General features: G+C 36.6%; 1 protein-coding gene across 14 annotated transcripts, besides 3 other annotated features; it reads left to right on the top strand.

Moving 5' to 3' along the window:
• Positions 21,177-21,725: an enhancer, noted in NCBI's record as "NANOG-H3K4me1 hESC enhancer chr4:74486177-74486725 (GRCh37/hg19 assembly coordinates)". NCBI's record gives its function as "activates a minimal SCP1, AML or CMV promoter by ChIP-STARR-seq in naive H9 embryonic stem cells {active_cell/tissue: H9 hESC(naive)}" and the evidence as "EXISTENCE:reporter gene assay evidence [ECO:0000049][PMID:30033119]".
• Positions 21,554-70,635, top strand: RASSF6 (Ras association domain family member 6). 14 transcript variants are annotated; one of them, XM_047449709.1, is made up of 12 exons: positions 21,554-21,746; positions 28,942-29,055; positions 30,356-30,454; positions 43,467-43,545; positions 48,592-48,734; positions 54,251-54,345; positions 56,821-57,005; positions 59,895-59,996; positions 60,317-60,368; positions 65,454-65,572; positions 65,678-65,775; positions 65,875-70,635. In XM_047449709.1, exons 3-12 carry the CDS (start codon positions 30,390-30,392, stop codon positions 65,948-65,950), a joined length of 1,014 nt encoding a protein of 337 aa, XP_047305665.1. In that variant the 5' UTR covers positions 21,554-21,746; positions 28,942-29,055; positions 30,356-30,389; the 3' UTR covers positions 65,951-70,635.
• Positions 21,726-22,275: an enhancer, noted in NCBI's record as "NANOG-H3K4me1 hESC enhancer chr4:74485627-74486176 (GRCh37/hg19 assembly coordinates)". NCBI's record gives its function as "activates a minimal SCP1, AML or CMV promoter by ChIP-STARR-seq in naive H9 embryonic stem cells {active_cell/tissue: H9 hESC(naive)}" and the evidence as "EXISTENCE:reporter gene assay evidence [ECO:0000049][PMID:30033119]".
• Positions 35,504-35,553: an enhancer, noted in NCBI's record as "active region_21613". NCBI's record gives its function as "activates an Ori minimal core promoter by ATAC-STARR-seq in GM12878 lymphoblastoid cells {active_cell/tissue: GM12878}" and the evidence as "EXISTENCE:reporter gene assay evidence [ECO:0000049][PMID:35858748]".
• Positions 70,636-72,089: the final 1,454 nt, after the last annotated feature.

Below are 72,089 nucleotides of genomic sequence, written 5' to 3'. Positions count from 1 at the left end.
GGCCAAGTGGGTTTTTTCCAGAGATACAATGATAGTTTAACATACACAAATCAATCGAAATGATACATCATGTCAACAGAATGAAAGACAAATACTATATGACCATTTCAAATGATACTGGGAAAGCATTTGATAAAATTCAACATCCCTCGTGATAAAACCCTCAAAAAACTGAACATAGAAGGAACATATCTCAATTCAATAAAAGCCATATTAAAGACTCACAGCTAGCATCATACTAAATGGGGAAAAGCTGAAAGCCTTTTATCTGAGAACTGGAACATAACAAGGATGCCCGCTTTTACCACTGTTATTCGACATAGTACTGCAAGTCCCAGATGGAGTATCAGTGATGAGAAAGAAATGAAGAGCGTCCAAATTAGAAAGAAAGAAGTCAAATTATCCCTTTTTTAGATGTTATAATCTTATATTTGAAGAAAACTAAAGACTCAACCAAAAATGATTAGAACTAAAAAACAAATTCATTAAAGTTCCAGGATACAATATTAACATACAAAAATTAGTAGCATTTCTATATGCTTACAGCACAATCAAAAAAAAAGCTACAAAGTAATCCAATTTATAATAGCTACAAATAAAATAAAGTACCTAGGAATTAACCAAATAAGTGAAAGTTATTTACAATGAAACTATAAAACATTGTTGCAAAAGATTGAAATGACACAAAAAATAGAAAGTGTTCCATGTTCACGGATTAGAAGAATCAATATTGTTAAAATGTTCATGCTACCCAAAGCAGTCTACAGATTCAATACAATCACTTTCAAAATACCAACAACATTCTTTACAGAAATAGAAAATACAGCTCTAGGACTTATATGGAAGAATCACATTATCTGACTGTAAATTATACTACAGTGGTGTAGTAACCAAAATCGAATGGTACTGGCATAAAAACAGACAAATAGACCATAGAATAAAGAATCCCAAAATAAACTCAGACATCTACAGTGAACTCCTTTTTGATAAGGGTTCCAAGAACATACATTGGGGAAAGAACAGTCTCTTCATTAAATGGTGCTGGGAAAATTGGATACCTATATGCAGAAGAAAGAAACTACACTCCTATCTCTTACCATATACACAAATCAAATCAAAATACAGATGTAAACTAAGACCTCAAACTATTAAACTACTTAAGAAAACATTGGAGAAACTCTTCAGGACATGGGTTTGGGCAAAGATTTCTTGAGTAATACCCTACAAGCATGGACAACCAAAGCAAATATGAACAAATGGAATAACATCTAGTTAAAATGCTTCTGCACAGAAAAAAGCAAATCAACAAAGTGAAGAGAATGCACAGAATGGGAGAAAATATTTGTGAACTACCCATCTGACAAGCGATTAGTAACCAGGATATATATGGAGCTCAAACAACTCCCTAGGAAAAAAGTCAGATAATCTGTTTTAAAAATGGGAAAAAGATGTGAATAGATATTTGTCAAAAGAAGACATACAAATGTCAAACAAGCTTAAGAAAATGTGCTCAACATCGTTGATCATCATATAAATGCAAATCAAAACCACAACGAGATATCATCTAACCTCAGTTAAAATGATTTTTATCCAAAGGATAGGCAATAACAAATGCTGGCAAGGATGTGAAGAAAAGGAACTCCTCTTGGTGGGAACGTAAATTAGTACAAACACAATGGAGAACACTGTTGGTGGGAATGTAAATTAGTACAGCCACTATGAAGAAAAGTTTGCAGATTCCTCAAAAAACTAAAACTAGCACTACCCTATGACCCAGCAATCCCACAGCTAGGTATATAACCAAAAGGAAGAAAATCAGTGTTAGTGTTATCTGCATGCCCATGTTTATTGCAGCACTATCCACAATAGCCAAGATTTGAATGCAACCTAAGTGTCCATCAACAGATGCATGGATAAGGGAAATGTGGTACATATACACAATGGAATACTATTCAGCCATAAAAAAGAATGAGATCCTGTCATCCTGTCATTGCAATAATATGGATGGAACTGGAGGTCATTATGTTATTTAAAATAAGTCAGACAGGGAAAGTCAAACTTCACGTGTTCTCACTTATTTGTGAAAACTAAAAATTAAAACAATTGAACTCATGGAGATGGAGTAGAAGAAGGGATATCAGAGAATAGGAAGGGTAGTCAGTGGGGTTGGTGGGAACAGAGTGATGGTTAGTGGGTACAAAATAAGTCAGAGGGAATGAATAAGACCCGATGTTTGCTAGCACAACAGGGTGACTATAGTCAAAAGTTATTTTAAAATAACTAAGAGAGTATAATTGTATTTTTTTAACATAGAGGATAAATGCTTGAGGGAATGGATACCCCATTTGCCCGATGTGATTACTGTGTATTGCATGCCTGTATCAAAATATCTCATGTAACCCCAAAATATACACACCCTACTATGTACTCACAAAAAATTAAAAATTATATATATGTTCATATATGACACATATATCAGCTAAATTTTTAAGTAAAAAATGGCAAGCTAATCCTAAAATTTATATGGAAATTCAAAGAACCTAGAAGAGCAAAACAACTTTGCAAAATAATAATAATATTAGATAATTAATACAACCTGACTGCAAGGTATATTATAAAGGAAGCGTAATCAATGTTATGTGGTATTGAGATAATGTTAGGCAAATGTATCCATGAAACAGGATAATTTTCTGGAAAAGATCTACATACAAATGAACAGATTATTTTCTACAAAAGTAGCAAAATTCAGTTGAGAAAGTGTGGTATAGTAAATTTTATTCACACAATCTAAATTAAGCCTCCATAAAGTTTATTTAAACAGAAGAAATAGGTCATAGTGCCCCCAAAATTTGGGAACTACTCAAGATTCCTGGGATTGTTGGACCAACATGAAATAAAAGCAGAAAAAGCACAGAACATTAGATGCCAAAAGCAAAGGTAAACTGTGAAAATTAGAGGGGAAAACTACATAGCCTAAATAAGAGTGGCTCAGATAGAGTAGTATTTATTTCACTGTGTGTTTTCATAATATACATGCAGACACTGCCCATAAGGTATATAATTACATCACTCAAGTGCTTACCTTACTTCTGTCAGTATACCATGATCTGCTTGACATCACAAGAATTTAGCCCAGGAAGGATCCCTTATTGCAAACAGGATATGCTCCAGGAGCTGTTTGTTGTGGCTGTAATCAACATAAACTCAACTGTCTCCTATTTTCTGAAACTATGCAAGCACCTATGACCCACTTGTAACTAGAGTTATTAAGGATGGGACAGAAAGCAGTTGTGAATCCATCTAAAAACTACAATCAATGGTTTATAACATTTTTAAAACTATTTTTGAATTTCAATAGCTTTGGGGGTACAAGTGGTTTTTGATTACATGGATGAATCGTACAGTGGTGAAGTATAAGATTTTAGTGCACCTGTAACCCAAGTAGTATTCAGTTTACCCAATATGTAGTATTTTATCCTCAGCCCCCATCTCATCCCCTCCTTCTAAATCTCCAAAGCCCATTATACCACTCTGCATGCCTTCGTGTACCCGTAGCTTAGCTCTCACTTATAAGTGAGAATATATGGTATTTGGTTTTCCATTCCTGATTTAGTTCACTTAGAATAATGGCCTCTAGCTCCTCCAAGCTACTGCAAAATATATTTTTTTATTCTTTTTTATGGCTGACTAGTATTGCATGGTGTGTATATACCATTTTATTTATCCACTCATTGGGCAACGAGCACTTAGGTTGGTTCCATGTCTTTGCAATTGTGAATTGTGCTGCAAGAAACATACACAAGAAAATGTCTTTTTGATGTAATGACTTCTTTTCCTTTGGGTAAATACTAGCAGTATCTGGTATATCTACCATTTGCTGAATCAAATGGTATATATACTTTTAGTTCTTTAAGAAACCTCTATAGTGATTTCTATAGAGGTTATTCTAATTTACATTCCCAATAGCAGTGTGTAAGTGTCCCCTTTTCACCAAATCGATATCGATACCAATATCTATTGTTTTTTGACTGTTTAATAATGGCCATTCTTGTAGAAGTAAGATAATATCTCACTGTGGTTTTAATTTACATATCTCTGATGATTAGTGATGTTGAGCATTTTTTTCATATGTTTGTTGGCCTTTTGTATATCTTCTTTCATGAAATATCTATTCATGTCATTTGTCCCTTTTTTAATTGAATTTTTTCTTGCTGATTTGTTTGAGTTCCTTGTACATTCTGGATATTAGTCATTTGTTCAATGGTAGTTTGCAAATATTTTCTCCTATTCTGTGGGTTGTCTGTTTATTCTGATGAATATTTCTTTTGCCTAATGGAAGTTTTTTTAGCCTAATTAGGTCCCATTTATTTATTTTTGTTTTTGTTGCATTTGCTTTTGGGGTCTTAGTCATAACTTATTTTTCTAGGCCAATGTCCAGGAGAGATTTTCCTTGGTTATCTTCTAGAATTCTTATGGTTTCAGGTCTTAGATTTAAGTTGATTTTTGTATAAAGTGAGATATAAGGGCCCAGATCATTCTTCTACATGTGGTTATCCAGTTTTCCCTGCACCATTTATTAAATAAGGTGTCCTTTCCAGAATTATGTTTTTGTATGCTTTGTTGAAGATCAGTTGCTTAGAAGTATTTGACTTTATTTCTGGGTTTTCTGTTCTGTTCCATTAGTCTGTGTGTCCACATTTATACCAATACCATGCTGTATTGGTAATTATAGCCTTGTAGTATAAATTGAAGGCAGGTAATATGATGCCTCCAGATTATTTCATTTTGCTTAGGAGTGCTCTGGCTATTCAGGCTCTTTCTTGGTTCCATATAAATTTTAGGATTGTTTTTTCCACCTCTGTAAAAAAAAAAATGTGTCGGTATCTTGATAGGAATTCCATTGCATCTGTAGATTGCTTTGGGCAGTATGGCCATTTTTATGATATTGACTCCTCCAATCCACAACGTGGGATGTTTTTTCATTTATTTGTGTCATTTGTGATTTCTTTCTGCAATGTTTTGTGGTTCCCCTTTTAAAGATCTTTCACCTCCTTGGTTAAGTATATTCCAAGAATTATTTTTTGGCGGCTATTGTAAAATGAATTGAGTTCTTGATTTTATTATCAGCTTGGTCATTGTTGGTATATAGCAATGCTACTAATTTTTGTACATTGATTTTGTAACCTAAGACTTTACTGAATTTATTCATCAAATCTAGGGGTCGTTTGGAAGAATCTTTAGGGTTTTCTGGGGGTCTATGATTATATCATCAATGAACAGTCATAGTTTGACTTCCTCTTTTCCAATTTGAATTCCTTCCTTCCTTCCTCTCTTTCTTTCCTTTCCTTTCCCTTCCCTTCCTTTCCTTTCCTTTCCTTTCCTTTCCTTTCCTTTCCTTTCCTTTCCTTTCCTTTCCTTCCCTTCCCTTCCCTTCTGTTCCCTTCCTTCCCTTTTCTTTCTTTTCTTTCTTCCTTCCTTCCTTTCTTTCTTTCTTTCTTTCTTTCTTTCTTTCTTTCTTTCTTTCCCTCTTTCTTTCTTTCTTTCTTTCTTTCTCTCTCTCTCTCTCTCTCTCTCTCTCTCTCTTTCTTTCTTTCTTTCTTTCTTTCTTTCTTTCTTTCTTTCTTTCTTTCTTTCTTTCTTTCTTTCTTTCTTTCTCTTGCCTAACTCTTCTGGCTAGGACTTCTAGTACTATTCTAAATAGAAATAGAGAAAGTGGACATCTTTGTCTTATTCCTGTTCTATGGGAAAATGCTTTCAACTTTTTTCCCATTCAGTATAATGTTGGCTGTGGGCTTGTCAAATATGGCTGTTATTATTTTGAGGTATGTCCCTTCTATGCTTCTTGAGGGTTTATGTCATAAAGAGGCACTGTATTTTATCAAATGTTTTTTCTGCATCTGTTGAGATGATTATATGGTTTTGTTTTAAATTCTGTTTAGGGGATGCATCACATTTATTGACTTGTGTATGTTAAACCACCCCTGCATCTCTGGGATAAAACCCACTTGATCATTTTGTATTATCTTTTTTATATATTGTTGGATTCAGTTAGTATTTTGTTGAGGATTTCTGCATCTATGTTCATCAGGGATATTTGTCTGTGGTTTTCATTTCTTGTAATGTCCTTTCCTGGTTTTGGTATCAGGGTGATACTGGCTTCTAGAACTATTTGAGAGAATTTCCTCCTTCTCTATCTTTTAGAATAATTTCAGTATGATTGGTACCAACCCTTCTTTGAATGTCTGGTAGAATTCAGCTATGAATTAACCTGGCCTTGGGCTTTTTTTATTGTTGGCAAGCTTTAAATTACTGATTCAATCTCACTGCTTGTTACCGGTACATTCAGGGTTTCTATTTTTTCCTGATTTAATTTAAGAAGGTTGTATGATTCCAGGAATTTGTCCATTTCCTTTAGATTTTCTAATTTGTGTGCCTAGAGGTGTTCATAGCACTCTCAAATGATCTTTTGTATTTCTGTATTGGCATTTGTAATGTCTCCATTTTTATTTCTAATTGAGCTTCTTTGAATCTTCTCTCTCTTTTTCTTGGTTATTCTGGCTAACGATCTATCAATTTTATTTACTATTACAAATAATCAGTTTTTTATTTCGTTGAACTTTTGTATTTTTTCTTTCAATTTTATTTAGTTCTCCTCTGATCTTCATTATTTCTTTTCTTCTGCTAGCTTTAGGTTTGGTTTATTCCTGTTTCTCTAGATTCTAGGTTGTCAATTTGTGCTCTTTCAGACTTTTTAATGTAGGTGCGTAGCACTATAAACTTTACCATTAACATTCCATTTGCTGTATCCCAGAAGTTTTTATAACTTGTGTTATTTATTTCAAAGAATTTTTAAATTTCTATCTTGATTTTATTGTTAACCCAAAAATTCAGGAGCAGATTATTTAATTTCCATCTATTTGTATAGTTTTAGGAGTTCCTTTTGTAGTGGATTTCTAGTTTTATTCCACTGTGGTCTGAGAAGACACTTGATGATTTCAATTTATTTTAATTTATTGAGATTTGTTTTGTGGCCTATCATATGTTCTATCTTGGAGAATATTCCATGTGCTGATGAGAAGAATGTATATTCTGCAGTTCTTGGGTAGAATGTTCTGTAAATATCTGTTAGGTCCATTTGTTCTAGAATTTAGTTTTTAAGTTCATTGTTTCTTTGTTAACTTTCTGTCTTGATGATTAGTCTTGTGTTGTCAGCGGAGTGTTGAAGTCGTCCACTATTATTGAGTTGCTGTCTACCTCATTTCTTAGGTCTAGTAGTAATTGTTTTATGAATCTGGTAGCTCTAGTGTTAGGTTCATACACATTTAGGATTGTAATATGTTCTTGTTGGAGTGATCCTTTTATCATTATATAATGATCTTTTTTGTCTTTTTTACCATTGTTTCTTTAAAGTCTATTTTACCTGATACAAGAATAGCTTCTACTCACTTTTGGTTTCCATTTGTGTGGAATATCTTTTTTTACCCATTTATCTTGAGTTTTTATGAATCCTTATGTGTTAAGTGAGTGTCTTGAAGACAGTAGATATTTGGTTTGTGATTCTTTAAGTTCATTCTGCCAATCTGTATCTTTTAAATAACATTTAGGCCAGGCCATTTACATTCAACATTAATATAGAGATGTGAGGTACCGTTCCAGTCATGATATTAATTGTTACCTAGACTCTTTGTTTTCTTCATTGTGTTATTTGTTTTATAGGCCATGTAAGTTTCATGCTTTCAAGAGGTTCTATTCGGGTGCATATTGACTTTTTATTTCAAGATTTAGAACTCCTTTTAGCCTTTCTTGTAGGGTTGATCTGGTGGTGACAAATTTCCTCAGCATTTGTTTGTCTGAAAATGACTTTATTTCTCTTTCAGTTATGCTACTTAGTTTTTTTTAATACAAAATTCTTGGCTGACAGTTTTTCTGTTTAAAGAGGCTAAAGATAGGACCACAATCCCTTCTGTCTTCTAAGGTTTCTGCTGAGAAGTCTGCTGTTAGTCTGATAGGTTTTCCTTTATGGGCTACCTCATGTCTTTGTCTCACTGCTCTTAGAATTCTTTCTTTCACTTTAGATAGCCTGATGACTACATGCCATGGTGATTTTTTCTTTTTTTTTTTTTCCAATGAATCTCCAAGGAGTTCTTTATGCTTCTTGTATTTGGACATCTAAATCTCTAACAAGGCCAAGAAAGGTTTTCTTAATTATTCCCTCAAATAAGTTTTCCAAGCTTTTTGCTGTCTCTTCTCCTTCAGGAACACCAATTATTCTTAGGTTTGGCCATTTTACATAATCCCATATTTCTTGAAGATTTTGTTCATTTCTATTTATTCTCTTTTCTTTATTTTTGTCTGATTGGATTAATTAGAAAGCCTTGTCTTCAAGCTCTGGAATTCTTTTCTCTACTTGATCTAGTCTATTGTTAAAATTTTCCACTGCATTTTGTAATTTCCTAAATGTGTCTTTATTTCCAGAAGTTCTGATTGGTTTTTCTTTACAATATTAAACTCTAGAGAATTTTTCATTCATATCCTCAATTTTTTAAAATTTCTTTATGTTGGTTTTCACCTTTCTCTGGTGTCTCTGATAGCTTAATAATCAACTTTTGAATTCATTATCTGGTATTTCAAAGATTTTGTCTTTGTTCCGATCCATTGCTGGAGAGCTAGTATGATCTTTTGGGAGTGTTATAGAATCCTGTTTTGTCATATTACCAGATTTATTTTCCTGATTCCTTCTCATTTAGGTAGACTATTTATTCTGATTATTCTTAAATTTATTTTTTATTGACTGTGTTTTTGTTCCATTTATTTTACCCTTAAGGATGTAACTTTAATGTTTATACTTTATTGTGGCCTGAGTTCTTGGTGCTTTCAGGGATGAAGAGTCTGTATGGGTTCTTTGATTATAGAAAGTCTTGGATGATGACTTTCTCAGATGCCGGTTGTAGTAGCAATGTGCACAGTGCAAGAGCAAGTTCACTTTCTCCTATGGAGTTGGAATGGCAGAGATCTTTTCCCCAATATTTTATATACTGGATTGAAGAGTTTAGGCTTCAGGCCAGTAGGGGAGGTGTCCCTGTGTAGAAACTAGTTTTGGCTATGCAGGTGGGTAGATGCAATGCCCAATGTTGGGCAGAGGTCTCAGCCTTGACAGAGGTGTCTGGGGGAGCTCTCAGTGAAATGCACTGAGATCTTACCAAGGGGAATTGTGGCAGCCACCTCAGCTCTCCTGCCAGTCCAGCAGGAAAGCTATTCTCCTCCTAGACATGCTCCTTACCCATGGTTCTGGCTATTCAGATCAGAATACCTATTTCATTTGCAGAAACACTGAGGTTCCAAGCAAAGAGAAATTGCAACTCTACCCCTCATGCAAGCCTAAACCCAAAAGGTACTCCTTCTGTAGCAGGGGATGCAGTCACCCTGAAGTGTTCCAAAAAGGCTACCTGTAGGTGTAACCATGCTGAGCTCCCAAGGGCAAAGCCTCGGCTGTGTCTACAGTGGTGTACAATGAGAGAAAAAAAAGTTTCCTTCTCCAAGATCCTTCAGAAGCACCAGGGCTGCCTGACTTTTGGGGTAGAACTGCAGACTTTCCCCACTGAGCCCAGCACTGTACCTGTTCCTCTGCTGAAAGCAATTTCCCATCCACAGAAAGTTCTGGGACTCAAAAAGCCTGTTATCTGGATTCTTTTGTCCCATGCATGGGGCAGTCCCTTGACATGGTGCATTCCCCCTTCCCGTAGGAGTAGGAGTCCCTGAGAGCCAGACTACTGTGAATGCTGCTGCTCCTCTGGATGTAGCCATCTAGTGGGAATGCTACACTCCAGGCTGGAGCTGCCAAATGTCTGCAAGGGATCTTGTGATGTGACCTGTCTTCTAGTCTCCCAACAACAGGTACCAGTGCCAGCTCTGATGAGGGTGGCAGGGGAGTGATGTACATTCTGTGAGATTCCTTGGTCATAAATAGCCTTACTGAGTTGACTTTCTGAAATGTGAGTTGTAGTGGTAATAAAGTGGTCCCATAGACAGACTCAGGACCTCTTGGTTAGTCAGGTTGCTGCAGACAATGGTGATAGCTGAGGTCACACACATGTTTTCTCTTTACTGGGCACAGTGTTAGTCTACCTGGAGATGCTGTAATGGACTGTGTCAGTTGGCCTCTAGCCAGGAGGTGGCACTTGCTAAAGAACACCAGCTGCAGTTGTAGCGGTAGGATTTGTTCTTGCCTTGTTACCCAGGGAGGTACTCTGCTTTCTCAGGTGATAGGTGAGGCCATGGAGCACCCAAAATTTTCTGTCCTTTGTGTTAAACTACCAGGGTGGATGGAGGGGTAAAGCCAGACTGGGGCTGGGTCAGGCAGGTCTATGCACTGGCTCTGTGTGTGCAAGGAAAGCAGTGGCACCTGTGGGGGTTGGAATGTAGTGCTCTGGCCACTGGGGTAATGTTCCAGAGGGGAGTGTGCAACTGCTTCTGCTGCACAGAAGAGTTTGCACAGGGAGTGGGGAGTAGCAGAGGGTAGTAAGCCCCACCGAACTCCTAAGATTTTGGCAAGGGAGGTCCCACACCCTGAGTGTTCCACTGGCAACAGCTAACTAGGTTCCAGGCAGTCTGCACTCAGAACTCAAATCTGCCCCAGGCCATAAGCCTTCCTGGGGAGACAGCAACCATGGCTTCAGGTCATGTCTGCAAAGCTGGGGTGCCCAGCTCCCGTGCTCATGGCTGCAGCACGCTTCCCACTTGCCACCCGGTTCTGACCAAGGGAGTTTATTACCACTTGAGAATATGTCATGAATTTCAGTTGAGAGTTTCTCTTAACCTGTAACCACTGCCTGATATAGCTTGCAGACTTTTGTGAGGTCCCCTTTGAGGCAGAATCAGAAATAGCTTCCCTCTGTCCATACTGGAGACTGAGAATGCACACAAAGCTCTTCCTGTGCTGCTCCTACTTTTATATTCCCCACTGCTCCCTAAATCAGTTCCAGTGCTGGGTAGTGTTAAGGCCTTCCTCTGCAGCCTAGATTTCAAGGTTCCCAGGAGGAGTGTATATCCTGGACACAGTTTATCTCCCTCTCACACTATAGGGACTTTTTTTTTCTACCTACTTCATGGTGTAGGCTACAGCCTGCCACTTATTTCAAAGTGTCTTTTGGTTTCTTTCAGTTTTCCTGTTAAGTTTCTGTGTTGCTTCTTAGAAAAAAGTTACAGTGTGAATCTCTGTATGCTATTCTGTCTTTCCAAATGGGAAAGACATGCTAACACTGCCTTCAATGTACCATCTTGGAAGTCCTTATAACATTCTAAGTGTGTCAATATGCATGAGCACTTCTAAATTAAAAACTAAAAAAAAAAATTTAAAAATCCATACCCACACACATACCTTCAAGTATAACTACTGAGCCAAGTGTGTACTATAAGCAACAGGATGATTAGATAAATGATTTCCTAGTGAAATACTAATTTCATGTATTTTACCTCAGATTTCAGACCATATAAGACCAACAAAATACTCCAATTTTTTCTTTGTAAATATTGTCACTATAACAATACATTCCTAAGGAATTTTCAGTCTACAATGACATTTAGTATCATTCAACTGCTGATATTCAGATAAAAGTACATTGACCTACATTTCTTACAAGCTGTTGGCACTTGGAGTTAAGTGTTTTATATAATATATTATTGTTTATTTTATTTCCCCAAAAGTTTGTGTTATCTTGTATGATATTAAAAAGTGTTGTCTGTGTGTCTGTGTGTGTGTGTGTGTGTTTAAAATGAAGGAATAGAGAAACAGAATACAAATCAAAACCGGCTAGAGCAAGATGGCCAAGCAGAGACCTCTTGCACTCATTTATCCCACAAAGACAGCAAAAACAACAAATAAGCAACTATATTTTGATGAAAATAACTAAAGGAGACCACTTGAATACATCAAAGGAGCAGCAGAAATTTTGTAGAGCCTAGAAACCCAGGATGGCCACATAGAAAAGAGAAAGAAACACATAACCTCTGCCACCCCACTCCCCAGTCAGCTGCAAATAACGAGGTACTTCCTCCTGCAGAGAAAAGGTAAACTAAAGGAACTTAGCAGACCCCATCGCTACCTTGGGCACCTATAATCCCTCAGCACTGGGGACTCCTGCAGTGTCTCAGGAGCTGAGCCCAGATGAGGGAGCTGCCTGGAGTCCACACAGATGCACTGCCCCTCGAGAAGTTGCCAACACTGTGTCCCACTCCCCGTGGTCTGTGTGGCTACTGTGCTATGCCCTTATTGAACTAGAACTACTGCTGGAGTATTCCTGCTTCAGGGGTGAATATCCATCCCTGAGGCTTTGTCACTGCTATATCACCCCCACCTGGTGGCCCGCCATTCCTGAAACAAGCTGCTTCTACACCTTATCCTGTGGGGGCAAGTTGCTGTGCCCTACCCCTCTTAGTTGCTGCTGCACTCTCCCCTCAGGCAGAAATTAAACAACATGCTCTGGAACAATCAATGAGTTAAAGAAGAATTTTTTTAAAAAAGAAAAATATCTTGAAACCAACAATAGAAATACAACATAACAAAACCTACGAGATGCAGCAAATTAAGTTATAAGAGGAAAGTTGATAGCAATAAATACCCACATTAAAGAAGAAAGATCCCAAATAAATTTCCTAACTTTATCCTCAAGGAACAAGCAAACAAGAGACAAACTTAACTGAAAGTTAGTAAAAGACAAAAAATAAGGTAAGAGCAGATATATATATCAAATAAACCATCTGATCTTCAACAAACCTGACAGAAAGAAGCAATGGGGAGACAATAGATGTTGGCAAGGCTGTGGAGAAATAGGAATGCTTTTACTCTGCTGGTGGGAATGTAAATTAGTTCAACCTTTGTGGAAGACAGTGTGGCAATTCCTTAAGGATCTAGAACCAGAAATACCATTTGACCCAGCAGTCCCATTACTGAGTATATACCCAAAGGACTATAAATCATTCTACTATAAAGACACATGCACACGTATGTTTATTGCAGCACTATTTAAAACAGCAAAGAAATGAAACCAGCCCAAATGCCCATCAATGATAGACTGGGTAAAGAAACTGTGGCACATATACACCATGGAATACTATGCAGCCATAAAAAAGGAAAGAGAGATCATGTCTTTACAGGGACATAGATGAAGCTGGAAGCCATCATCCTCAGCAAACTAACACAGGAACAGAAAACCAAATACCACATGTTCTCACTCATAAGTGGGAGTTGAACATGGAGAACACTTGGAGACAGAGAGGGGAACATCACACACCAGGGCCTGTTTCAGGGTGGGGGATGAGGGGAGGGAACTTAGAGGACAGGTCAATAGGTACAGCAAACCACCATGACACACGTATACCCATGTAACAAACCTGCATGTTCTGCACATGTATCCCATTTTTTTTGTAGAAGAAATAACAAAAAGAAGAAGAAAAACCATAGGAAAAAGCAAAAAAACAAAATTGGTTCTTTGAAAAAGTTAACAAAACTGACAAACCTCTAGCTAGATTGAAAGAAAAAGAGAGAGAGAGAGAAGACTCAAATAGGTAAAATCATAAATGCAAGTGGAGGCATTATTAAATATGCCTCAGAAATAAAAAGAATCATAAGTGACTATTATGAGCAATTATATGGCAACAAATTGGATTACCTAGAGGAAATAAATGAATTCCCAGACAAATATAGCCTACCAAGATTGAATGAGGAAAAAATAGAAGGCTTGGACAGACCAAGAACAAATAGATTGAAGAAGAAATTAAAAACTTTCCAACAAAGAAAAGCCTGGGGCCAGATGGCTTCACGGATCAATTCTACCAAAAATTTAAAGAATTATTAGTGATACTTCTTAAACTCTTCCAAAAAATAAAGGTAGAGGGGATACTTCCAAACACACATTTTAAAAGGCCAGCATCATTATGATACCTAAGCCAGATAAAAACACCATAAGAAACAAAACATATAAGCCAGTATCTCTGATGAACATTGATACAAAAATCCTTAATAAAATATTAGCAAATCAAATTTAACAACACATCAAAAAGATTATACATCATGATCAAGTGGGATTGATTCCTGGCATGAAGGTTGGTTTAACATAAACAAATTAATCACAGTGATAGGTCACATTAACGGACTGAAAGATTGAAACCACAATATCATGGCAAGTGATGCAGGAAAAGCATTTGACAAAGCTATGCATCATTTCTTGATTAAAAAAACTCTTAATGGTTTAGATAGGGAAGGAAAATTTCTCAACATAATAAATGTCATTAACATCATAATTAATGAGAAACAACTGAAAGTTTTCCACTATGATCTAGTACAAGATAGCGATGTCCACTCTCACAACTTCTATTCCTAAGTGTAGAAAACTGCAAAGAGTCCCCAAAAATCTAATAAATGAATAAATGAATAAATGAATTCAGTAAAGTTGCAAGTTACAAAATCAACATAAAAAAATCAAATAGCATTTCTACAAATAAATAATGACCTAGCTGAAAAAGAAATTTTTAAAAATACTGTAAGCAATAGCATCAAAAAAAATACATAGGAATAAATTTAACCAAGGAAGTGAAAGATTTGTACACTAAAAACCATAAAATATTGATGAAAGAAATTGAAAAACACACAAATAAATGGAAGGATATGTCATGTTCATGGATGAAAAGAATTAGCATTATTAAAATGTCTGTACTACCCAATGCAATATACAGATTTAACGCATTCCCTATCAAAATTCCAACGGCCTTCTTCATAGAAAAAATAAAATTCTAAAATTTGTATAGAACCTCAAAGAATCCTGAATAGCCAAATCAATACTGAGACAAAAAAAAATTGGAAGCTAGATATTTCCTGATTTAAATTTATATTACAGAGTTATAATATTCAAAACAGTGTGGTACTAGCATGGAAACAGAAACACATAGATCAGCATATGGAACCCAGAAATAAATCCAAACATATGAAGTCAGCTAATTTTTGATAAGGGCACCAAGAGAACACAATGGGGAAAGAATAGTCTCTTCAATTAATGGCGCTGGGAAAACTGGGTTTCCACACACACACACACACAAAATGAAATTGGACCCTTATCTTACACCATACACAAAAATCAACTCAAAATGGATAAAACACCTAAATGTAAGACCTGAAACCATAACACTTTTAGAAGAAAACAGGGGGAAATCTCCTTGTCATTGGCCTTGGCAATGAGTTTTTGTGCGTCACACCAAAATCCCGGGCTACAAAAGCAAAAATAAATAAATGGAATTGTATTAAACAAAGTGAAGGAAACAAATCAACAAACTGAAAAGGAAACCTATGGATTGAGAAAAAATGTTTGTCAACTATATGTTTGATAACAGATTAATATTATAAAGAACTCTTATAATTAATAGCTGAAAAACAACCCAATTAAAAAAATGGGTCAGAGACCTGAATAGACATTTCTCCAAATAAGACATAAAAATGGCCAACAGGTATATGAAAAGTTGCTCACTGTCACTAATCATCAGGGAAATGCAAATTAAAACCGCTATGAGATATTACCTTACACTCATAAGGACGCCTATTACCAAAAAGACAAGAGATGGCAAATGTTGGTAAGGGTGTCAAGAAAAGGAAAGCCTACTACACTGTTGATAGGAATACAGATTAGTACTGCCATTATGAAAAGCAGAATGGGGATTCTTAAAGAAATTAAAAATAGAATTACCATATGACCCAGCAATTCCCCTTCTGGGTATATAACCAAATAAGATGAAATCACCACTCCATAAAGATATCTGTACTCCCACGTTCAAGGCAGAATTATTCATTATAGCCAAGATATAGAAACAATCTAATTCCTAATTGTCCATCAATACATGAATGGACAGAAAAAATGTTATATGTATACTTGTGTGTGTATGAATATTATTCAGCCTGAAAAAAGTATATCCTGACACTTTTATCCACATGGAAGTACCTGGAGGACCTTATGCTAAGTGAAATAAGCCAGACACAGATGGAAAAATTTGCATAATCTCACGATCTCACTTATATATAGAATCTAAAAAGGAAAAAAGTAAGGTCAAAATACAAAGAGAATAAAACAGTAGTTGCCAGGGACAGGAAGGGCAGGGCAGAGGGAACGGGAAGATGTAGGTCAAAGAATACAAAGTAGTAGATATGTATGATGAATGGGTCTAGAGATCTAATGAACAACATGAGGACCATAGTTAATAAAATTTTATTATATTTGGAATTTTTGTTAAATAAGTAGATTTTAGCTGCTCTTATCACCAAAAAAGTCACTGTGTAGGTTTGTTAACCATAGTAACTATTTTACTATCCGTATGCTTCCCAACATCATGTTGGTAAACCTCAAATATACACAATAAAATGTAATTTTTGAAAACAGAAATCAAATATGCAATAAGAAAATCAACAAAGTTTAAAAAATCAAAATTGATTAAGTGCCATATTTTGAAAAACAGCAATCACTGTTACATTTCACTGGATTTCTTTATGTTTTATATACAATAACCAATTTTAAAAGGCAGTAACTTTGGGGGTGGGAAAATTATTACTGCCCATTTCATTTTTTTGAAAATGATTCTTCACATTAAAAAAAAAATTATTTCTCTTTGTACCTGTTAAAGCCTATCAAAACATCATTACAATCTGGGTTTCTTTCTGTCACTGAATTTTGAAAGTATGTATGCTTTTAAATTTCTTCTCTTGAGGTTGAAGATTGTCAGCTCCTTGAGAGAGGAGATTTTGTCTTATTTGTCTTTGTACCATCTCTGCATCTGCTTGGAAAAGATTAATTTTTCAAGGAATGACTAAACTAGATTATTTCCACTATCCATTAGGTTATTGAAAAACAGTCTATATTGAAGATAAGAAACTGTTTCTTAGAGCTTCTCAGACAAGAAACTTTCTTAGAGAAGAAAAAGCTTTGGAAATAAAAATTAATTTCATTAATTAATGAAAATAATCTTCATTGTTCAAGTTGCGAAAATGGTTGTGTTGCACTTGTCCCCATCATCATGACAAATCATGGCCTTACTCAAAAGTCACTGTTGAATCTTATGATACATAACTATGGAAAGGTGAGGCTTTTTAAAAATTCATCAACTATCTAAAAGTTTTAAAATGATTTGTACATCAATTACAGCACTGTTTTAATTAAAGTTCTGTGTATATTTTTAAAGGAAATTTCTCCTCCCTTATTTTTCTCAACAAAGTTTTTTTTTTTTAATTAAATTTCTTGTCTGTTTTCACAGAAAAGCAGTATATGTTCCTCAATTGAAACAGGAAGTGACGGTTTATTCTTCAAGTTCAAGTTAAATGTTGGGATTTTCCAAAAATCTTAATCTGTTACGGTTGCTGTAATTTATTAAAATCTTTATGGCAAAAATTTCCAGTTGTAAAATATATTTATTTTAAGCTTTACACATCGGAAATGTAATTAACACATTGCCTCCTTGTGAAGGCCTGGCTTCCTCTTTAAGGCAATTTTCCAGCTAGGTTTTTACTGGGAGTCCCCTCATTGTTTGGAACTACACTGCCTCTGCTTCCTTTTTTCCTTCCCTAGCACATATTCTTTAAGTACAGCCTCAGATATGAAATGAAGTGTAAGGCAAAAAATATGTATGCCCTCAGTATTTGATAAAAGTGTCATTTCATATCAAGAAAGAGTGTGATCTACATTTATTTACTCAACGCTTATTTATTGTTACTATTTTTTCTTGACCCAGTGTTTCTTGACCCTCAGGGGACCACACATTGTTCTAGACACTAAGCATAGAGGAGTGAACCTACAAGTCAAGGTTCCTGATCTCTTAGCGTTTATATTTTAATGACAGGAGACATAAAATAAAGAGGTAACCCCAAACAATAAAACATAATTAGCTAATGATAATTGCCACAAATACAATAAAACAAGGTGCTATAATAGAGAAAGATCAGAAGTCTTCTTCGAATACAGTCGTCATAGGAAGCTTTTCTAAGGAGGTAATATTTGAGGAAAAAAACATAGTAATGAAAAGAAACTACCCATGACCAGAGCAAAGCTTTCTTGAGTGAATCAATAATAAATACAAACGCAGTGAGACAGGAAGAAGTTTAGTCTGTTCCAGAAATAAAAATTAACCAGGGTAGCAAGTTTAGAGTTAGTACCAAGGAAGCAGAAAATCAAAAAGGTCGAAGAAGCAGGGATGAGCCAGTCATGTGGGGCATTGTAGGGCATGGTAAGCAGTTCAGATTTAGATTTTATTCCAGATGTGCGGTGCAACCACTAGAAAGCCTTTAAACCAAGAAAATCAGAAGTGGTATTGTTGTCTGGATATTGCTTATAAAAGATTACGCTAGCCACAGGTGGAGAATGGACTGTAGTAGGATAAGAGGGGAGGCATAAAGCCCAGTTCGGAGGTCATTTGTGGTATCCAAGCAAGAGATGATGCTGGCCTGATGTAAGGTGGTAGCCATGGAGATACAACATCAGGACTTGCTCATTTACTGGGCGTGGAAAGAGGGAAAGAAAGAAATCAAGAGTGCTAGTTAAACATTTGATCTGAGCAACCATGGGCCTGCCAGTCACTGTGCTAAGCTTAGTGGTTAAAATAGAGGATAAGACATTATGAATTTATGAAGGTCCTTGCCTTCATAAATTTTATAATCTATAGTTATTTAATAAACATGACTCAGTTAACAAACTAATAACTTAGAAAAATTAAGTTAGATCTAAATTTCATGGTGTATTAACATAATAAAGTCTAGATGGGCTAAAATGTTCAATTTAATAAATAAATAATATCTAAATCTTAGAAAAACTAGAAGAAGCAATATATGTGCATTTTTACATTCTTTAAGGATGGGAAAGCTTTTATAAAACTGATGTAACTGATAAAGAAAAATAATAGATTCGACCATTTACATTTTTAAACTTTTATATGTCAAAAATACCATAGACAAGACTGCAAGGTAAACAAGTCACCTTGAAAATATAGTCACAGCATATATGATGAAGAGTTGATATGTTTAATATATAAAGAGAATTTATAAATCAATAAGAAAAAAGATGAGCAAAGAGTCCAATAAACAATAAAGCAAAAGTGCAAAGTCTAAAGAGCCCAAACTTACAAGTACGATAATATATATATTTAAAATAAGATATGGATTTTTTTATGTTTCAAATTAATAAATGTTTAAAAGAAGTATAATAACCCATGTTAGCTGCCCTGGGAGTATAAAACTGACAAAGATTTTTTAAGCAGGGAAATTCTTCAAAATGCACATTGCCTTACATCTGGTAACTTCAATTTTTGAAATGTATCTAAAAGGTGTAGTCATGCTTGTGTGGAATCATATGTAATCATTCACTGCAGTGTTGTTTATAACAGTATAACTTTATCATAATAATTAAATAAGTAACGGTATTTTCATTTGGTGCAATACAGAGCAGCTAGTTAAAATTACATTGCAGGAAAAAAAGTGACTGATTTATAGTAAATTGTTCATACTACGTTTGATGTGATGAAAGCAGGCTATAAACCAACAAACCAAATGTAATAGCATTTTGATAAACAGCCACAGGGAAAATAAGTCAATAAAGACATTCAACAAATTGTTTATGATGATTATACTTGAGAGATGGAATTATAGGTGCTTTTTGTCCTCTACATTTCTGTGTTTTTCAGATTTTCCACATTGCATATGTGCAATTATATACTTTTTATATTATCAAATAAAAATTACATATTTACAAACAGATAAAACACTAAAAAACGAAGTCACTAAGCCTCTAACTTTACTTTTCTTTAGAAAACCAGTTGGAAAGCAGTCATCAGAGTAAAAGTTTCCACAGCATCTGCCATTTAACAGTTTCTAAGCCTTTTTGGAGTCCTTTTGAAATTGGAGATATTGGCAAAAAACAAAGCCCCCAAATCCAATGCTTGCAGGTAAAAGATGCAAAAGAATGTTGCCCTGATGCTGACAATAAGCAAATGACCCACTTCAAGCACAGACAATGGAGGTGGAGCATGGATTTGAGCAAGATATCCTGGAACCGAGAGCTGTAACTACTCTAGGTCCTGCTAGTCATCATTCAAAGGTCAGTCCATACCAGCAGCCACATACCAGAGAGTTATGGAGCCAACATGATGATCGAATTAATATCTGCAAGTAATACTAAGTCACATCTGTCCTTACATAAGATTGTAAAATCTTTGATTGTGATCCAATAAAACCATTTGCTCAAATAATGATAAATCTGATAGTTCCTGGTCTCCGCACACCACAGATTAAATAGATAAACTGCCTAATATTTTTTCTTTTTTTTTTTTGAATCAGGCTGGAGTGCAGTGGTGCAATCTTGGCTCTCTGCAGCCTCGACTTCCCAGGCTCAAGTGATCCTCCCACCTCAGCCTCCCGAGTAGCTGGGACTATAGGCATGCCCCACAATGCCGGGCTAATTTTTTTTTTTTTTTTTGCAGAGACAGGGTTTTGCCATGTTGTCCAGGCTGGTCTTGAACTCCTGGGCTCAAGTGATCCACCAGCCTTGGTCTCCCAAAGTGCTGAGATTACAGGCGTGAGTCACTGCACCTGGCCTGCCTCACCTTTTGAACATATAGGATCTTACTTAAAGTGCTATGACAAACATGCAACCTGAACATCTAGAGTCATTCTGTTTGTCTGGCGTTTGAACACGAAAGATACTAGAAATTAACTCTGCCTGCTGAACTTTTTGCAGGAATCAGATTGAATTTCTTTTGAGGGCTCTCAGGTTTACACTTGTAAAATAACCTATTATGTTTAAAAATTATGAATAGTTGCTTTACATAGGAAACCAGTAAAATAACAATGATCCTTAAAAATCTGTGTGTGTGTGTGTGTGTGTGTGTGTGTAAATGTACTTCATATTTCCACAGCATCTGTCATTTAACAGTTTCTAAGCCTTTTTGGTGTCCTTTTGAAATTGGAGATATTGGATAAAACAAAGCCCCCAAATCCAATTCAGTAGATAATGACTAAATTATTATTTATCTCCTCTGTTTTGTTTCATTATGTTCATTTTCAAACTTTGATGTCTACCAGTTTCTTCTGTGGAGCTTATAAAAAATATAAATACCCGAAGTGTATGCATGGCCTACTAAATCAGAGTCTCACAGTTGATGGTACCTGGGTTTAGCAGAATACATAGGTGGTCCTGGTGCACCCTGAAGCGCGAAACGCTGCTCTGGGTGAAAAAAAGTGCTAGCAGGGAAATGTGTTAGCAAAATAACAAGGAAAAGAAAGTTAACAAATCTCAAATTGGAAAAGAAAAATCTTAAAAAGAAAGACGTGAATAATGGCGTTCAGTCTTGGTTGGTGTCATTTCTCACAGGCCAATTACCTACAGTCTGGGTGGACTAGAGAATAGAGATTAACATCAGTCAAATCCCGTGGTTAAAGCGTTAACTAGAATGTCCATTCATTTCTCAAGAAGTGTGGCAGAGAGCAAAGGAGTGTACCTATCAGCTGTTCCTAAGAAAGTAAACACTCCCAACATGCACTGAGGCACAGGGAGTGGCTCAGGTTTCTTGACACTTCCCTGCTGTGGCGAAAAGGAGAAATAATTAACAGCTCCTGGGGCTCCAGGATCGCTGATCGCGTCGGGGGCACTGCAAGCGCCCAGCTGAGCCATGCTCTGGGAGGAGACAGGCGCCGCCCCTGCGCCCGCGCGGGCCTCGGACCTCCCCTACAGGTGAGTGACTCGCGGAGTCCCAGCCCGGCAGAGACAGGGCACTGGTTTCCCTCTACCAGAGTTCCTGACCCAGCCGAGAACAAACCGCGAAGCAAGTTCAGCCGAACAACGATGGTGAAAAGGGTCCTCCTGCTCACAGTGTGAATAACAGGTAAAAAATGGGGATGGGGAAAAAAACTTTCTAATCCACTCCCTGGGGTCATGTTGAGGGCAAGTTATTAGAAAGCAGAATCCATAGGCAACAAAGTTAAGTGTGTGTGTGTCATAGCAGCCTGAATCGCACACATGCCTTTTCCTTTTGATTTTCTCAGAATATGCTTTCCTAACCAAGGTAAGCTTGTAGGGTGGGAGGGAGAGAGGGGAAAGAAGGGAGGGAAAGGGTGCAGAGAAGGGCTTGGAGGTAAATGTGACCATAGGACCCCTCCTCCCTTTAGTTCAATGAGCCCTTCACCTGTAATTGTGCCTGGCAAAAATCGTGCCTTACAAAGATACTAGACTTCTGGATGGCATACTCCTTCCTCTGAGTATCCTTATGGTTAGAATATTGTGTTGAATCATCGCACTGGAAAGAACTTAATTGAGGGTTCAGCTCAACTTTTATTTGTTTCTGCAAAGTGACAGAAAGCATGCCCCCCACCAAAAAAAAAATGAATTTTCAATATAAGCGCTCACCAAACAATGAAATAATAAACATAAATAATTAAATGGGAGTGCATGAGTTAAGGATATGAATTCTGAAGCAGAAGAGTGGTAGGTTCAAAGCTCGGCTTTGCCACTTATTAGTTTGCCCCCTCTCAAGTTTCTTAACCTAAGCCCCAAACGTTTGTCTGTAAAACAAGCATCATCAAAGGATCTGCCACATAAGGCTTTCTTTGATGGGAACTGAACAGTCAGCAAGTGTTCTGTAAGTGATACCTACTGTTAGCATTAAGAATAAGCTGCTCTGCCAAAGGGGCCGTTATCAGGGAGGGCAAGCTGAACTAGGGAGACCAGACAGTGTGTATTAGGATGCTGGAATTGAACTGGTTCCCGGAGACTGGATCCAGGACAGGCAAGCAGGTGACAGGTGTGCTAGGATCATCTCTCTGGGTAGCAACGAAATGACCTGGCTTCTTTCCATTTTTCAGATAGAGTATGTGGTGGCAAATTCAGACATATTTGCTACTCAATCAGTTTTCTTTTGAAAAATTCACATTTACATTAATCTGTTATTCCTAAAAAGAAAATAGAATTTTAGAGTAAGAGAGTTACACACAATCTCATATTGTGGAATTCATGCCATTTGGGTTTTATAAAGGAGACTGCTTTTGAATAACTTTCATCAATTTAGACCATATAATCCATGTCTTTATATTTCAGCACATATTGAATTGTTTGTATTGAAGTGCTGTTTTTAATTTGTGTTGATGGACAAGAGACATGAAGGAATAATACTTGTATTTTGTCAGTCTCTACCTCTTAAGCTTAAATTACAGGAAAGTGGCTTTATTTTATGAAGTTTCACTTAAAGGGCACTTTTGTCAATGTTGTTAGTTATTAATGTTGCTAATTTTCTTGAGGGGACCAACTTAGTGTCTATGACTAGTAATTTCCATTGACTTCATTTTTATCTTGTTATTTTATTAAATAAAGCAGTCAAAGAGTTTGCAGTATACTCTAACTTAATATCATTGGTGTTTTAATGGATTCTTTTTTCAAATTGCAGAGTTGAAATTCTTCAGTGTGCTTACAATTAGATATTGACTGGAGAATTGTGGATAGAATTCTAAACCCAACCTAACTGAAGTTTACTATGTTATTTCCCTCTGGGGTCTGATTGTGTTTAGTACAGTTTAGCTAAAAACTTATAAAGGAATCAAATTGAATTAGAATAAGTTAGGGTTCCAATATTCATTAAAGATTTTTCAAAGAGGAAATATGCTTTTATGCTGAATTTCCATATTGTTATACATCCTTAAACAAAGTTATTTGCCTTTATATTTATTGATAGACATATGTCTAAATAAAGAATAGTAGCCCCAATTGAGATAAATTTATTTAACCATATTTGAAATTGATTTGAGATTAATCTACTTAACCGTAACTGGGTGGAAGTCTTTCTAGTTAAAATCTGTTTAGATAGATAGATAGATAGATAACAACTTTATATCTATACATTAGAATATTGTGTTGAATTTACATTTATTCTACTATTTCTCACGTGTATAACATTTTATTATAAACTATTAAATGTTGTGGTCAATCAGAGAGAGAGAGAAAGAGAGAAAAGAGTGACACAGAGAGACCCAGCAATGATTACGAAAAAATTAACTTTTCCAGTTATATTCAAAATAGTGTAACATGTATGTAACAAGTCTTTTAAGCATGTAATTAAAAGTTCTATACCTGATTCTTGTTTTAATTTCCTAAAATAAGAAGGATCCTTTACTTTTAACTGAGATAGAAACCCAATGCTGACAGTCCATTTGCTTATATAGATTCATTGATTGCAATGTAGGTGGGGAATTCACGGTTACTAGAGTTACATGGGCTTCATATAAAAGCTTAGATTTTTAAAATATTCAAGTATAGGCCATTTGAAAACAAAACCTCTGAGAAAGGAATTCTGAATATTTTCCTTTCACATTACAGTTAGAGAGTTATTCTGTTGCAAAAATTAATTTGTATGTTTAAAATGATAAATTATAGTGATTTCATCACTTTCATAACATAATCTCAACAACCAAACTTAACTAATACCACTGCTTTCAGGAGTAGAACATGAAGTGTCTCCTATTTAAGTAATAAGGATGTTAACTTAAAGGAAAACTTCATCATCACCTAGAGCCTAGTAAAGGAGCTTAAGAGGAGAGAGTGTCGATTCTTTTGCAGCAAATATACAAACAGGAAAAATGAGTCGTGATCTTTGTGACGTCAGCCTAAGAATTTCTACTGGGAAGCTCAGGTGAAGCAGAAAATTTTTGAGTTCCACCACACCAGTAATTCCAGAAGATGCTGTCGGCAGACTGAGCAGCGCCTCCCAGACCCAGTGGTGGCAAGATGCCTTAAGTGCCTTAATACAAATTTGCTTCTCTGACCGTTTCTGCTTTCTTTATCTCCCTGAGGGCACCTTGAGCAGAATAAAATGCATGGCATTAGTACCATGTAAATATGCAATAGAACAGTAAAGTTTTGGCATTTCCAATTAGATTCCACTTGAACTGAGGGCAGTGGCATGCTCACATAGAAGTGTGTTTGATTCATATTCTGCTTAGTCCTCTCTTAGATTCAATGATTATAATACATTATTTCTATCTCAAAACCAACAATCACTGACTGCAACCAATATTACTTAATTAAGTGATAGTTTGTATATATGCCAACTCTTGACCTTTACTGTCTCTGCAAATAAAGCACATTTTAAGAAAAAGTATGGAGCCAAATGTTTCCCAGAAACCATCACTCTGTTAACTCTTTTCCTTTTTTGAGAGAACTAGATACTGGATGGAATTATAGATGCTTTGTCTCATTTTCTTGAAGTGATGTAATTGCATATAACTCTGCTCTTCTCTACTCCAAGGTTCCAGGTCATAACTTTGAGAAAACAGTTTCGTTTTGGAGATGAATACATAATTGTAACTTTCTATTGCTTCTTCAAGCTGAAACAATATTTTATTAAAAAGACTCTCCGTGTGTACAGCCCTTAACATACTCTTATCTCATAATTGAAATACACACTTGCTATTCTAGTGTGATACTTTCTGTTCTTTTTTTAAGTAGCTTTTACTGGGGACGTGGGTGAGAGAGATGTAACATATATTCCTTGTCTATGATTTAGACAGTACATACAAAATAAAAAAAGAAATAATTATCACACATAATCTCTTAGCTCTTAATTTTACCATTAATATTATAATATACCTCTCTGTATGTTGGATGTATTCAATATTTTGTGTATGTTTTATCTATATGCCTGCATATATTCACTCACTTTAGAAGACACAAAAATGAAATAGCAATAATTCTGTCCTAAAGGACCTAGTAATCAAATTAAGTAAAATAAAATATGGTTAGAGAGAGAAAGCAGTAAGTAATTAGAAAGCTACAGAAAATTTCCTGTGAAATTTCAGAAGCAAGAGAAATTGTCTTTGGCTGGGAAATACAGGGAAGTTAGCACCTGTATATATATGTATAGATAGATAGATAGATAGATAGATAGATAGATAGATAGATAGATATAGATATATGTATATATATTAGTTCTTTGTAAAATCATTAGCATTATGACACTTTGTGCACCTTGTGGCCTCAGAAATAAGAGGCTATAGATATAGATACAGGCTATACTTTCTGTGCCTAGCACGGTAGCAGGTGCAGAGAAGGAACTCGTGAAATATTTGTTGAATTTACAAACGAGTGAACCCAATTTTCCACTTTTAGATATGTAACCATTTAATTAACTCATGGTTGGATAACAGGAAGTTACTTTAAATGACTGACCCATTTGATTTAATTTGTACTAGAATTCACTTCCTGTCCTCTGGCCTCATTCTGGTCACAAGGCAACTGGTAAGTCCAGGCAAGCCCACCTCTAGGCAGGAATGCAGAGCAGGGGGAGGTGAACCACGTTCCAGCATTGCTGGAACGCTAATGCTGCCCAACACTGCCTCCTCAGGCTCCATCCAGATCTCATTGGCTTGTTCAGACCAATTCTACCTCTCCTATACTTCTAGTGCTGTTGATTTCTCCAGGACTTAATTGCTGACCTATCTAATTCCCTGTTTCTCCAGCTTCATTGTTTCTGGACAAAATGAAAAAGTAAATAACCAAACTTATTAAATAATGATCTTATTTTACACACAATCTAAGTCAATAATCTCTGGCCCCAGGGCCTACATAGATTTGTAACAACCATCTTCCTCCTCAAGTTGTAGTTTATTATGTTCTACCAAAATTACTGAACATCCCAAGTAAGACCTCCAGGCTTCTAGAACTGTAATTTTTTCTTTCTTCATAAATTCTCTCCCTCGTTGCTATTCATGACTTCTCTGTTATTCTCCTCTTAAGTCCTTGAGAAAATTTGCTCAGATGCTTATATCTACCAAGTCTTTATAATTTAGGAGATTTTCACAAGGGCCCTAGCAGGTTTTAGTTTGCTATGAATCATGGTGAATGGGAATGGGAAGATGAGGATGAAAAACTATTTGAATTCATAGATCTATGCCTCACTTCATTGTTTTTGTTTGTTTATTTGTTTTGCTCTTTTTTTTTTTTTTTTTTTGAGACAGAGTCACACTCTATCACCCAGGCTGGAGTGCAGGGACACAATCTTGGCTCACTGCAACCTCCATCTCCCAGGTTTAAGTGATTCTCGGGCCTCAGCCTCCCAGGTAGCTGGGATTAAAAGTGTGTTCCACCACACCCGGCTAACTTTTGTATTTCACTTCACTGTTAATACTAACAATGGGACTTTTACCAAAGCATGTTCTTACCTTTCAGGTATTTAAACTGTTTGAATATTTTATTTACCCAATTTTTAGATCAGACATGAATAATATTATTTCCTACTCAAATATTATGTGCTGCCTATGAATGAAAATTTTATCCTGTTTTTATTTTCTTACATTAAATTATATTCAACTTTCTTCCTTCCTAAAGTCAGAAAATAATATAAGAGCCTTGGAAACCCTTTCATCACATCTTCTGAAGTCTTCTGAAGCTGGCTATGAGTTACCTCAGCATAGATCAACAGTGTGTCACTATAACTACATTGCAATTATTTGCCCTCTTTAATGATATCTTTGATATTTCTTATGAATGCAAATAAAGAGTGAGCCAGTTGGAAAGCTACTGCAATGATTTTTCAGTCCATCACTGCCAATTTTCACTTTGTAATTATAAGAAGCTGCTATCAGTGGTTCTTCAGTTCCAAATATCCCCAGTGTCTGGTGAGGGAAGCAAGCTGTCTGGTTCTTAGATGGTCTTTTTGCTATGCTCTGACATGGTGGAAGGGTCCAGGCAGCTTCTGGGGTCTCTTTTATAAGGGCACTAACCACATTCATGAAGTCTCCACCATCATGAACTAATCACCTCCTAAAGTCCTCACCTGTTAATACTATTGCATTGGGGGTTAAGTTTCAACATCTAGGTTTTGTGGGGACACAAACATTCAGACCACAACAGAGGGAGGCCCTCTAGTAGGCTGACGCAATAATCCAGGAAAAAGATGATGGTGGCTTGGCTTAGGGTAGTAGCAGTGGAAATCAAAGCTTTCGAATTTGGAATATGTTAGTGGTACAGTGAATAGGACTTACTTTTGGATTGAATTTGGCTTATGATGAAAGAGGGAAAAAATGAGACTAAATATTAGTTTTGATGCCTAGATGGGAAAGAATTGTGGAGGAGGAAATTTTAGAGCATGGGAGAAAGTCAGTGGTTCTTTTTCAGCCATGTAGATATCGAGATGCCTGGTACACATCTAAGTAGAGATTAGGTAGGTGGTGACATGCGTCTGGAGCTCAACAGAGATTATGGGATGGAGACAGATTCGATTACCTGGAAGAATGTATAGATAGAGAAGAAAGGATGGCTGAGAATGGACACTCAAACAAGCCAGTATTTAGTGATCATACAAAGGAGGAATCAGCAAAGGAGACTAGTGTTGAGGCCTGTGAGATAGCAGGAAAATAGAGTGAGGTGATTGTTATTCATGGTTTGTCTCAAAAGCATCAAGAAGAAAGTGTTTTAAAAGGTAGGAAAATCAATCTTGTCAAATGTTGCTAAGAGGCCGAGAAATGAGGAGAGAAGTGAACTCTTTGGCAAGGTATAGGCTCTTGGAACATGGATGGAGAGGTGGAGGTAGGGCTAAATTAAAGGAATATATGATAAATAATCTGGACCCAGGAGGAAGAAGGAAGTGTTTGGACCCCAGGGTCATCACTGGGGGATTTCAGTCGGGGACATTAATAACCCTTTTGGTGGGTTATTAGAATGACAAAATCCAGGGGCAAAACTCAAGTTTGAGAAGCTGGAGGAACCTGTGTAACCTGTATAACCAAGTTGCCCAGACCAAATCCTGTGAATAAGTAACTGGGATTCACTGGGCTCATGGAGCATGTTGTGTCTGTGTGCCCAAGGCAGCATAAAATGCCCATGTGGCTTCTGACGTATAGAATTACTTTGCCTGGTGACTAAGCTTCTGTGTCTCTGGTATGAGTCCTCCAGGTGTCCTGCATGAGACCTGCCAATGATGTGCTATCAGAGGATGCCATTTCCAACTAGAGAAGCACAATTCTTTGAGCAAGAAGATAGCAATAGAAAAGAAAGTAAGGTATAAATCAATAATGACAATACAAGGTAGAAAGCAGAATGATGACAACAGTGTGGATTCAAAGGACATGGGGAGACTTTAAGATTTCCCACTGGGGACTAAAAGGGACCAGATATCTGGACCTGCAGTGAGGAGGGCCCTCTGCTGCCAGGGGAAATGGGTGAGAAAAGACTCAATGACATGAAATTTCATTAGATTACAAGGCCTGGTGTTGAAGAAATGTTTCAATTTGGAGCCTGGAAAGGTAGGTTTGAGTGGAATTGAAGAAAACTTGAGAGTCAGGTTAAGGGACTTGGGCTGTATTTATTAAGAAAGATACCAAGATGGTTTGTGACCAAATAGGTGATGGGATGATCGGAATGATAAAAGCCTAAAATGAGACTCCAGCCAAGCATTCACCCTGAAAACTGTAACAAAGTACCTAGTGAGTTTAACAACATGCTATAAAGAAAAATATGCATCAGAGATTTTATGAGAATAGAAGAATAGCTTTCCTGTTTTCTTTTTTTCCTGGTACTCTGAAGAGTTAGGACATATAATTTCCTAATTTTTATTCATCTTACCCAACCCAAATAACCAGATTTGAAAGGAAAAGGAGGAAATCCACCCCCTTATACACAACGTTTTTTTTTTTAAAAAAAAAAAAAAAAGAAAACTGAACTCTCTCATCCATCTTTTTTATTCTGGCTCTATCCCCTAAAATCTTATAGACTTGGAGCCATGATAACTGAATATTCAATTTTTGCAAAATGGAATGAACAGAAAATATTATACTTTACATCTCTGGTCACACCCTAATGCCATTTATATGAACATATAAAGGAGGAGATTATTCACATCTGACCACAGTTTCCAGAGCTTGAAGGAGACTTGAAAAATATTACATCATACCTAATCAACTCTTCAAGTCAGAGCTTGATTTTAGCTGCCTAGAATTGCAGTTGTCTTCTGCTGATTGGGGCAAGGTTCAGCCAGTTTGGGTGAGTTATTGCAATAGAAGGAATATGCTCCCTTATACAGAATTATATAAATCAATAGAGTCATATTTATTTTGCTAGAAATATATCTAAAACAGACTTACCAAATTGTTCAATCCATCCGTGTCTGGAGTTACTGTTTCTGTAGTTTTTCATTTACATAATACATTTTTCTGTATTTTTGCTCACACATGACATACTACTTAAAAACTTTCTAAAACCTTCTTATACTCTAGAGACACAACAAAACACTCAACTTAAATCAGAAACTAATTTTTTAATGCATTATAGGAACAAATCATTAATATTATTCTCATGTTTAGGATATCCTCAGACCATCTCAAAAAGGAGGAAAAGATGACTATGATGGCTCACCAGTACCCCTCTTGGATCTTCATTAATGAGAAGACATTCATAACCAGGTAACCACACACCTTATATTATACATTGTCCTACTCACCAGTCATTTGTGGAATATACCGTCAAAGTTTTCTAAGCATGATGTATGGTCAACAAGATCAATAATATGAATCATCAGTAGAGATACTAGATAAGAAGTTGGAAAAGTATGTTCCTAAAGACTCTCAAATTTACTCTCATGGAACAATCACTAATATTTTGTTTAACAGTGGTTTTACTTTATTAAAAGCAACATTTCTGTTTTAATAGTTGGGATAATATTGAAGAGCAGCATTAGGTGAAAGATCTAAGGCTTCTCATAAATGATAGTTCTAAAGAATTAACCCCAGGGCCAAAAACATTATGTCCTGTCCTAACCTCTCCATCCCTTGCTCCTCATGACACTTTATTTTTACTGGTTCCCTCTTGACATTAGATTATGCAATATATGGCCAACATCCACAGCTTTTCTTGTACGCAGCAAACAGTATCTCATATTGCTTTGGGAACAATAGAGTAAGGGCTTAAAAGCTATAAGAGTAGAGATGAAAACTGAAACTGGCCAAGCTACAGCAGAGGCTGGGGGCTGAGAGGAGATGAAATCATGAAAAAATAAGTGGTACTGAAACATGACCCAAATCTTATGGGGGGTGGAAAAAGGAAAAAAGCCAAATAAATGACAGAGAGAAGGAGAAGTGAATGATGCAGGGTTGGGCAGTAGGAAAGTGAAGGAAACAAATATGATCAAATATGGAAATAAAGCCACAGCTGAAAGATAAGGATGAACTATAAGCAGTGGGAAAAAGACCTGATGCAAAGGATAAAGGATCCACTGACTTATTCCTCAAACACTTACTGATTACTCACTGTGAGCAGGTGTATTTTTGGACCCTGAGCATTCAGTAATGAACCAAACAAAACCCTTACTCTCATGGAGTTACATCATAAAGTCGGGATGCAGTCAATACATAAGATAAATGCTGAGGAAATGGAGTAAAGAGTGCTAGAGATAGAGAGCGGAAAGGGTTCTGATTGCATATAACCTAGTTCCTTCCTCAGTGAGCGGGAAGCACTGGAGGAAAAGCCTGCAGAAAGGGAGAAAGCAAGCCATGCAGCTTTCGCAGGTATTCCAGGCAAGGGGAATGGCAACTCCACAGCCCTAAGGCAGATGCATATTTGTAAGGGTCAGGGAGAACAGTGTGGGGAAATGGAAGTAGAAAGACAGCAGGAGAAGAAGCCAAATGGGCTCAGAACATGTAGGGTTTGATAGGCCATTATGAGGCTTGATCTTTCCCACTAAATAAGATGAGAAGCTGTGGAAGGATATTGAGCACATGAGTGGCAATATCAGTCTAGCTGCTGTGTTAAGAACAGAGTAGAGAGGGGACAAGAGTGGAAACAGAGAAGTTACCAAGGAGCTGACAGTCCAGGGTGGAGATGAAGGTTGCTTGAACCAAGGTGGCAGCAGTAGAGGTAGAAAACAATGGTCAGATTCTGGATATAGTTTGAAGACCAACACAATAGGATTTCCAGAAGGGTTAGACATGGGTGTGAGAGAAAGAGAATAACCAAGGATAATTCTAAAAATTTTGATCTAGAAAAATGGAGTTAACATTTTCTGAAATCATGAGGAGAAGCAGGAGCTACAGGAGGAGCAGGTTTGCAGTTGAGGATCCGGAATTCAGTTCTGGACACATTACATTTGAGATTGAATAAGAAGCATTTCTTAAAAATGAGGTCCATGGACCACCTGCTTCTGACTCAGATGCCTGTTCACAGTATAGACCCTTGGCTTCACCCCAGAACTAATCATGTGATTCTGATGCATACTGAAGTACTGAGAACAAATTCTCACCATAGGAAAGGATTAAAGTTCTGAGAACTTCTGACCTCCTAACATAAACAAAATTCCTGGAGCTAGGGGAAATCTCTGCCAGGCTGTCACCAGAAATTATAACAATGCCACTGACCAACTATGATATCCAGCATACCACAAATCTGGCAAACACCCCTACTCATTTATTCACTTGGCAAGTAGTTTTTTAGCTCCCTCTCTTTACTAGGCATTGTTGTGGTAAACAAGACAAAAATTAGCAATTTATTGAGGTATTTTTATTTTCCTGCACAGAACTACATGAAAAGAATGGAAATTAATAGTTAAGCAGAATCTTCATAATCAAAATTTTGGTTTCAGCAAATTTCATGAGGATTGCATATGATCAGTAAAATAAGAGGTCCTGATATTAATAATAGCATAGTAGGAAACATAACGTTTATATCCCACTACTGGATGAGAATTCTCTGAGTTTAGAAACTTCCCTGTTCAAAGGGTATTGGCACAGGTTAGCTTTGTACTGAAATGACTAAGCTTCCAGTTGCTGTTTTATTGCCTGGAGTCATCATTGCACACTGCTTCACACAGTGAGCTGGGTGGAAAAAAATAAAAATAAATGTTTTTTATGGTTACTTTCAAAGTATTTTCACTTTAGGTCATAGGCTGAAATCTGGGCACTTTAGAGGTGAATAAATGCTAACCATGTATTTAAAAAAAAATTAATGGAGAAGTTTAAATCCAGTTTTAGAATACCAACCAGATTTCACTCTCAGAACCTATCAGACTTTTTCTGCTACTTAGTAACCTAATAAAAACTTTGCAGTCTATGCCTCTTCTAAGGGCAGCTCAAAAGGCACGTGTACAATCCTGTCCTTAGTAAGTTTAATTAACATGATGTAATAAATTTTAGCAGAAAGTGCATTATTCCAAACAGTTTCTTTTTCCAAGCATGTTGGCCAGCAACCTTTGTTGAAACAAAGGAACCAGCCACCTGCACTTCTAAGCACAAATTAAGCACAAAGAGCCAGTGTTCCAGAGGCTGCCTTCTACCTGGCCAGTACAGCCAGAAGGCAATGTTTGCCCAGGTTTCATATACAGGGTCTTCTCCTGATCAAAGGAATAGGAGCAAACACTGCATGCCCCTGTGAGTCCTGAAGGTAAGTTTCTAAGAGGAGGGCATCATTCTCCTGAAGAACGCTGAATACCTGTCTTTAATTAAAGTATAAGAGAGCCTGTTCTGACTTATTTGTATAAAAAGTTAGAATTTCAAAATAAGCCAGAGACAGAGGATTTTAATCGCATATTTAGGAGCATCTACTTTAAAAATTAGAATTTTTGTCCACATGGGGATTGTTTTTAAAAATTCACATTATCCATGTTTGATGACCCAGTGAAATGAAAAGAAATTATTATGAGAAACTGGGTATCACATCTGTTATTTTGTCACAAAAGGGTCAATAACGTCATCATGAGATATGTGAAAGAAGGACATTTATTAGGTTTTTTTATATCTGATATTTTTCAATAAGCATATATTGTCAACAGTCATTGAGCATATCAATATGACTTAATAATCTGTTATTCCTAGTAAAATTTATCTACTTTGCAGTTACCTGTTTTATCAATTAAGGAGGTTTAAAAACGATGAGATCATTTGTCTGCCCAAGATAATCTAAAAATGTTCTCAGAGAAAATCCAATGATTTTCTATGAGACTCCAGAAGTTCAGACTCCAGAAATATATCACATGTATGGAATTTATTTCAATTTCTGGATGCGTGAATTTTCTATGCTGTATTCCCTACACAAATAACTTTTGAGAGCATACCATAAGCAAGGAGGAGGAGGAAGAGGGGAGAGGAAGGGGGAGAGGAGAGGGGAGGGGAGGGGAGGGGATGGAGGAGAGGAGAGGAGAGGAGAGAAGGGGAGAGGAAGAAGAGTAGAGAGGAGGGGAGGGGAGGGGATGGAGGAGAGGAGAGGAGAGGAGAGAAGGGGAGAGGAAGAAGAGTAGAGAGGAGGGGAGGGGAGGGGTTGGAGGAGAGGAGAGCAGAGGAAGAAGAGTAGAGAGGAGGGGTAGGGAGGGGAGAGGAGAGGAGAGGAGAGGAGGTAGCTGTCCTACTCTTGTGGAGCTTGCAATCTGAAGCTGTAGCTCAAACCTGAGCCTTTAGCAGAACCACCTGGAGGGTTCTTTAAAAGAAAGATTGCTAGGCTCCATCCCCAGAGTTTCTGATTCAGGAGTTCTAGGGTGTTTTGAATATTTGCATGTCTAAGTTCCCAGGTGGTACAGATGCTGCTGGTCTGGGGATCACACTTTGAGATCCACATAGATCTAAAGGCCTGAAACAAACTGACATGTATTCTGAGGGAAGGAACCCAGTTCTATGAAAGAACAAAGCCCTAGTTTAAACAAGAGTTCCAAGAAGGCTTCCCTAGAAACAATGTTTGTACAGAGATCTGACTAAGAAGGAGCTATCAAAGTTCAGGACAGTGGGTGGAAGAGTGTTTCTGACACAGGAAATCTGCCAGAAATCCTTACAGCCATGGAGCAAAGAGTTCCAACAAGTGAAAGGTGCCCAGGGTGCTGGGGTGCAGGACACAGGGAAAATGTCTCTTGAAAGGAGGCTGAAGAGGAAGGCAGGAGAGAGACCAAACAGGACTTAACCTGCCATAACGGTGTGGGGGTTTTATCCCAAGAGCAATGGAAAGACATTTAAGACATTTAAAGATGTTAACAAAGCAGATGATATGATTAGATACATTCTACATACTCTGGATTTAGTGTGGAGAATGTCTGGAGGATCCTCTGAATAGCAGCAAGGAGTTTGCTTATTATTTTTTTGTTGAATGTAAAGATAACCAGTGGTGAAAGTCATGGCAGCATTACTGAAGAACAAAGTCAGAGCCAGTGAGTGTAAGAGCCTGTGTGTCAGGAAGTCTCCCGTTTTCAGGCTCGTGCTCAGGTTGATGGCCCTGGGAATCACTGGCTCCTTGTTGTGTTTCAGACCCTCTAGTAACAATCCCAAATGTCCAGGGGGCTGAAAGGCATATCGCTACAATAAATGAAAGACTTCATTAAATAGGATAGTTTCTCCCTCCCAAGGGAGCAAGGGGCATCAGAGTGTGAAGTCAAGTTACTCATTCTCAATAAGCACAGAAGTCCCTATCTGTTCATACACAAAGGGTGTAATTTTACAGCAAGTTTCCATCTGCTCCCATAATGCTTACTGTTGTGTGGCACACCTGTGTTTACTTTTCAACTGGCTTTAAAAAAAAAAAAAAAACTATAAGGCTTGTCTCAGAAAAACAGGAAATGAAAGGCTAAACCACAGACAAATGAGAAGCAAGACCCAAATATGAGCTAAGTACCAGCCTAATTGCTCCATTCCCTTGTCTCTATTTTGCATGATGCTGAGGTTTGGAGTACGGATGAACCCATCATCCCAGTAGTCGGCATAGTATCCAATAGATAGCTCTTCAGCCCTTGCCGCTTTCCCTCTCTCTTGCATCTAGTGGTCCCCAGTGCTCATTGTTCCCATCTTTGTGTCCATGTGTACCCGGTGTTAAACTCTCACTTATAAGTGAGAATATACAATATTTGATTTTCTGTTTCTCTATTAGTTCACTTAGGATAATAGCCTCCGGCTGCATCCATATTGCTGCAAAGGACATGATTTTGCTCTTTTTTATGGCTACAGAGTATTCCATGGTGTCTATGTACCACATTGTTTTTATCCAATCCAGCACAGATGGGCACCTGGGTGGATTCCATGTCTTTGCTATTGTGAATAGTGTTGTGATAAACACAGGGGTGTGTATGTCTTTTTGGTAGAATGTTTTATTTTCCTTTGGGTCTATATCCAGTAAAGGGATTGTTGGGTTGAAAGGTAGTTCAACTTTTAGATTTTTGAAAAATCTCCAAACTGCTTTCCACAGTGACTAGACTAATTTACATTCCCACCAACAGTGTATAAGTGACCAAAAGACATGGGCAGACACTTCTCAAAAGAAGACATACAAGCAGCCAACAAACATGAAAAAATGCTCATCATCACTAATCAGAGAAATGCAAGTCAAAACCACAGTGAGACACCATCTCACACCAGACAGAATGGCTTTTATAAAAAAGTCAAAAAATAACATATGTTGGCGAGGCTGCAGAAAAAAGGGAAAAATCCTCAGGTATTTGAAGTTGGAAGAGTGAGACAGAATTCAGAGCTTTCTGATCATTCAGGGTTTGCATTTTTGCTTCAATCGAGATAGACTACTTCTCCACAAATTTCTCAGTTTCCAGACTTTGGAACTCAGTCCCTTCATTTGCAAAGGAAATGCGAATAACCTACTTTCCTAGCTGAGGAGGGTCTCTATGCAAAGATTGAAAAGCATTCTTTCTTCATCATTTGAACCAGATGAGGCCAAAAGCGAAAAGACCTGGAGCCATGGCTGTTTATGAAAGAGGAGCCAAAACTTGTAATTTTAATTCCAGGATTCAAATGGACAGGAATAAAGGATAAAATGGGTTTGGAGAATTCTGCTTCTATTACAGACATCATTAATATGGAATGATGATTTATCTTGGCAAATAGCTTGATGACAAGGCTTTATTCAGTTCTCTTCTGCGTCCTCATATTTCCTGATTCCATCTTTCCAAAAACATACAAGAGTGTATATTACATTTTTATGAACCTAAAAAATATCATGAAAGTATCACACGTTTCTTATATAGAATTTATAGGCCGGGCATGGTGGCTCACACCTGTAATCCCAGCACTTTGGGAGGCTGAGGCAGGTGGATCATCTGAGGTCAGGAGTTTGAGACCAGCCTGGCCAACATGGTGAAACCCCATCTCTACTGAAAATACGAAAATTAGCCTGGCCTGGTGGCAGCTGCCTATAATCCCAGCTACTCGGGAGGCTGAGGCAAGAGAATCACTTGAACCCAGGAGGTGGAGGTTGCAATGAGATGAGATCACACCATTGCACTCCAGCCTGGGCAATAAGAGCGAAACTCCATCTCAAAAAACAAAAAAAAAAAAAAAGAAAGAAAATGATTTATAAGGTATATAGAATTATAACATAGGAAATAAAAATCACAACCTTAATTCCCAGCAAATAATTTGTTACCTTTACATATTTAATGTAATGTTTAATATGTTTAACTTTAATATTTTGTAGTTATTTTATAAAACTATAAAGTTCTAAATTCAGCTTTTTGAACCTGACATATGAAATTGTTAAATAGCTTCACTGCTAAAATTTAATATCGTGAACAAAATCAGTGGGAAAAAGAAAACCTGTGCAAGAGAACTAATTAGCACTATCCTTTTCTTCCTCAGTTTTTCACCTGCTGAAGTCTGTTTCAAATATTCTTGGTTCCTGCTCTTAAACATGGCAACACACACAGTGGAATGGTTGTTTTGCTTTGTTTTGTTTTGTTTTGTTTTGTTTTTTTGAGACAGAGTCTCACTGTCGCTCAGGCTGGAGTGCAGTGGTGTGATCTCCACTCACTGCAACCTCCACCTCCCGGGTTCACGCCATTCTTCTGCCTAGACTCACGAGTAGCTGGGACTACAGGCGCCGGCCACCACACCTGGCTATTTTTTTCTATTTTTTAGTAGAGATGGGGTTTCACCATGTTAGCCAGGATGGTCTCCATCTCCTGACCTCGTGATCCGCCCACCTCGGCCTCCCAAAGTGCTGGGATGAAATGTTGTTCTTAATGTTGTTGTCACTAAGCAGCTCAGTGGCTGCTTAATTGGAACCATGAACATTTTTCAGCAAGTCTCCAAGAAGCAGAAGTAATACAAACTCAGGAAGCACAGCCAGGGGATAAACATGCCTTTGGCAACCTCGTTGAGTGTATTTTCCCCTGAGGTTCATTTGTATCACACGGAAGTCTTTCAAGTTTGTGTAGGGTGACGGCATATGACAATATTTATGCTTTGTCCTTAGTGGGTTCAAACTGTAAGAATCACTTTGTAAAGACTAGGACAGGGTTCTTTGCCTTTTAGGGAAGGACTAGGATGGCCACTTAATTATGCTGTAAGTCATTATTAAAACAAGAGGAAAAAAATCTCTTAGTACAACTAATATTTGACATCCACTCTATCTATGGATATCAGACATAATTCACTTCCACCCATAATCCTATCCCACATTCATGTATATTACAGTTTTATAAAATTAAATAAAAAGTTTCTTCCAGCCAGCCAAATACCTGATAAGATTGAGGAACTCATTTCATGCTAAGTACATTATTCATGGCAAACGTCAGAATGCGGGTAATTCCCATAGGCTGAGCAGCTGCAATTCAGGCCACAAAGTACAAAGTACACCAGAGCATTTTACAGTAAACTCTGGGTCCACTATTACTCATTAAAACCAAGCTGGAGCCTTAAAGGAACAGGACCCTGGGATCCCCTCAGCATCCCTCCCCCTGACCTGCCCCCCACCAAGGTCAGTCTCTCCTTGGCTAGCTCTCTTCCAGGGCCATGATGAAGAATCCTGGGTATTCATCGGCTTATACCAGGATTCTCTCTCCACACTGCTTGTGGCAGGGTGCCAACTTCTATCCTGGAGAAACTTATAATTTACAGTTCATTTAGATAGAAGTCCAGTTTATATGGAAGTTTGGTTTTCTTCAGTTTAGTGAAAACACCATCCTTATATAGTGTTTGATGATGTTTAAAAACACCCTTGTTACATATTGTGATACAGTGTTTCACGTTCCAAAAACCAAGGCTCTTTCCTAGAAAATCAATTTTTTGTGTCTCACATATAAAAGTGTGAGAAATTTGTGTCTATTTCTTTTTCTTTCTTTCTTTCTTTCTTCTTTTGAGACGGAAACTTGCTCCGTCGCCCAGGCTGGAGTGCAGTGGCGCAATCTGGGCTCACTGCAAGCTCCGCCTCCCGGGTTCACGCCATTCTCCTGCCTCAGCCTCCTGAGTAGCTGGGACTACAAGCGCCCGCCACCGCGCCCTGCTAATTTTTTGTATATTTAGTAGAGACGGGGTTTCACCGTGTTATCCAGGATGGTCTCTATCTCCTGACCTCGTGATCTGCCCATCTTGGCCTCCCAAAGTACTGGGATTACAGGCATGAGCCACCGCGCCTGGCCGAAACTTGTGTCTATTTCTTGGGCGTGCCTTGGACATCACAGACTTGTAAACTGGAAAACTGGACATAGAATCCATTTCTTATCACCCATTTTAAAGTATTTTAAGGGCCATCAAACAGTTTATGCTAAGCCGTCTGATCATGTTGGAAGGTGAACTTTTACAGGTTTGAGGGAGAAAGGTGCACAAATTCTTTTTGAGGGGGTCCGCATGTAACAGGTGGACCCTAAAAAAATCTGTTAAAATTACCACTGACAGGCAACAGTGTATATTAAATCAGGGCTCCTCTTATTGATTAGGGACTGCCCAGATAACACTTTAGTGATTGCCTTTGGTTCTTCTAAACCATACAATGCCTGTAATTATTATAGGTCCCTTCTGGACTTTAGAACCTTCTATAGACATGGCACATTTGTTCACCTTTCCGTGGAACATCAGCCTCATTTCTGCACCTCTACCACACTAGTGTTGCAGTGGTCTCACTCATCTTGCTGGCTCTATCTTGTCTCGTACTGAAATCTATCTTTCACATTCTACCTAGTGATCCTTAGTATCATCATGTCTTTCACCTGCCTAGAATCTTCAATAGCTGCCCATTGCCTGCGAAGTGAATTCCAAGTTTCTTAAAATGGTTCACGGGGCTCATTCATTGCTCAGCATTCCCCATTTTACATGTTGCATTCTTGGAATCCCAACTCTTGAGTTTTTTTCTGTGAACTATAGAAATAGCTACATGTCCCTTTTCATGTTGTTTCTTTGCCAGGTAAACTCTTTACATTCTTCTTTTCCTGTTTAATTCTCACCAACCAAGGTTCACCGTAGGCAACATCTATTCCTTAAAGCTCTCACCCACCCTCCCAGCATGACTGAGGCCTCTTGACTGTGCTCACACAGCAACTGTATCATGTTCAATAAATGACCTTCTGTGGGATGGTGTAATGTGAATAGACACAGATGATCAACTTAACAGTAATTCTTCACCTTGCTGTTCCCCTAATGCCAAGTTAAATTAGAATGTTACAGACATACATTGTATTTTCAAGGTTATATTAGACATATTGTTTCATCAGGTACATAAACTAATCATCTTCAAAAGTTTCTCTGGTAAGGTGTACACACGATTAAAAGAAATGTTTGGACAACATTCACCATTGCTATAATTTGTTCAGGCAACTTCTAAATTTTCTTTTCTAATTCCTTGCTTTGTATTGCACCACTAATTTACCTAATTTTACTCCAATACTTTAGTTTACTGAGCTCTAATCTTCAACACTCCAAAATCCTTCAAAATCCAATTAATAATCAAAAAGATTCTACTCATGGTGAGAAAAATACTTCTATGGTATCCAGCTACCCTGTATTACACAGTGGATTACAGATTGGAAGACTTTCTCTGCGAAGAGCCAGATTAGAAATATTTCAGGCTCTGTAGGTCATATGATTTCTGTTACAACTACTCATCTCTGCAGTTATAACAGAAAAACAGACATAGACAATGAGCAGACAAATTAGTGTGGTGATATTCCAATACAACTTTGTTTACAAAAACAGGCAGCCTGGGACCACCATCTGCCAACTCCTTATGTCATTTGTAGACTTATTTCAGTTGAGGATTTAGTCAGGCTCTATTCAGGTTCAGAAACATTTTCCAACTGCACATGATCCTGAAGTAAACACTTTAAAGGCTGCTCATACTCTACTATGTAATGTACTTTTATCAGAAGCAGAAGCTGAGGGAATAAGATTATGTAAGGCTCCATTTGCTTTCATAACAACTCTCACAGCTCAGCATATCAGGAGTTGCATCCCAAGTGTCCCTGAAGTTTCTTTACAGTAAAATTTCTTTATGGTGAAATTTCTTAATAGTGTTCTGGCACTAAACAATGAGTGCTATAAATCATGTTCATGTTCTTGGCCAGTAGTATAATTTTTAGGAAATATCCTATGACAATGACCCCAGGAGAACAAAATCAGTGTGACCAATGATATTTAGAAGAGACATGTTCATTAACATTAAAAATGGAAAGTAATCCATTTGGGAAATGAACCAACAGTATGGAGGACTTCAGGAGGATCTTTTTATGGCAATTGTGTGAAGTGTATTGATCCTTGGAAACGTACACCTTGAAAATTACAAGTGAGAAAAAGCCAATGGCAACATACATGCTTACCTGATTTCAAACATGTAACAGTCAGTATATATAAATTCTGTCATTCAATATTCAGTATTTATTGAAGAAGAGCCTACTGTGAGCAAGTTTCTGCTCTGAGAACCAGGAACACAGGAGTGAATAAAGTGGACCAAACTCCCTGCCCTCTCATTTTCTTATGAGACAGAGACAGATATTGAGGATCAAAGGGATTTTAGCAATTGAAATACTTGGAATTTTAATATCATGACTTGTTGGGTCTTTTTTTTTTTTATAAAACCGCTTATATGAGAAAGCTTTTCTTCCTTTGTTTATTGTTGTTTAGGCAATGAATATTTCCCGATAATTTTAGTCAACCAGAATTTGTCCTGCTATGTACCAAGTACTCTTCCAGGCACAGGATACAGTGTGAACAAAATGCATACATACCCCTGCCCTGTTGGAGCTACATTCAATGGAGGAGACAGAACATAAGGAAATAAGTAAAATATATAGAAGTTGACTCAGGGACAGGGGCAGAGGAGAAAATCAAGATATGAAATGCTGGGAGAAGGTGAACTTTTAGATTGGGTGATCAGGAAGGACTTCTTGAGAAGATGACTTTTGATTAAATAATTAAAGAAGATGAATGAGCTGGCAAGGTGAACGTTTGGGGGAATATCATTCTGGGCAGAGGGATCAGCAAGTGCAAAGGCCCCAAGATGAGAATCTGTCTGGAGTGGCCAAGGAACACCAGGGAGGCTGGTGGTTGCATGAAGTGAGGGAAGGGTGGGAGGAAATGAGATGAAAGAGGTAACAGAAGACCAGTTGCATCCAGCCTTTTAAGCCATTGTAAGGATGTTGGCTTTTAATCTGAAAAACAAGAAGACATTGAAGAGTTCTGAGCAAAGAGGAGAGATGGTCAGGTTTGCATTAAAACAGTTTCTGCTGTTGAGAGTAAACAACAGATACAGGGAGGCTTTTAGGAGGCTGCTGCAATAATCCAAGTGAGAAATGATGATCATCTCAAGAGGAGCATCTCAAGACATAGAGACACTGAGAGAAAGATAGAATAGAGGTATGGTAAGAGCCAGTGTTCCCACTGCCAGGGCCCACCTGCCACAAAGGGTGAGATAAGTCAGGAGCATTCCTTACCACAGCTGTTTTCCCAGTGGGAGACACAGGGAGGAGTTTCCAGGCAAGAAAGCGCTGAGTCACTCACCAGCACATCTGGTCTCAGATCTTGATACCCAGCTAGAAGGGCGGAAAGGTAGAGGGCTCCTCCCCTACAAACTTTCCTGGCCAAAGTCGGCCATTGTCAGCTGTGTGGGGCAGGCCAGGAGAGAAGCTCCCCTGCCACAGTAACAATGAGCCTTTGCTTACTGTTGCTTCACCCAGCCAGCTGGGATCTTTGACTTCTGTGGTTGCCTTTAATAGTCTAAACAGCCCCGGCAAGTAGGACAGATCACCTTCATTTCACAGCTGTGGAAATTCAGGGATACTAAGTGACTTACACAAGGGAACACAGATTTGGAGAGTTGGGGCACTGGTGTCCCATCCCATGCCCTGGGGACACAGGAGGGAGTAGTGTATAGAGAGATGGTATCAGCCACACACCAGTGCTTAATTTAGGTTGGTTAAAAATGTTGAAATACAAAAAGGAATATGAAACCAAATTCCTGTTTCGTGGCTGCCTCCTGCTACAGAACACTGTTCTCACCATTTTTGTCCTCAGTCATTTCCCACCTTTGGTTATTTATTTATGAATTAGCAACTTCAACATTTGCTGATATTTTAAGAATGCTTCCACTTCCAATGACTTATGTTAAGTTAAAGTGACAGAACAGTAAAGATTCCATTAAACTATTTCTTTCTATCTCATACCTTTATGAAAGTACCATTATCACCTTTTACGTTAAAAACTCTAAGACTGATTGTAATTAATTTTTTTTTATTTTTAGGGAACAACTTAATTCTTTATTGAAGACCTATAACATTTTTTATGAGAACCAGAAAAATCTGCATATTTTATATGGAGAGGTAAGCCCACTGAAGAAAGGCAATCCGGTGTTATTCACACACACACATGCGTGCACACACACACACACACAATTCTGGAAGAAACAGGTGAAAGTTTAACTTGATTATGATTCTTTTAGACTTGGGCTTGGAACACTTGTGACTTTCTAAGCATTTTTGAGATAGAAAAGCATTTAAAAATTTTAATGACATATTTTCTTTCTATTTTAAAAATAGAATATGAATATTTTAACAGCATTTACACTGAAAATCTATCACAATACTTTCTTACAAATGCGTCAGAATGTATATAGAAAGATATTCATTGTGATGTCATTTGTAATGCAGAAAATTGAAGACATCTCTATCAATTAGGGATTATTCAAATAAATTATGATGCATCTGTAATGTCAAATTTGATTTGGGTTTTAAAATGAATGCATTAGATTCCAATAGATGTGCACTATATCAAAATAATAAAAATTTTGAAATATTAAAGAAAGAATTCAGGAAAGTCCTGAAGCTAGAAAGCATTTTTCTAACTTTTAAGTTCAGGGGTACAAGTGCAAGTTTGTTACATAGGTAAACATGTGTCATGGTGGTTTGTTGTACAGATTATTTCTTCACCCAGCTATTGAGCCTAGTACTCATTAGTTATTTTTCCTGGTCCTATCCCTCCTCCCAAATTCCACCCTCTGATAGGCCTCAGTGTCTGTGGTTCCCCTCTATGTGTCCATGTGTGCTTATCCTTTAGCTCCCACTTATAAGTGAAAGCAAACAGTATTAGGTTTTCTATACCTGCATCAGTTTGCTAAGAATGATGGCCTCTAGCTCCATCCCTGCAAAGGACATGGCCTTGTTCTTTTTTATGGCTGCATAGTATTCCATGGTGTACATGTACCACATTTTCTTTATCCCATCTATCATTAATGGGCATTTAGGTTGATTCCATGTGCTTGCTGTTATAAATAGTGCTGCAATGAACATATGTGTGAATATGTCTTTATAATAAAATGATTTATTCTCCATTGGGTATATACCCAGTAATGGGATTGCTGGGTCAAATGGTGTTTCTGTCTTTAGGTCTTTGAGGAATCAACACACTGTCTTCCTCAATGATTAGATTAATTTACACTCCCCAGCAGTGTATAAGGGTTCCTTTTTCTCCACAACCTCACCAGCATCTGTTATTTTTTGACTTTTTAATAATAGACATTCTGACTGGTGTGAGATGGTATCTCATTGTGGTTTTGATTTGCATTTTTCTAATGATCTGTTATGTAGAGCTTTTTCATATGATTGCTGGCCACATGTATGTCTTATTTTAAGAAGTGTTTGCTCATGTCCTTTGCCCACTTTTTAATGGGGTTGTTTGGTTTTTTCCCTTGTAAATTTGTCTAAGTTCCTTGTAGATGCTGAATGTTAGATCTTTGTCAGATGCATAGTTTGCAAAAATATTCTCCCATTCTGTAGATTGTCTGTTTACTCTATTGATAGTTTCTTTTGCTGTACAGAAGCTCTTTAGTTTAATTAGATCCCATTTGCCAATTTTTGGTTTTGTTGCAATTGCTTTTGGCATCTTCATCATGAAATCTTTGCCCATGCCTGTGTCCTGGATGGTATTACCTAGTTATCTTCCAGTGTTTTTGTAGTTTTACATTTTACATTTCGATCATTAGTCCATCCTGAGATAATTTTTGTATATGGTGTAAAGAAGGGATCCAGTTTCAGTTTTCTGCATATGGCCAGCCAGTTATCCGAGCACCATTTATTGACTAGGGAATCCTTTCCCCTCTGCTTGTTTTTGTCATATTTGTTGAAGATCAGATACTTGTAGATATGCAGTCTCATTTCTGGGTTCTCTACTCTGTTCCATCAGTCTGTGTGTCTGTTCTCGTACCAGTATCATGCTGTTTTGGTTACTGTAGCCCAGTAGTATAGTTTGAAGACAGGTAGTGTGATGCCTCCAGCTTTGTTCTTTTGCTTAGGATTGCCTTGGCTATTCAGGCTGTTTTGGATTCATATGAATTTTAAAATAGTTTTTTCTATTTCTGTGAAGAATGTCAACAGTAGTTTAATGGGAATAGCATTGAATCTACAAATTGCTTTGGGCAGTATTGCCATCTTAACAATATTAATTCTTCCTATCCATGATCATGGAATGATTTTCCATTTGTTTGTGTCATCTCTGATTTCTTTGAGCAGTGACTTATAGTTATCTTTGTAAATATCTTTCACTTCCCTTGTTAGCTGTACTCCTAGGTATTTTATTCTTTTTGTGGGAGTTTGTTTGGGATTTGGCTCTTGGCTTGATTGTTGTTGGTGTATAAGAATGCTAGCAACTTTTGCACATCGATTTTGTATCCTGAGACTTTGCTGAAGTTGCTTATCAGCTTAAGAAGCTTTTGGGCTGGAACGATGGGGTTTTCTCAATATAAGATTATGTCATCTGCAAACAGGGATAGTTTGACTTCCTCTCTTGCTATTTGAACGTCCTTTATTTCTTCAAAAGCATTTTTAGGAGTGCCACTGGCAGGCTACTGTACAAAGTGGCCTTATGTTTACTTTTTTTCTTTTTATTTAATTTCAGTGTTTCATTCTCCACACGTCTCTTCACTCAGCCTTGTATTCTGATGGAGCTCACTTTACATATTTACAATATCTTCCTGGCCAAAGGGGACATTAGAATTTTCTACTCCTGATTTAATTTCATGGCACAGCATGGACTTTAGGCGACCATGATTTGGCTTAAATCTACAGTTTGGACAGAAGGAAATTTACAAAGCACTCTGGCCTTTCCTATTGAGCTTAAATGATTTAGTTCAATTGGGTATTTCAGTTACTTTCCCAAATTCAATAATATACTGAATTAAATAACTAATCTCTTTATAAAGAAGTGGGCCTAATTTTAAATTATTTCAACATTGTCCTGTATCTTAAATCTTAATATATACAATTATAAAAATATAAAATTTAGGAAAAGAGTAAAACTAGGAAAATGATTATTTATACTTTAATTCAAAAGTTTCCACAAAATTCATGATGTTAAGTTTGTTTCCTTTAGGTAAATATTTGAGTTTTTGTGTTATGAACATTTAAGTTGAGGCATATTCTTTCCAATTCTGTACATCAGTGCTCCATTTATAATACAAAAGTTATTCAGGTCAGGTGCTGTGGCTCATGCCTATAATCCCAGCACTTTGGGAGGCCGAGGCAGGTGGATCACCTGAGATCAGGAGTTCGAGACCAGCCTGGCCAACATAGCAATACCCTGTCTCCACTAAAAAAGAAATACAAAAATTACCCAGGCATGGTGGTGCATGCCTGTTATCCCAGCTACTCGGAAGGCTGAGACAGGAGAATCACCTGAACCAGGAGGTGGGGATTGCAGTAAGCTGAGATCACACCACTGTACTCCAGCCTGGGTGACAGAGCGAGACTCTGTCACACACACAAACAAAAAAAAGTTATTTAATTTTTTAAAATAGTTTCATGTTTTATATAATTTTTAAAAACTGTATGAGGTGAAGTGTACGGTGAGGCTACCAGACTTTTCAATCTTTACACACTGATCAATAAAGTCATAATTCAGAATTTTTCAAATCTTCTGACACTGTTTAAAAGGGGCAGTCCTTGGATGACAATATGTGGCTTTATTCATCTTTGGTTAATTAATCAATTAATTAAACAAATATTTATTGAATGTCTACCATGTACCAGACACCATTTTAAAAGCTGGAGATATAGCAATGAAGAATTTAACAACCTCAGCAGAGTAGTGGGTTTTGTTTTTCTTTTCAGAGATTCTATAAGTTTTTGATACAAAGGCTTAATTGAGTTCTAGTTAGGCAGAGAAAGAATGCTGTCCACCATTAACTATATAATCTATATCATATACAGTCATTTCAAGGAATAAATTGTGTTTGATTGTTGAAAACAACTGATTGGTAACCTGACCTCTTAGTAATCTGAAATGTAAAGTCAAAAGTGGAAGAAGTGCAAAACTTTGTTTCAGGAGTGATTCCAAAGCAAGTTTATCAGCCAAAGAAATAATAAACAGTAATATAGAGCACCTATTGAATGCCAGGCGCTGTGAATTAGGGGTTATCATAATGTCTGTTTTTCACATGAGAAAGCCCAAGTTTAAAGGTAGCCAGTGACTTGTCCAAGGCCACAACTAGGAAGTGGCAGAGCCAGGGTTTGAGCACAGGTCTGTCTGATTCCAGAGTCTGGAGTTTTCATTATGCTCTCAAATAAGAATTGAGTGTTTAAATGTTGTCTAACAATTGATTCTTCATAATATTAATAATAGTTAATGAATGTTAAAATAGGTATTGGGTGGCTGGCATATGACTTTTGTTAGTTTCTACATTTTCCAAAGTTTCTATAACAGAAAACATTACTTTAACATTGGAAAAGCACTTTCATATATATAATGATTATTTATGCTTTAATTCAAAACTTTCCACAAAATTTATGTTAAATTTGTCTCCTTCTTCTGCTATACTACAGTATTTCTAATTTTAAAGAAATTCTTCAAATGCTATTGTTTTTACAAAAAATATATCTATGTTTTGAATTTTTACAGCGTGTTTTCACACGTGTTATTTTACTTGTTTTGCATAACTTTGTGAGTTAAATTTTTTTCTGTTCAGCAATGAGGAAATAGCTGCTAAATCTTTAAATAGATGTTTTTTTCTAATTTCTAGTTCAGCATAATTTTTAAATCTGCTTTAATTTTAAATTAAACAAAATTAGAGAATTAAAATTCCACTTAATGGAAGAATCAGAGTTCAGAAAGCATTTTGACATACTGTGCCCTCTGGTGGACATGCCATTACCATTATGATTTACTCACTTTGCTGGGTATAGCTGTTTTCAAAAATAAAAGAATGTTTCAAAAATAGAATTGCTTTGTAGATAAATTGGAAAGCCAAACAACAACCCTGGCGTTTCTTTTTAATCTATTTAGGTTTCTTACGCACTTAATTTCTACATCTTCGTTAAAACATTTACCGTCTATAAATAATACAAAAACAATTGGGGGATTATTCATTTCTTCCTTAGACTGAAGATGGCAAACTAATTGTTGAAGGAATGCTGGACATTTTCTGGGGAGTAAAACGACCTATACAGCTAAAAATACAAGATGAGAAGCCATTCTCTTCTTTTACTAGTATGAAGTCATCAGACGTCTTCTCCAGCAAAGGGTAAGCTATCTTTCATGTTTTTAATTCCTCAGAAGATGATCTTCATATCTAGTTTTATTGCGTGCACTCTTAAGGAGGGAAACTTAAGCTTGTGTAAAACTGATTACACACAATCTCATTTAATTTCCCAGCAATGGCCGGGCACGGTGGCTCACACCTGTAATCCCGGCACTTCGGGAGGCCAAGGCAGGTGGATCACCTGAGGTCAGGAGTTCGAGACCAGCCTGGCCAACATGATGAAACCCTGTCTCTACTAAAAATACAAAAATTAGCTGGGCGTGGTGGCAGCCGCCTGTAATCCCAGCTACTCGGGAGGCTGAGGCAGGAGAATCGCTTTAATCCGGGAGGCGGAGTTTGCAGTGAGCCGAGATTGCGCCATTGCACTCCAGCCTGAGCAACAGAGTGAGACTTTGAAAAAAAAAAAAAAAAAATCCCAGCAACTCAATGAAGTTGGTGTTCAGAAACTAGGGCTCTTCAAGATTAACTAATTTGTGCAAGATCCCCAATTACGATGTGGCAGAACTGGACTGGGCCTTACTTCTGTCTGGGGTCCACAGCCTGTGGTCTTGACTCCTCTGCTCTGCTACTTCTCTCCTGGAGACTGCATTCCTTCATTGGAAAAGGCAAAATGTAAAGTCAGAATTTGATTTACCCTGGCCTGGTCTCCAAAATAAGAGGATAAAATCTAAATGTCTTCTTTCCTTGGAACAAAGGGCTCATTGTGCTTTCTACCAAGGAAACTTAATGATGTTCCATCTGATTGTCCCAATCCTGTTCAACAGAGCACCCTGAAATGCACTTGAAGTTAAATAAATGCACAAAACAGTCCCTTGTGTGGGCTTATGCAAGTGTCCCTTGGATATCCAGGTTGGGCTGATTTTTTCCTTACCCCTTTACAAGTTTCAGAAAAATTAATAAATATTCTCAGCAAGAAACATACCTGTATAAAAGTTCCTTTCATCCTTTTTTTCCATCCCTTCTTCCTTTTTAGTCCTTACCTCTCCAGCTCAACCCACTGTGTATATACATTGAGATACCAAGCCTTCTTTTCCCACCATTCATCCTCGCATCCATTGTTAGATGAGCTGGCATTCTATCAGAGGAGGCAATGGAGAAAGAGCTGCCAGGACAATTTGCCCAATGTAATATTTGGCCACAACTAGGGAAAATTAATTATCACCTTGACAGAAGTCTGCTTTTCCTTTGGAAAAAATATTTAAGCCCGACTATGATTTTCACCTTGCCAATATTTCTCAAAAATTATGCTACTGCCATGCTGAATGTTTTGTAATTCCCTACACATTTCATGCAATTTCTAATTTTCCTGACTCTGCCTAGAAGTCTCCCTGCTTCTCCACATCCATTTGCCTGAGTCTCTTCCACCAGTCCTTTAAGACGCAGGTGAGGTAACATGTTCTCCAGAAAGCCATTTCTGACCCCTCAGTCTATACGAGGCTCACTGAAAACTTTTCTATATCACTTGACACACATGCAGTCAATTGTATTTTTGTATACTTATCTCCTTGTCTATAGTGCAAGCTTCTCGGTGGTAGGGAATGTGCTTTATTCATCTTTGTTTTATTTGCTTTATTCATCCCAGTGCCCAACTGTGTGCCTGGCACAAAGAGGAGATTCAAACCATAGTATAGAGCAAAATCCCCAGAAGCCTGTGGTTAAATTACCTCTGCTTTGTTGTCACTACTTAGTCCCTCTATCTATCTCGTCTCCCATCCAAGCTAAGGATTGCCAAGGAGCTTAGGGCTCAGGGCCTAAGGAAGAACGGAAGGGAGGCAGCAGCCTCCAGCAGCCTGAGAGAGCCCCACATTTCTCACTTCAGGTACCTGATGACTGATGGGGCTTATGATTCTAAATGACAAGGAGCATCATTTAAAAGGAAAAATTACTCTTGGGCTCTGCTTTCCGAAAACTGTACAAGATACGGATTTATAAAATTAACTACCATACTTCATATTACCTAAGACCTCATTGCAAAATTCTCTGAGCAGTCACATCTATTTGATGCATTTTAATTTTTTAATTCATGAAAATGTAATAAATATCAAACATTAAAGGAAAATGCCACAGAAATGAAGTAAGGTAATTTTAGTATCACCTTAAACCATCATTATTTTGTATGGCTTTACCAAGATATGTTTTAAGTTTTATTTTATTTTTAATTGACAAATAATAATTCTATAAATTTGTGGGATACATGTTTTTATGCATATGTACATTGCAGAATGAACCAAACAGGCTAATTAACATATCAATCATCTCAAATATTTATCATTTTTTGTGGTGAGAATAGAGAATATAAAAAATTCTCTTATTTAACTCTTTTGAAGTATGCAATATATTATTATTAACCATGATATTTTTTAACTTCTCAAATTTAAAACACTTGTTCCTAGCAATTCTGAATTTTTGGATGAGTTTCAAGAGCCCAGGTGGACAAGGTAATATGCCTCTCCATATACTGCCACAGGTTCTAAAATAATATCCTCATGATACACCTGCTATAGGATCCATTTACATTTTGCATTGTTTATTAGTACATTGCTGTGAAGCAAACAGGAATTGGCTCTTTTTGTTTAAAGTGGAGAAAAATTACCTAGAAACCTTGACTGGCTTGTCCTTTTCCAGTAACAAGATTAACTGTAGAACATTTGGCAGAAAAAGATCCCATTCCTTTTACATACACACAGAACCACACGCAAACAAGAGCAAGATTAGATTTGGTTGTCATTAATTAGCCAAGAGTACTTCCTGGGAGCCAGCTGAACACTCAGGCAGGAAGGCACAGCACAATTTGAAGTGGCTTTTCCCTGGTTTCTGGTTCGCTAATGGGGTGCATAGCCACCTAAGGTATCACTTTTGTTGTTTCAATCCAGTTCTAGACACCCTCCCTCTGGTTGTCTCATTTAAGATAACATCTATTTTAATTCTCAGCCTTTAATTGTGAAAAGAAATTTACTGTTTTCTTACTTTTAAACTATTTTCTTTTTCCCATAGTGGGCACCTCTAGGCAAAACTTACACCTCTGCTCTTGCAGGATGACAGATTTTATATCTGCAGTGGGTAAACGTGGGGTAAATGACAATAGAACTTCAGCTGCAGGAAGGGCTATAATCTTGTGTCTTTCAGTTCTCTCTTTGACGGAATCATTGGTCTTGTCACATTAGTTTAATTATGTTTGAAATGAGTCACACAGAGGAAGTATCAGCTTAATTGGAGTGAAGAAGCTTTTAAAAAATCAGTTTTTTTGAGCTCTGACCACTTGTTATTCTTTATGGAAACAATTCTATGGGCAGTACTTTGATCTCTCATATCTGGCACAAGTGTTTTGGAAATCTTTCATAACAAAAGAGAAGAACAGCCTTGTTAAGGTTGTGTTTGCTTATGCTATTTTTCACATCTGTTTTTAATATCTTTCAAAACTCAGCTTTTGCATATTTTGGACAAGTCATGACAGAATAACATAAAGAGCACAAACTGGACAGGTGTACATTTGAATAACGTCAGTGGTGTTTTTTTACTTACAGTATGGGTAGGGAAGTGACCATATTCTATTTGTCTATCAAATTTCTACCTCCTTTTTATTTTTAAACTCCTTAGAAAACCTCCCCATCATTTAAATTTGCAAATGATATACATCCTGAACTTTAGTCAGAGCAACAGAAGTCCCATGTTTGGGCAAGTTAAACTATTTGATATTACATAAAGTTCCAACCAGTTTTCTCTTGAAAACTCTGGATAACTGCCCTGAAGCTTAGTCATGTGCACAGTTGTATGGGGTGATGCTTCAAATTACACAATCCAGAGCTGAAAACTGGTGTTTTCTGCTGTAGATGGTAGAAAAAAATAAGGGGCCAAACACAGAATATATTGGATGACTTTTGGCCTCCTATATTTGTGTGACAAAACTAAGCTGTCACGTCTGCGAGGGTCACCGAGAATTTGACTGGCATCCTGGGGATTCTTATCTTTAGCCCTATGACATAGCATCAGGTTACTTTGCATTTTTAGTTTCTGTTTTTCATTGGTATTGACTTTTCCATTCCTAACCCCCCTTCTACGATAATTATGTCTGCCACTTTCTGATTATTAAGCTGCTATAGATTTGGGGAAATGGGTAATTTTATCTGCCATAAGACTAATTAGATTCTGAGTCAGGACCTGGTAGTTTTCCTTTGAGTTAAAGTTATTACCTGTAGTTGGGCTTTATGACATTTGTTTTGATTGGCTGTATTCTGAATAGTACAGCTTGCTGGAAAATTAACAAATATATTAGGATTACCTTCTCTACATCATAAGGCTATTGTGAGACTCAAATGATATAGTAGCCATAAAACACGCTTCAAAAGAATTCAAAAGTAAAGAGGATAAGGGATGACTTTCTTCATATTCACTACCATTAGTATTAATAAATATTTTTTGTTGCCACCAATGAAATTCGGGCAGAGTCAATGCCATAAATTCCCTATAAGTGAATATATTTTAGTCATAAGAAAAACAGACATTACTGAAGAGATTCTTAGATAATAGCAACCATTTGCCTAGAGAGATCCAGGAACACCTTGGGTCCCTAATGGTTCCTGGCCCATCAGGAATGAAATAGATACAGATGCTGGTGATGATGATGATGATGATGATGATGATGATGATGACAATGGAGATGAGGATAATTATAATTATTGTTAATCTATATTGAATGCTTACTATTTTCAGGGCACTGATTCAAGAATTTTATACAAATTAACTCTTTTAATCCTCAAAACAACCCTATCCTACCTCATGCTATTATCATTTTTATTTTACAGATGAGGACACAGGCACAGAGGGGATAAGAAACTTGTTTAAGACCAGATAAATAAAATAAAATTGAGTTTTGACCTGCCGTAAAAATAAACATTTGTCAGGTTTCATGTATTCTGAGCACTAGAATGCACTTAAAATTGCTAGTTTCTTTATGAAATCATAATTTTCTGGCAAAATTCTCATACATTTTCCTCCTTCGTAAACTACATTCTTCATGGTAGTCAAGGGCCTTAAACGATAGGCACTATATTTTATTATTTTAGAGCCACTCTACCTAACAATGTTTTGAATGCAAAAGGTACAATACATATTGACAGAATGTATAAAGAACACTTTTATACCCAAGCTCCCCTAAGAGTATTGTGAAATATCTTTATAACAATTGATCATCTTGGTTTCTACTAATTCAATTTGGACATATGTTTTACAGAATCTATATAACTTGTGTTTCAGTATGTAACTGAATTATTACGTCAAAAAGATATGCTCTATAAAAGTACAGGAAGCATTTAAAACATATATTGACCACTTTGGTATGAATATAATTTTAATAATATCATAAAATTGTTATAACTTTGGACAATATATCCACCTACAGAGGCCCACAGTATTACTATATTAATATTGTAAATCTGGAAACCATCATAGGCTTCAATATAAATGGAACTGATGTACTTACAAGATTTATTACTTCTCAGAATGACACGCTGGGGGGAATTTGACGATCTCTATCGTATTAGTGAGCTGGACAGGACCCAGATTCCTATGTCTGAAAAAAGGAATTCCCAGGAAGGTCAGTATCAAAATCTTATTGATTGGGAGACTTAATTTTTAATTAGTGTAAAGTATGACTCCATATGTTTCTCTGAAATCTAACCTTTTTCATACTACTACACAATAAACTCTTGTTTTATATGTATATATATTTTTAAATATCTTAGGAGCATAGTAACTTAAGTCACTATAGTGCTTGTATGATGTTTAAGAACCTTACTTTGGTATATAAAAATATAATTCTTAAAAAAATTATATTATGTCACTTAGATTTATTAGAATAGGGAGAGCTAATAGTTTTAATAAAGTTTGTATTCATAAAATTGTTAAATATCTTCCCCAAAGATTAGAGTCATTTATTATTCCCAATAGCTTTATATGTTAGGCCAAGCCCATCAGACCTAATTCTGTATCTTTTTAGAAGTTGAACGTTTTAGTTAGTTAATAGATATGTCAATAACATTACTTCTCAGAAAGACACAGATATGCTGGAGTCAATTTTATATTTGATAGAGTTATTTCAGAGATCTTTTTAAAAGAGAAATATACTTAAGGATCAAATGGATCCATACTGAACTTGGCAAACCAATGGGAAATGCCAGCTCCAGGGATGTGTGACATTAGTAGTTATAATCATAATGGTGATGATGTGAGAGTAATAATAGTGATATTGATAGCTGTAATCTGATGAGACTCTGGTAAGTATCAGGCATAATATTTTGTACTTTATATGAATTTTTTCATGTAATTCTCATAAACACATAAGATTCAAAGAGTAGTGGATGCTGATGACTGAAGCTAGAATGAGGGGTGGTGGACAGGGTTCATGTGCCTGAAATGGGGCTGTGATTTACGAAGTCAGTTCAGTGTGAACAAAGGTATCCCACTAGCATTAACTTCATAAGCCTACCAGCAACTTGCAATGTTTGTTCTCTTTTTTTTTTTTTCAAATCATTCTCAATTCTGCCTCGTCTGCTATTCCACAGGAACCCAGATCCTGTGACAAACATGATGTTCCTTCCAGGGTTCCCTTTTCTCTTTATGCCATGGGATCTTTACATCTTGTTAAATATCGGCCCTTCCAATTATCTTTTAGAAATATATATGAAACCCAAGGAAATCCCAGTATCTTGGCATCAAAGACATCATAAAAATATATTTGTATTTAAACAGCAGTGCTAGAGAAGGAAGAAATATCTCATGCCTATTTGATAATGTTCTAATTACAGTAGAAAATTTTTTAAAATCCTAAAGTAAAATAAAACACAAATGCCACCACATGGTCTTATTCTTACATATGAATATGCATAGGAGAGGAAATTGAAAAAGGTACTATCAATTGTATACAAGCAGAAAGGGGGGCAGAAGGCAGGTTTGAATCTTCTGCATCTTAGGCTAGTAACACATTGTAGCTCAATTCAATTCCATTTAAACACCTTCTGCCTACTCAATAGATACTAGAGTTGTTCAACGCTACACTATAATTTTATACTCTAAAATCTGCTATAGAAATTGTAATAATTCAGTAACCAAATTTTGACTAATCAATTATGAATCATTGTTAAATATACATGACTCAATGAGAAGAAATAATAGGATAGTGGACAACTAAGTGAAAAAGTCATTCATATCATACATCTGGAATGTTCTAAAAAGAACATAATGTGATATATTACAAATAGTAGGACTAGTCCAAAGCATACTATTCCTTTTGCTTTTATAAAAGATGGGAACAAAATCTTTCAATGCTCCACATACCATATAAATAGCTTCTCAAAGAGCTTTCTGTAGTTTTATAGGAAAACTAAGGCCCAGTGTTTATTTTTTAGGAAAAGCTCCAAAGAACTTGGGCCAACATATAATGGGGTGGGGGGAGGGGGGAGGGATAGCATTAGGAGATATACCTAATGCTAAATGACGAGTTAATGGGTGCAGCACACCAGCATGGCACATGTATACATATGTAACTAACCTGCACATTGTGCACATTACCCTAAAACTTAAAGTATAATAATAATAAAATAAAAATAAAAATAAAAAAATAAGGATCCAGACCTGATTCTATCATTTATGAGTACTATGTCCATAGGAAAGCCACTTCAACTCACTGTACTTTTTCTTACCTGTAAGAGATCAAACCTGATAAAGTATCAGGTTTATTCCAGCTCTAACACTCTGAAATGCCACAAAATGCACTCCCCAATAAATTAAGATTAAAGGAATGCCCAAACCCCAAACATGATCATTGTGATCATTTCTTATGAAACATAAGAATGAGACATAAGAATTTTATATGAGATACTGGCAGAATTTGCTGAGTCAGTCTCAGGCAACATTTAATAAGTAAATATGCAGCTAAGCAGTGGACTATAATGCTTTTACACAGCCAGAAAATAGCAATATTCCTAAAATTAATGAAAGCATACACAAATCCACTCAGGATGCTAGGACACAGGCAGCTGAATGATATGAGCTTATAATCTATTCTTCCCAGACTATTTATCTTATCACAGCAACACCCTGAAGCCACATGCAAAGGATGAACCAGACTCCCCAGTGCTCTATAGAACCATGAGTGAAGCAGCTCTGGTGAGAAAAAGGATGAAGCCTCTGATGATGGACAGAAAAGAAAGACAGAAAAATAGAGCCTCTATTAATGGACACTTCTATAACCATGAAGTAAGTGAGTTACAATTCCATTAATGTAATATAAAATAAGGTTCCCTGTTTCACTAACAATACCACCCAATTCAATTCACAATTTAAAGTCATAATAATAACAGTAGCATGTCTAACATCTTGGGGGCACTCTCTATGTGCTAGATATTAAAGTAAATGTGTTTTAAATAGATTTTTACTGAATTATCTTATTAATCACTAAAACAATCCTATGAAATAGGTACCATTATTTTCTTTACTTGACATATAAGCTAATTGAGGCTTATGGAGATTAAGCAATTTGTCTTAGATTATGCTACTCTTAAGTAGTAACTCTCAACCTGAACCCAGCTTTGTCTGACTCCAGAACACAAGTTTTTAACCACCATGATGGGTGAACTCTATCACTGTGCCAAGTATTAAAAACATGCAGATGAGGCAGCCGATGTCTCAGCCAGCACGGAGCTCAGGGATTGAGCAGGGAAACCAACATACCAACAATAATACTGGAATAATGTAAGTGCTACAAAGTGGTTGGATCAAAGGACATTTGAACGTGAACATTTAAATAAAAGGAAAAAGCCACAGGCCAATTTATTCCAATAAATCAAACTTCTCATGTTGCCATGTTCCAGGTCTTTTACCTATACACATACCGTTTTTATATAAGTGTAGTTGTAGTTTAGATACAATTCACATTCTGCTTTTTCACTGAATATGTGTTAAATTTATATGTGCCTTTCCATAGTGCTTGTAAGACATTACATTTTGCTGAAGGTAGGAAATATATCATCATTTTTTTCCAGAACTCAAATATTTTTCATGTGATGTACTTTAGCAATCATTCATCGCTCCATCTCATAAATACTTAGCACTTACACTGTGCCAGGTATCTTCTGAGGCCTTTAATAAGAAATAGGAACTCATTGCTTTGTAGGCTTTTTCCTGTAAGGATTTCTACTTTATTTCTTCTTCTTCTACCCTTGGGGGGTAACGATAGTGTGTCTTTGGAGCCTGGTGGGGAGAAATCTCTCTTCTCAATTATTTATTCATATCAGAATTTTAGGGTTCCAGAATCATTCTCATAGCTATAAAGTAGCATTGATAGTCCCCCACAGAGAGGTACCTACCAATTGTCCTGTTTCCCTCTTCACAGAAATTGTGTTGTATGTCATTATCTTGTGGGGTAATTTGTGTTGAAGAAGGAAAGCCACATTGCTCCAAGCAAGTGGCTTTCAGATTGGATCACTTGTGCTGGAAATGAAATTGACACTAGGTTGGCAGCACGGAATGGTGGTTAAATGCTTGGGCCCTGGAGCTTGACAGCCTGGTTTTACATTCTTGCTGAGCAAGTTTCATTCTTCTTACTTTACAAGGCTGTTGATGGGATGGAATGAAATGAGGTAAGTTCAGCATAAGAATAGTACCTGGCACAAAAGAACTCGGTCTACATTAGCTTATGTTGTTGCTGTTGATTGAATGAGCTCAAGCTGGGACTATAGATATTTTACACAAATGTCATTCACTGCAATTTAATAACTAGCAGAAAACAATACAAACAAAAAAGAAAAAACAAAGCATTCTATCAACAATTATACAATGACGGACATCTAGGAATTTTAGTGGATATGTTTCTTAAGTTGCTGTGTGTCGTAAGATATGTTTTTATACTATGAAGCCCCTTGTTAATGCCAATATTGTTAGGCTATGAATAACACACATATTAAAGGCTTAGATTGTCATATCTGGAGATTAGTTATGGTGAATATAACTTGACCAGTAGTATATTTCTATCAATGTGATAGTAAATGATAGCAGGTTTCATTATATGTTTTGGCCAACACAACTGATATAAAGACTATAGATTTAAATACTGCTCTGAAAAACAAATTCACTATATGTTGACATTTTAGAAGAGCTCTTAGAGATTAGTCTTACTATCTTATTTTATAAATGAAGTCATTTATCAAATATATGTTAAGTGAGTCAATAAAGATGTTAAATGAGTTGACAAAGTTGGAGTTCGTGGGCATTTAGTGGGCACTAAAATCTAGGTCTCCTGAATGGTAATCCATGTTATTGTCATAGTGCATGAAGCTTCTTCACATAAACAACATCAAACCACGTGTACAACATATCATATTCACCTTAGCGCAGGATGAACATGTGGTTTTTCAGGGCTCCATAGAAATCGTAAATGTCACAGAATAACTTATCAATGCTCTAAAATGTCTACAAATATTGAATTTTCTCATACTTATAAAAGTTTATCCTAGACACTCTCCACACATCTTCTCAGAAAACTTATTTACATATCCACATTTTTACTCACACAAATGCCGTGTGTGTGTGTGTGCGTGTTACATGTGTGGGTGTTATAAATGTTTGTGTCTGTATACTTTGATGTTAATTTACTGATCTCTCAATATAGGACTTATCTTTTTAACAGTCCAATGAGCCACCCCAAAACCCACCCATCTCTACATCTGCTGAACCCACCCCATTTCTACAGAGCCTTGGAATACTTGGAGATTGTGCATATAAATAAAATATGTGGAAATAAATCCTTACTTAATATCTCTATCCGTTTTTAAATATGCATCTGGTGACATTCTTTCTTACTTATTTTGAAATCTTAAACTGCACTAAAGAGGGGTGTAATTGTCCAGTGAAAATGTTATAAGCATCCTCAAATGGTGTTTTACCTAATTTACTCTAGAAACAATATAAAGCTGCTTAAAAGAACACATAATATTCAAAAACAACAAAGAAAAACAAACAAAAACAAAACAAATTTTTTAAATTAATGACCTTGGATTTTTTTTGCCCTATAAGAAGATTATGTTCAAGATATTGAATACCCTTAATATAATATAATTTTAAAGACTTATGTGACAATTCTTTTTCTAGACATCAATTTTCATTCCAGCCTTTGAATCAGAAACTAAGGTCAGAGTAAACAGTAACATGAGAACTGAAGAAGTAATAAAGCAACTTCTCCAAAAATTTAAGGTAACCTTTATCACTTAACTGAGCTATAAATATATTATATATAATTCAACTATAAACACACAAATCCACTCTTCTGAAACAGATCTATAAAGGTGTAAATCTAAATTGGATGTTGAGCACTGAAAGATTCTTTCCTTTGTATAACACCTTTTAGTAACTATCCCTTGAAAAATTATATAATTCCCATAAGAGCAGAGAAGATTTTATGTCTAAAAGTGAAAAATGGAAGAGAGAAAACAGACATGATTTGGGTCTGGTCAGGTTAGAAAACATCATATAACAACAAAGAATTTATATTTGTTCATTTTTTCCCTTGACAGATTGAAAATAGTCCCCAGGATTTTGCTCTTCACATTATTTTTGCAACAGGAGGTAAGAAAGCTTGATCACACTTTTTACCTGACTCTAGAGTGCTACAGTTTGCTGCCCAGGGGGAAGGCAGAAGAACAGTTTGCCTCATTCTGTGGAGAAAGGGGAGGAATGGGTAGGAGAAAAGGAAGGAGTGGTCTTTAGAACATTATCTATAGTCCACAATTTTAAAGAAAGATAACTTAAGAATAAGGTATCCCTGAAGGGTTGATTATATGAAAGAGTTTGCTTGTTGGCCAGACATTAAATTATCTAAATGGAGATCAAAACCCTCTGGAACTGTTTCGGCACTTTTGTCTTTGCTCACCTCTGTAACTTTCTTTTTGGCTTTCCTTTCTGAGTGTTGCTCTTAGAGGAGTCATGATTGCATACCTGTTCTCTCTGACATTGATATTGCCTCTTTTTTAGCACAGGGTCTGACACATTGCGGGAGTGCTATCTCTTCCTCAGTAGAGATGCATATTCAGAACTTCGTGGTGAGGGGTGAAAGGTTAGAAGCAGAACATTGGGAAGGCGCTGTAAGTGGGATGCTAGGAGCATAATAGAGAGAATAGAGAAAACTTAAAGTGATACTGAAATGAAAGTTTTTAAAACTTCACAAATGAAAAATTTTATATATCAATTTGTAGAAAAAACTCATGCTATAATTTAAGTGTCAGAATGTTCAAGCCAGAAATTTATTAGAATAAAATAATACATTTTGATGCCAGAACACCTTAAGAAAATGAAAGCTGTATCTCTAAACATATATAAAATTAAAGTTCTTATAATTGAAAGCTTAAAGATCTATAATTAAAGACTTAAACGTTAGACCTAAAACCATAAAAACCCTAGAAGAAAACCTAGGCATTACCATTCAGGACATAGGCATGGGCAAGGACTTCATGTCTAAAACACCAAAAGCAATGGCAACAAAAGCCAAAATTGACAAATGGGATCTCATTAAACTAAAGAGCTTCTGCACAGCAAAAGAAACTACCATCAGAGTGAACAGGCAACCTACAAAATGGGAGGAAATTTTCGCAACCTACTCATCTGACAAAGAGCTAATATCCAGAATCTACAATGAACTCAAACAAATTTACAAGAAAAAAACAAACAACCCCATCAAAAAGTGGGCAAAGGACATGAATAGACACTTCTCAAAAGAAGACATTTATGCAGCCAAAAAACACATGAAAAAATGCTCACCATCACTGGCCATCAGAGAAATGCAAATCAAAACCACAATGAGATACCATCTCACACCAGTTAGAATGGCAATCATTAAAAAGTCAGGAAACAACAGGTACTGGAGAGGATGTGGAGAAATAGGAACACTTTTACACTGTTTGTGGGACTGTAAACTAGTTCAACCATTGTGGAAGTCAGTGTGGCGATTCCTCAGGGATCTAGAACTAGAAATACCATTTGACCCAGCCATCCCATTACTGGGTATATACCCAAAGGACTATAAATCATGCTGCTATAAAGACACATGCACACGTATGTTTATTGCGGCATTATTCACAATAGCAAAGACTTGGAAGCAACCCAAATGTCCAACAATGATAGACTGGATTAAGAAAATGTGGCACATATACACCATGGAATACTATGCATCCATAAAAAATGATGAGTTCATGTCCTTTGTAGGGACATGGATGAAATTGGAAATCATCATTCTTAGTAAACTATCGCAAGAACAAAAAACCAAACACCGCATATTCTCACTCATAGGTGGGAATTGAACAATGAGAACACATGGACACAGGAAGGGGAACATCACACTCTGGGGACTGTTGTGGGGTCGGGGGAGGGGGGAGGGATAGCATTAGGAGATACACCTAATGCTAGATGACGAGTTAGTGGGTGCAGCACACCAGCATGGCACATGTATAGATATGTAACTAACCTGCACATTGTGCACATGTACCCTAAAACTTAAAGTATAATAATAATAAAAATAAAATAAAATAAAATAAAGATCTATTTTTTGGAAAATTCTAAGGACACATATATATTCATATTCTAGTTGTTTAGGAAAGAAAGAAAACCAAAAGATATAAAATAAATGGTAGCAATACTGGACTGTGTAACAATTTAAAAGATACAAATAGTAGATTACAAAGAATATTGTCAATGTACTCCAAAGATTAATAACTATAATACCAATAATTTCCTACAAAATGGTAACAAAACAACAGACAATCCGATAAAAATAGAAAAAAGCATGAAAATACAATTGAAAGGAAAAACCATAATAACCAGTTAAATAGTTTTAGAAAAGTCTTAAATTCAGTGAAATGCAAGTAGCTAAGGAAATGCAAGCTCAAGCCACACCGTAATATTATCTTGCACTTCTCAGATTGGCAAAATGCTTTAAAATGATTCTACCCATGGCTGGCATGCATCAGGGTAAAAAGATATTTTTATGCAACACTAGTGAAAATATGACTTTCTTCTTATTGGAATTTATTCTTGCAATATTTATTAAAATTTACAGTATATATGTCCTTTAACTTGACCATTCCATTTGTGAGAATCTATCCCACAAAAATATAAGCACTAGTGCCTACAGATTTATGTGTAACACTGTTTATAAGGACAAAAAGCTAAAGACAAAGTTACTCATCCTAGGGAAATGATTAAATAAGTGATTGTTAGGCTGCCATTGAATGGAATGAGTAGATTTATGCCAATAGAATGGAGGGAGTTCCATAATATATTTTAAGTGAGAAATGCAAGATGCCTAAAGGTATATATAAAAGATCCCATTTTTTAAACAGTTACAAGCTCCCATTTAAGTATGTGGTATATATGGTCTTATGACTAGGGAGAAAGGTATGGAGTGATAAATACAAAACCATTGAGATAGATTACCTGGTGGGGGATTGGGGAAATGCAGATGAGAGGATGAGAAGGGGGGTGTCAGGCACGGTGGCTCATGCCTGTAATCCCAGCACTTTGGCAGGCCGAGGTGGGCGGATCATTTGAGGTCATGAGTTTGAGACCAGCCTGACCACTATGGTGAAACCCCGTCTTTACTAAAAATACCAAAAAAATTAGCCAGGTGTGGTGGCGCACACCTGTAATCCCAGCTACTCAGGAAGCTGAGACAGGAGAATCGCTTGAACTCAGGAGGCGGAGGTTGCAGTGAGCTGAGATCGTGCCATTGCACTCCGTCTAAAAAAAAAAAAAAGAGAAAAAATGATTTGTTTAAAGGTGTGTACAATAAAAATAGCAAGCACGATATGATTACCTTTATGTATTATGAGTTGTGTGAGGGGGACACTCAAAGGGTAATGCAGAGTATCTCAGGGCTTGGAAATTCCAGTTGTGCTTTACTTCCTGCTTTATACTTTTCTCGTTTGTTCCAATTACAATAGCATGCATGTTTGGGGAAGGGAATTTTTTTTTAAGTTTAAAAAAAGCAGTTTTATTAAGAAGTCTTAAATGATTGTGTGATAACTTGAACAGCTAGGTTGTACAAGATTTGAAAATTCCCTCTTTGGTGTTCTCCAAGACTTGGATTCCATTCACATGCACCTCGTTCTTTCCTCACACCTCTAACTTTAGCCTGCAGTTGAGCAGAAATATGGCTTAGTTTCCTTCCAGTCATTCTTGGGCTCCACACAAGGTGCTGGACCTATGAACGAACAAGCGTGTTGTTTTTATAAGAAAAAAATGTCTATTTTCATTATAAAAAATGTAGTTCTTTATAATTTCACCTATAAAAATCCCATTTTCTTTTATATTTTGTGTCAAAATTTTGCATATATCCATAACTGCAGATAATAATAACTAGGTCAGAAGAGAGCATATGGCTCCTGTTTGGGCAGTAATCTGGAAAACAGAGATAGGTGGGTTTTAACTTTATATCTACAAAGCCCATTACAGTGTATCTCACACTGTAGTTCATTTCAGATTACCTATAGAGTTCACTTAAAATACAGATTCCCAAGTCCTTCCAGATCAGGGGACAACTCTAGGAATATGCATTTTTAATAATCATCATCATAATTTTTTAATCATTATTTTTAATAATCATCCCATAAAGCAGAATCATGAAGCAAGAGGATGCTAAGCCAAGTTAACATTGGACCTGAAGGTCAAAAGAGGATTCTGGTGGGTGGATGAGAGGAGCTAAGTTGTCAAGGCTCCCAACTGCTTCAGAAATGGCAGAGGAATTAGAACAGTAAACACTGACACTATGTGAACAGGAATGGGTAATATCACTTTAATTGTGGGGAGGCTGGGCTTTTGAGTTCTAGACTCTCTCTTGACTCTTTTCCTGGGATAAGTCCAGCTCAGGGAATGAGAACAGTTCTCACTGTTCTGAAGAAAGTAAGCAAGGTGAAGGAGAGAATGAGGAAATAAGATGAATATAAGGACACTATGTTTTGTTCATGCTTTATTCTGATAAAAATGAAATCCCAGATGTGAAACTACTTTGACAGAAAGCTATAAGTACTTTTGTAGCAGGAGTATTTATATTATAACTTTTGGAAATTTGAAGTTCTGGAAACACACCAGATTGGAAGATATTTTCTTTCTCTATCTCATTTTCATGGCTGAATGGATTAAGCCCAGATGAATGAATAATAAGAATATTATTGATCTCAAAAACCTCATGAATATATTTTTAAAGATGAGCCAAGAATTGGGTGTGGAGCGAGACAAAGGAAGAATTGAAAATAATTACATGGTTTTGGACCTGAAGAACCAGAAAGATGGAATTACATCAACTCAACTTGGAAAGAACCAATAAATATTTGTTGTATGGATGAAGGAATGGTGGAATGAAACCTAAATAATTATTGAGGCATATTGCTTTATAAAAGGCCTATCAGACCGGAGATTTGTTTGAACACTCTAATCAAAGGAAGGCTGAGTTCTTTGAGACATTAATCAAAACTTGAGATACAGTAAGAGAAAGAAGTTCATTTAAGTTTTAATTTCAATTTGCTTTTTTGAGTAATTGCCTCCTGTTGCAGGTGTTATTTTTTTCAAAGTGAGTTAAATACGAAAAATAAATTGGAAAATTATCTTCCTTCTTTTCCTGCAGCATGAACTTCTGATTGTGGTTGATTCTTGTTTTCACTGCAGAACAAAGACGACTAAAGAAGACAGACATTCCGCTACTGCAGAGGCTCCTACAGGGACCTTCTGAAAAGAATGCTCGCATTTTCCTCATGGATAAAGATGCAGAAGAAATTAGCAGTGATGTATGAATACCATCACCCTGAATCTGTTTTTTGCTTCCCTCCTGACTCAGCACCTCTTGCATAATTGTTCTGCTTTCTTTTTTTTTTCTTCTTCTTCTTTCTTAGGTGGCTCAGTACATTAACTTTCACTTTTCTCTCTTGGAATCCATTCTTCAAAGATTAAATGAAGAAGAGAAAAGAGAGATTCAAAGAATAGTAACAAAGTAAGTCAAGAGCATGCACATTGGATACTCCGTTCTTTAATATGTCCAATGCACAAAATATGTCCAATTTTTAATAGTCTTTCTTCTTCTCATTTTCAGATTCAATAAAGAAAAGGCGATTATACTGAAATGTCTTCAAAATAAACTAGTAATAAAAACAGAGACAACAGTTTAGCAGTACAAGCTTCTATTGCTAAAACATTTCAAAAAACTCAGAGATATTACTCTTTGATGAATGCATAAGTTCTGTACTTGCATTTATACGAACATATATGAGACTTGAATCGTAGAAAATTGAATGTCAAAAAAAGCTCATTTCTTTTTGAAGTGATGAGGTTAATTAGGGTTCACAGTTGGACAAAATGAGTTTGAGTTTAGTTTCAGTAACTGAAATAAGCTTGAATACTGCATATGCCAAATAGCTTTTATAGTAAACCATGTAATGAACTCAAATTTAAATGGTGTCTTCAGATAAGCAGTTTAAACTTCATTTAGCTTGGACTCTCAAGAGAACTGAAACATAATCAATGGATTCAGAAATGACTCAGAAAAAAGAAGCTGCCAGTTCTTGGAATGAAAAAGAAATACAGTCTTACACCATCAAGGAATCTACCTGATAGTGACAGTAGCTTCTTGAAAACTCTGGCATTTTCATAAAATCTAGGACTATCTTAAATGGCCTGTTGACTTCTGACTATCTGTAACATCAGAGCTGTCTGGCCTTTGGAAAGGAAAAATTATGGACTCTGTTAAGAAATCCTAATTGAAATTTTCTGAACCTCCCCCCAGCCCTTTTATTCTCTCTCTTCTGCTGATGAAAGACCTTTCATCAGTTCAAAGCTTTTCTTAAGCTCTTTTTTAAGTTAATTGAACTTTTTCTTTATTTATTTTTCAAAAAAATGTTTATATCACATAGACATATTACATCGGCTAAAGTAAGACTTGGCCCACAAATACCTATTTGTTGCTGAATGAATACAATGGATAAAGCAAGGCTGTTGTAGCTGAAGTTACATAGGGAATCCCAAACTCTGCCCTCTTAGCATCTTATTCTACATGACAACTCTCAAGGTACTCACAGATCTGTTTAACCCACTTGAAAAAAAAACACTAAAAATGAAGAAATGCTATAAGTATAAACTATGATTTTATTTATAAATTCTGTATTAAAATGGAATTATATGCAACATTCTTTCATTCTGTAAACTAATTCCATTTGCATTCCTCATAAGCATTGTAGTAAATTGATCATATTACATGTACTAAGGAATGAGATTATATGCAGTAAACCCAACTGGAAGATTAACAATATTAAAATATGAAACATTTTTAAGACAAAGGCATTACTTCTCAGTATTACCAAACCTAAACTGGTTGAAGGTGAAAGTGTGCTATGGCCTTTTCAAGCCTAAGAAGTCTCTCTTACTGAGTAAACCAGAGGCTTGCATCGCTATTCTTTCACCTGTCAATATTAATAAGAAAATAGTCTCATCTCACTTAAATGAGGCAAATGTAATAGTTAAAATTCAACATACTTATAAAAAACTAGTGTCATGTACCTGCCATGAACATGACAAAAGGTTAGTCTTCAATAGACTGAAATGTATAAGAGAAGAACCAAGTCTTACATAGAAAAAAAAGGTAGATATGAAAAGAAAAATCACAGAAGAGAGAATGCAAATGGCCACTAAGTATATGAAAAAAGTCGTATCTTAACAGTGAACAACTGTGTTAGTCTGTATCAATCAGAAGACAGAAACAAGGTAGTAATTTAAACAGGGAAAGTTTAATATAAATAATAATTAAGCTATGATAGGAGAATAATAATAAAGATGAAAAGAGAAGGTACCCTAAGGCTGAGGGAAAGAATCCTAACAAGGAAAGGCAGGAATGAGGGTTTCAGAATTCACTGGAGAAGGTGTGGTTGCAGCCCACTGGAGAGAAGTTTGCTGGCTTGCCCAGGCCAGAGCAGGACCACAGATACTGGACAAGCTGGTACAGCCAACCCCCTAGGTGTGGACCAGCTGAGGCAGGTGGGCAGATATGCAGAGGGACTTGGGGCTTTGCCAAAGGGTAAGCACAAAGAAGGAGTCACGGGTTCTGTTCGAGGCACTGTTGGGATTAGGAGCCGGAGGGACCTACTTTGCAGGAACCTAGCATAACTTTGTGTGACGAGACTGCACAAGACAAAGCTCAGGCAAGTGGCTCAGTAGTTGGCCAGCCCAGCAGGGTCCTCTGTATGAGTGTGCACCCAGCTGAAGAGAAGAAATGGAGAGCAGCAATTGGAGCTTCAGGACCGGCTTGCACTGTGGCTCCAGGTTATACCACCACTGCCCAAAGCAAAAGCTAGAGAAGCAAGTGGAGAAATGCTGGAGAAAGCTGCACCCTACAGGCAACCAGCACTGCAGAAACCACTCCAGGCAAAGTAGTGAAGGAAAAAAGCCTGCTCTCCAGTAGCCTGGCCTGTCAGCCTGGAGGAATCAGGAAAGACCCCTTCCTCTTGCAGTGTGTCTCCAGCGCCCTCTACTGACAAAGTATGCCATCATGCAAGCTGCAAAGGAAACATTTCAAGAGTCTATATCTATTTTCACGGAGCGGGCAACCAACAGTGAATGTGGAGCTGAGAGACAGTAAAATAATAACTGACATGCCACCGAAGTACAAAGTAAAATAAATAAATAAATACACATTTTGGCCTATTAGCAAAGATTAAGAAATGATAACATTAAATACTCAATAAATCACCATGAGATGGGGACTCAAACTTCTGGTAAAAATACAAATAGATATAATTTTTCTTGAAGGCAATTTAGTAGTCTGTTTATCCTATAATTCTACTTGTAAGATCCTATCATATGAAAATAACCAGAGATACAAAGACATTCTGCAAAGATATGTTTTATATTGTTATTTATTGTGACAAAAGGAAATAAAAAGCCTAAATGTTCAGAAAATTATTTTAAAAGATGAAAGAGGGAAATAGGCCATGGACGGTGGCTCACGCCTGTAATCCCAGCACTTTAGGAGGCCAAGGTAGGTGGATCACTTGAGGTTGGGATTTCGAGACCAGCCTGGCCAACATGGTGAAACCCTGCCTCTACTAAAAATACAAAAAATGAGCCGGGTGCAATGGCAGGCACCTATAATGCCAGCTACTCGGGAGGCTGAGGCAGGAGAATCGCTTGAACCCGGGAGGCGGAGGTTGCATGAGCCGAGATGGCGCCACTGCTCTCCAGCCTGGACGACAGAGCAAGACTCCGTCTCTAAAAAAAAAAAAAGAGGGAAATAAACATTTATTTGTATATTGTTATGTAGCCATTAAAATTCTGTTTCCAAGTAATTTTAATTACAGGGGTAAATTCTTATATATCTAAATAAGAATATACACATACACATGTTCCAAAATATTTATTATGTACTTAAGGCATATATATTATATATGTATGTGTGTGTATATATATATGTATTTGTGTGTGTGAACACTAATATTTGCATATATATACACACAAGAAATAAAAACATGTTAAAAATGGCTATATCTGCATTGTAGAATTATGAGTGATTCATGTTTTTCTAACTTCCCTATCTGTATTAAGTGTTCTATAGTTTATATTTGTTACTTTTTACATCAGGAAATAGTAAAGTTATTATTTAAAACTTATGAACAAAAAAGTAACAAGCACATGCAAGCACAGAGTTCTACCAAATGCAAAAAATTTCAAATCAATTATTCAAATGAGACATTAACATCACTTCTGTGGTAGTTTTATATCCATAAAGTCTGATTCTTCTCCTTTGAAGAGATGAAGCTTAATCTTCCTCATCCTGAAAATGGGCTGGACTTAGTGACTTACGTCTTTTTATTTTATTTTTAATTGACAAATAATAATTGTATGTATTTATGGGGTACAATATTATATTATTATATATGTATACATTATGGAATTATTAAATCAAGCTAATTAACATATCCATAACCTCTTATAATTTCTTTGTGGTGAGAACATTTAAAAATGTACTCTTTTAGCAATTAGGGACTTACTTTTAATACAGGAAAATGGAAGAGACTGTGAGACTTTGAAGTAGGTCATAAAAGTCACTGTGGCTTCCTCCTTGCTCTCTCTTGGACCACTTGCTCTGGGGGAAGTCAACTGCCATGTCCTGAGCAGCCCTGGAAAGACCTACATGATGAAGAACTGAGACCTTCTATCAAATGCCAGCAGGGAATTGAGGCCTCCTGTCAACAGCCATTTTAGAAGTAGATCTTCCAGCCTCAGTCAAGCCTTCAGATGACTGCAGCCCTGTCTAATAGCTTGACCGTAATTTCATGAGAGACCTTCAGCCAGAAAACCCAAGGAAACCATTCTGGATTCCTCATCCTCAGAAACTGTATGAGATAAGAAGTGTTTGTTGTAGTACGCCGCTAAATTTGGGGCAATTTGTTACATAGCAATGTATAGCTCATACAATTTCTGGGAAAAAAATAGTTTATTTTCGAATCATTTTTGCATAATGCAAGAATATAAACTTGTCACAGAATAATTTATCCTTGTTTTAGGTGGTCCAAATATTTCATTGTCAGTTATATATTAGCTCAAATTAAATTTTAGATAATATATATTATTATTAATGGTAAAGAATGTGTCACATTTATCTTTATAGCTTTTCTGTACCTAATATTGTGTCTTGTGCGTAGGATGTGCTCAATAAAAATTGATTGAATAAATAAGTGAATGAAAGAATAAATGAATGAGTGAAGGAATTATCTGAAATATTTTTATAAAATTCCCCATATGTATGTATTACTTATTACAAGTCTGGTCCCATAGCTGAAAAAATATTAAACATTATATATATATATATGTTTTTCCCTGATATAGTGGTATATTTTATTATCTCTTGGCTCTACTATGAAATATTCAGTTAGGTGTCATTACTGTTTAATTTGGTTTAGGGCTATTTAGATTGGTTTTTGAAACTGAAGGGGAAAGAAGCCCCTTGCAATGCAATTGATGAAGTGATAAAGACAGCAGGTATAACTATTAGGTGGAGGCATATATATGGGAAAGAACAAGAAATAGGATGTAGTTACAGAGGGCAAAACCTTTCAATGACATTCATTTGTCTTCTAAATTAATAACATCTAATACCTATTAGATTGAGCCATTTGAAATTGCCAATATTTGACCTACAAAGGCAATGATTTCATATTGTTCAAACTAATAACAACTTATTTGCTGGGCACTACGTTTAATATTCATTACAATTCCATAAGGAAATTATTCTTTCAACCTCATGCTACAGATAAAGAAAGTAAGCCATGGAGCAGTTAGGAGATTTGCCAAGGTTTTTAGTAGAAGAAATAGGTAGGATTTAAACTTATGGCTCCAGAAGCCATACAGTTAACCACCATAATCTGTGGCTTCCCCCGAACTATGCTTCCCGAATCTGCCATTCTAAAATGTGTCCTCATTTTTAAGTGGAATAATAGTACCTACTTCATTGGACAGTTGGGGGAGTTACAAGAATAGCACATGTAAAGCCTGGCACTTTGCACATAAGAATGTGATAAATATTAGCTATGTTATAATTAAACTTCAGTATATTCCCCAACCACCATCGTAGCCTTATCTTCTACTAAGACTTACTGCCCACAGCTATGTCATTTTTGTCTTAAAACCAGCCAAACTAAATCACTCAGCCTTCCCTGAAACACTGCACACTTTAGCACATCTCTTTCTGTTGAAACATTCCCATTTTCTAGTCCCTGGTTAGGGTCCCTTCTTCCATTACCTTTCCTGGTCTCTGTAACAATGTGTGATCTCAAGCTCCTGTGTACCACAGTTTCAGTTAGCTCTGCTCTTGTGACACCAGAATTTTGAAATTTGCCTTTTATTATAATTCTTTATGTGCTTATATCTTGTATAAATGCATTAGTGATCTGGTGAAATCATATTCATATTTGTATTATTCCTTGTAGTATCTAGCACAGTGTATTGAATGCATTAGGTACTCAGCAAATGTTTATTGGATCTAATTCACTAATGCATATGAATGTGTTGAAGTCACTGAAGTGAGGAAAAATAATTAAACTCAAGGAAAGGGTATTAGAATGATAATTAATTTTTTTATAGTTCTCTAATCAAAATAATTCATTTATTTAAGCACTTAGTTTTACTTTATCTTTTATACAAAAATATCTGGAAAAATAAAAACAAGTCCAAATGATACCCATCAGTTCTTTATGTCTTTTGCAGAAAGATTTCCAAAGAAAAAAAGTACTATCACAAATAATCACTTCAAGCTCAAATTAA

Source organism: Homo sapiens, chromosome 4, assembly GCF_000001405.40.
Source record: "Homo sapiens chromosome 4, GRCh38.p14 Primary Assembly".
NCBI lineage: Eukaryota > Metazoa > Chordata > Mammalia > Primates > Hominidae > Homo > Homo sapiens.
Note: the sequence above shows the minus strand (reverse complement) of the source record. Positions and strands in the feature narration are given on the sequence as shown.

Bases quoted from the DNA above. Each gene is read 5' to 3' on its own strand.
- RASSF6 (XM_011531687.3), top strand. From the start codon at position 21,685: ATGCTCTGGGAGGAGACAGGCGCCGCCCCTGCGCCCGCGCGGGCCTCG. The intron at 48,735-54,250 runs GTAAGCTATCTT...ATTACTTCTCAG, and splicing joins GACGTCTTCTCCAGCAAAGG to AATGACACGCTGGGGGGAAT. The intron at 65,573-65,677 runs GTATGAATACCA...CTTCTTTCTTAG, and splicing joins CAGAAGAAATTAGCAGTGAT to GTGGCTCAGTACATTAACTT.